Source organism: Ochotona princeps, chromosome 27, assembly GCF_030435755.1.
Source record: "Ochotona princeps isolate mOchPri1 chromosome 27, mOchPri1.hap1, whole genome shotgun sequence".
Classification (NCBI taxonomy): Eukaryota; Metazoa; Chordata; class Mammalia; order Lagomorpha; family Ochotonidae; genus Ochotona; species Ochotona princeps.
In genome coordinates this window covers 18,873,216-18,934,319 of record NC_080858.1, presented here as the reverse complement: position 1 = coordinate 18,934,319, position 61,104 = coordinate 18,873,216, and the positions used below count along the sequence as shown (strand labels likewise).

The 61,104-nt window shown below is 39.9% G+C and overlaps 3 protein-coding genes and 2 pseudogenes across 3 annotated transcripts in view; all 5 read right to left on the bottom strand.

Moving 5' to 3' along the window:
• Positions 1–967: 967 nt before the first annotated feature.
• On the bottom strand, positions 968–29,253 carry LOC101536641 (killer cell lectin-like receptor 7). The gene is made up of 4 exons (XM_058655689.1): positions 29,081–29,253; positions 4,408–4,525; positions 2,918–3,007; positions 968–1,212 (listed from the first exon to the last, which is right to left on the bottom strand). The coding sequence occupies exons 2-4, from the start codon at positions 4,523–4,525 to the stop codon at positions 968–970; spliced, it is 453 nt and encodes a 150-aa protein (XP_058511672.1). The 5' UTR covers positions 29,081–29,253.
• Positions 12,765–14,873, bottom strand: LOC101536390 (phosphatidylinositol N-acetylglucosaminyltransferase subunit C-like; annotated as a pseudogene).
• LOC131478096 (C-type lectin domain family 1 member A-like) lies at positions 15,609–27,821 on the bottom strand (annotated as a pseudogene).
• Positions 29,254–37,799: 8,546 nt separating the features above from the next.
• Positions 37,800–48,030, bottom strand: LOC101536149 (mago homolog B, exon junction complex subunit). The gene is made up of 7 exons (XM_058656000.1): positions 47,904–48,030; positions 46,454–46,543; positions 44,667–44,885; positions 42,140–42,282; positions 40,355–40,461; positions 37,969–38,127; positions 37,800–37,890 (listed from the first exon to the last, which is right to left on the bottom strand). The coding sequence occupies exons 1-6, from the start codon at positions 48,013–48,015 to the stop codon at positions 37,977–37,979; spliced, it is 822 nt and encodes a 273-aa protein (XP_058511983.1). The 5' UTR covers positions 48,016–48,030; the 3' UTR covers positions 37,800–37,890; positions 37,969–37,976.
• Positions 48,031–57,989: 9,959 nt separating this feature from the next.
• MAGOHB (mago homolog B, exon junction complex subunit) overlaps positions 57,990–61,104 on the bottom strand; it is a 10,965-nt gene continuing 7,850 nt past the window's right edge. The window contains exons 4-5 of the mRNA XM_058655814.1: positions 59,599–59,681; positions 57,990–58,339 (exon numbers count right to left, since the gene is read on the bottom strand). Of these exons, the coding sequence (XP_058511797.1) occupies positions 58,240–58,339; positions 59,599–59,681 (183 nt within the window). The 3' untranslated portion in view covers positions 57,990–58,239. The remainder of the gene's footprint in view (positions 58,340–59,598; positions 59,682–61,104) is intronic.

The following is a 61,104-nucleotide window of genomic DNA, read 5'->3' as shown; positions in this document are numbered from 1 at the left end:
TATGGACAAAACATAGAGGACATTGTGTGTGAGGAACAGACTCTAGGGGTATGAGGTATAACACAGTGCCTCTGGTTAACGATGCTGTATTGTACACTCAACATGCAAGAGGGCTGATGTCATGGTAAGCGTTATTATCAAAAATAAATATAGAAGTAAACAAAGAAAATTTTGAGAGTCAATGTCTATGTCTATTATTCCTGTTATGATCATGCTATCAGGTAATTCTGCGTCCAACTTATCAAGCAACATATATTTAATCTATGACGTTTCTCTATAATGAACCTATTTAAAATTCCAGCATGTTTTCTAATTTAGGAATATATTTTCAACCATTTTTTTTCATTTTACATGTTTCTATTTGTAGCATTGCAATTTTACATTGCATTATACAATATATACAATATATTGCAGGAAGAATATATGAGTGCATTTCAATAAGATCATTGAAAATAGAATTAAGATACAAGCTTATTTTGGGTACAAAACTTTCTAACTTAATGTGCATTCTCCATGAATTTTAAAATCATCCTGTATTGGTGGTCATAAAAACAAAATATCTGAAGTCAAGACACATATAGCATACATACACACCCATACACACAAGCTATCTATAACAGCATTCAAATGAAACTCCTTATGTCAATTGTAGGTCAGTTATGCATTTTTCTTAAAGCTTTCATATTTTGTGTGAGCCAAACCCTAATCCTCACTAGACCAAATCATCTGACTATCCTGGCGTACTGGTCTTCTCTTTCACTGTTGGTAGTAGCAGGGCAGCAAGAATTGCCATTGCGTTTTGGGAGTGACAAGACTCTACTAATCCAAACATGATTCCAAGAATTCACAGATCCCATATTTGAAACAAGAAAACCAGACCATCTACACTACATCTGAAAGACAAATTGCAAGTTGTCCAGTAGACCCAATTCACTGGGGCAAGCCTGCTTATAAGACTCCAAAGCTTTTAGAAGGGGAATGCAAAGCAATACAATCTTTCACTCCGGATTCCTTCCATACCTGGATTTGTACAACACCCACCCTTTTTTGAAAAGAATGACTCCAGTTCCTTTTGCTGTAGAAGGGTTTCATTTCTGAGAAGGTCACATTCTAAAGTCTTGTTTGCCAGAAATTGCTCCTTCAAGTACTCACTCTGACTGAGATTTGCTAAAATTTCTTGCTGTTGATGTTTTTCTTGAATTAACTGAAAAACTAAAATTTGAGACATTAAATATCAGAAGAAAATGCACTCGTGGGGATCAAACAGTGAAATTAAAGACATTAGAAAAAGTCTCACTTCGACAACCAACTGTACTCATTATTTCAGTAATTTGGCATTTAGGAAGTCACACCTCAATGAACTGACCACAGTGATGGAAACATCAAATTTCTCACTACTAGCAAGTCAAGGGCAGAAAAGCAAAATACCCAGATAAAATTATGATGGCTAACACCATAGCTTACACTCTAGTTTATTTTTAGCAGTACATCATTTACAAATACCTACCACCCTAAAATTCAGTTAGTTAACATTTACCAATTCATCATCTGTAGATAAAGACCTAAACTAGGGGGCAGATGCTCGGCCTTGGGGTTAGGATGCCCATAACTCACATCAGAGTCCCTGGATTCAATCCTGGCTCCTGACTCCATTTCCTGGGAGGTGATAGGCACCTGTGACGACTCAGACAGTGAGTTAGTGCCATCCACATGGAGCACCAGGATTATGTCATTCCAAGCTCCCAACTTCAGCTGCAAATTAAAATTTATTTATTTTTTGCTTGCTTTCTATCTCTTTCCTTCTTAATCTTTATTTTTCCTTTTCTTCATTCTTCCTTTCTCTTTCTTTCTTTCACTTCTTTCAGTTCTTTTTCTCTCTGCTTCTTTCTTCTGTCTCTCCATCATTTCTCCCTCTGCACACATTTCTTGTCTCCCTTTCATTCTTTCTCCCTTTCCTTCTTTTTCTGTTTTTTCTTTCTATATTTTTCTCCCTTCCTTCCTTCTCTCTTTTTTCCTTTCCTTTCTTTCTCATTCTCTCCTATTCCATAATTATAAAGAAAGCAAAAACCCACCTGAACTAAACAACCACGAAGGTCTAGCACAATTATTATTGGAATAGCTGTAACATCTGAAAATAGGTGATGCTATCCAAATGTGGTATGTCCATTGTGTTCTATAAATATTTGAGGCAATACAAGTATAAGATGAAGCTTAAATTCAACATCAGCTTGTATGTATGCTTTCATTCTTCTTACTATTTTCTTATTACGTATTTAAAAATAAATTTTAAAAAGAAGAGCAAAAAATGTTTATATCAGACTCACAATAATCTAAACTCAGATGGCAGAATATCTCACAATTATCAACCAAAAGGAAAATTACCATGTGCTATACAGAATATGGTAGCTTCAGAATGACACAGAATAATTGTAGCCTCAGAATCAGTAGACTACGTAAATATAATGAAATGCCAGTGTGATATGTCCAAGAACAACAATCACCAACAAGGGCCGTTAGCTTGGCTTAGCATGTAAAGCCACTGCCAGCAGGGTCAGCATACTGTAGAGGCGATGATTTGAGTCGCTACTCACCTCCTCCTATCCAGCTCTTTGCCAATAAACCTAGGAAAGCAGTGGAGGATGGCTCTAGTGCTTGGGCCCCTGCACCCATGTGGGAGACCTGGAAGCAGCCCCTGGTGCCAACTTTGGACTGGCCCAGCTTCCAATGTGGCTGTCATTTGGCGTCTGAACAGATAAAATGGATGAAGGATCTCTCTCTCTGTCTCTCTCTCTCTCTCCCCCTTGTGTTGTTATGTGACTCTGCCTTTCAAATAAAAATAAATAATACTAAATTATATTTTAAAATCACCTATGAAGTGGTCCTGCAATTCCCAGAAAGATCAGTTTCCATTACTCACTCATTGTCACCAACATTATGATCGTCATCAAGAGAAGTAAAGACAGGATTCCAAGACTCACTGCAATGCGATGCCAGGGCACTGCAAACTCTTTAAAGAGAAAAGTTAGAATTAGCAGTGAAAAGGGCTAACTATTATTCACCTTGACAAGGGACGTGGTTTAAAACAAACAAAACTCCGTCAAAAAATTTACAAGACTATATCATACAAAATGATTTAAAATTTTAATCTAGAAATAACAGATTTACATTTTAAGGTTTCTGGCTGATACGAACTCTTTCTAGAATGTCCATGAACAAGATGATTCTACAAGGTTTCAAAATTATGTCCCATAAAGAGGCACCAACGACATAAGACATCTGGGAGAGTGTAACGTGGCATGTGCAGTCTTTGCTGTGATCAAGCTATTCATGACAAGAACAAGGCAGGCGATCTTCTTGAGAAAGTGGTCACCCCCAGAGAATATTCTGATTTGCAGACATGATCGGTGTAATCCTCACAGAACTTTCTAGAAATCCACTTTCCTTTCCTCACTGTCAACTCTGCATTTCTGTAGGCAAAGGTGTATGCATCTTATTGTTTTTGTGGTTCTCATTGTTGGATAAATTGTGTCTATGATGATCACCAAACTGAAATAGTAAAGGTTATTCTCAACGAGGAGTTTAATTATGATGATGTTTGGAGATAAAGAACAGAAAAATCAAAATTGTCTTTTATGCAAACAGTTTTGAATCATGACAGCCCTTAATTTTATATATGTGTGTGTTTGTGTACCTAAAATTTCTTTTGTTTGAATAAGAACATTGTTTTAATGCAGATTTTCATATTAAACATCTAAGACATTTATTTCTTTAAGAAATGCTATTCTGTCCTTTGCTTTTAGACACCTCACAAACTATCCTTGGCCAGATTTAAATAATTGTATTCTATTAGTTACTCAATTTTCTGAAAGTGTATAAATTTCCTCACCTTCTCAATTTTTGCAAGATCATTTTAAAAAATAAATTATTAAAAAAATAATTAAAGTAAATCTTTCACCCTAGCCAGTTCCAATTTTCTTTTATAACGGGAAAATAATGGCCAGAAGTACATGTAAGATTGTTTTTAAACCTCCAGTTTGGCAATCCATGACACCCCGTGAATTTAGATGTTCAAATAGTATAACTTGGGTTGGCATCATGAGACACAAGAGATTAAGCTATCGCTTGCAACACAGACACCTCATTTTGCTCTGGTTCAAGTCTCAGCTACTCCAATTCCAACTGAGCTCCTGGCTAATGAACTTAGGGAAGCAGAAGATGGCCCAAGCACTTGAATGCCTTCCATCTATGTGGGGGACCTGGGTTTCTGTCCAAGCTTCCAGCTTGACCAGACTCCAGCCGCTGCAGCCATTTGGAGAGTGAGCCAGTCACTTTCTGGTTTTCCTTCTCTCCCTGTAATTCTGCCTTTCAAATGAAACAAATAAAGCTTAAATATATATACATAAATACCTTTGTTTGCAGATTTTCCAGGCCTTCTGGCGCCATCAGGCCTTAATCTCTTCTGAGATTCTGAAGCAGACTGGAGAACTCTCACAGATGAATAAGTCATCTCCTCCTGATCACCCATCTTCAGAAGAAAAGAAATGTTTTTGCAACAACTGTTTACAATACAATGATTTCTTTTTTTATTATTTTTTATAAAGATTTATTATTATTGGAAAGCCGGCCATACAGAGAGGAGAAGAGACAGAGAGGAAGATCTTCCATCTGATGTTTCACTCCCCAAGTGAGCCGCAACGGGCCGGCACGTGCCAATCTGATGCCAGGACCAGGAACCTCCTCCGGGTCTCCCACGCGGGTGCAGGGTCCCAAAGCCTTGGGCCGTCCTCGACTGCTTTCCCAGGCCACAAGCAGGGAGCTGGATGGGAAGTGGACCAGCCAGGACCAGAACCGGCGCCCACATGGGATCCCCCGGGCCTTCAAGGCCAGGACTTTAGCCGCTAGGCCACGCCACCGGGCCCCAATACAATGATTTCTGAAGAAATACCCAAAGAGCAGCCCACCGGAACATACCAGGACTTGATGCTGAGAGGTCATTTTGTGTGTGTCTATGAATATCTGTGTACCCGTGTTTATCTGCTCCAGTAATTGCTTAAAGCATGTAGACTGAATCTAATTTATACAGCAAATGGAAATGCTATTAATATATCCATCCAAATCGTTTATAATCTTAGTGATTGTTTCCATGATTATCAGAATGTATGGAAAGAATTGATGCGGACTGCTATACCCAGCTCACTTCACTTACAATGTTTAGCATACGTATAAAAAAATTGGGCACAATCAGTGCCTTCTCATATCTTGAAGGCATATTTAAAAAAATTAAAACAAAGAAAAAATTACATATTCTGTAAAACTACACATGTCTTAGTTTTAAAAAATACATATCTTACTAGGCATATAACTGTTTTTAAAAGTTCTTTCTTTTCAATTATCATCAGTCAATCAGAGAGCTTCCCGTAGCATATCTCATACATTATCTGTACATGATTTTGTGGCATGATTATAAAAAAAAGTGATTAACATGCCCAGTGCCTTATGCAAGATAAAAATAAAAATCTTACAGTTCCCCTTTCTAAAATGGCCATAGAAACCTTTGTAAAAAAATTACGTCAATAGCTATTCATCAATTAATTAATGTCTACCAGAATATAACCTAGTAATTAATACCAATGAAGCAAGAAATCATAAATAGCAAAATTTAAAATTCACCTTGATTCCTGCACTAATCAGAAAGAAAAGATGATATCAAAGGAAGTTCAGGAAAAATTATAACTATATTCTTTTATATGCATTATCAATTTACAAAATTGTGTATGCTGGACTGTTCACATTTTTTCTAACATCCTATTAAAAAATAGACTTTTCTACTCCAGAATTTTGACTCCACTTCTTTATGGATGGATAATATATAAATCATCTGCATCAATTTAAAAGTAACTTCTCAAATCTGTCTTCTTTAAGTGGATAACATAAAGCATAAGTCATAGCATACGGAGAAGGAGACAAGTTTCCATGAACACAAGCTGCAATTTTTACATCCTTCAGAGTTCACGCTATTGTAATGCAACACAGAAGGAATTCTCTCCTATAAATGTCATGCCACGTTACTTGGAATTAAGTACTATATTCCTAGAATAAGCAGAACTAACAGCGTAATCATATTGAAAGATGCAAAGGAATCAAAGTGGATATTACCTGGATCTATGTCGTGTAATGAGGCAGGTGGAAGCAATGGACCCCAACAGAACAAGACACACGCCACTCCAGTCCCACAGCCCTTGGGGGGCTCTAAGAGGAGAAGTGAGGTGTCTGAAGGATGATACTCCAACTCAAAACGTCCTGCCCCTCTTGTTGAAACAGAGGTGAAAGGAAACCATATGATGAAAGCTGTTGTTTACAGGAAAGGGAAGATGGTCATGAGCTGTATGTGCCTCCATTTCAACTAACCAATCACTTGGTCCTGCTTGCAAAGCAGCACCGAAAATCAGAATTTGTGGACTGAAGAGAGAGCAATTAAGATTCACGACAATAGGATGAATATCTTTTAACACAAGAGTAACATATATAAAAGAAACCGCTATTCAATGGATGCATAAAATATCTGCATGTGTATACGCATATACAAATAGGGTCACAATTCGATACCTTAGCACACTTTTTAAATATTTTCCTTTCCTTGGGAAACATTGTTTAAATATTTTCCTGTTTTTTGGACTCATGTTTACTGTACATAAATGTGTTTCAAAAGGTATTTTTAATATGCGTAATTTCACTGTAAAAAATTCAGTTTATATTCCTCTAGTCTTCTGTTCGCACACAATGCTTACTAGTGAAGTTGGTATAAGTCAGTGCTTCTGACTTATTCTTTTATAATTTATTCTTTAATACTAACATTTCTTTCCTTGAGACATATTCACTTAAAGCAGAAATAATTTTTATGTATTTGAAAGGTAGAATAACACAGAAACAGACAGAAAACTGATTAATTTTGCATTTGCTGATTCAGTCTTCATACGGCCATACTAGTTTTAGTGGAGCTAGATAGAACCCACTGTACCTTTGCCTGTAGTACCACAATGTCTATACTTAAAACAGGAATGCAAATATATATACATACAGTTACTATCCACGTAAGCATCACTCCCTTAATTTATTTAACCCTCCCCCTACAACTGGACACCTAAATTTTTTTCCAGCCTTTTGCTAATGTAAAAAGAATCTTTGGCCTGTGCTTTTCAGTGTTTTCTTAGGCCATCATTTTAAACATAAAATTACAATGCTAAAGGGTATTACGCTTGTAAAGAATGAAGATACAGATTATCAAATAAACTTCGGAAAAATTGTCCACCTCTATGTTATACCAGTTGTGCATGCCAATATTCATGTTTGACTGTTTAAAAAACATATATATATATATATATATATATATATATATATATATTTAAATACAGTCACAGAAATAAAAGAAGAGATGAGGGGCTGAACTTATCATCCACTGATTCAACCCAAGTTGAATCCATCCAGATCTCATGCATGGATGGCTGAGGCCCGGGTGTTTGGCATATGATCTGCTTTTTCAAGCGCACTAGCAGGGAGTTAGACAGCAAATATAGTGCTGGCAACTCAAATGGCGATTTAAGCCAAAACACCATATTTTTAAGAATATTCTACTTGAATTGTTCACATGTCTTAATTCTAATACTGTTCTCCAAACACTTTCTGCAAGTTCTCACCTTTATTTTTTTTTTCTTTTGCTTTTGAAATCATTGGTTCTTATTTATGGAGCTATCAGTTATGTAAGATATTTGACAATCAGATATTTACTTATCTGATCTCAGGCTCAATTTTTTTTAATTTTCAAAAAGTGATTAAAACTAAAGGGAATAAATTTCATGTATTGTATACACTTCTAAGGAGATAGCTATGCTTCCTTCCCTCCTCTTTCCCTCTGTCAATTTCCCCCTTTTTTTTCTCTTTACTTTCATTTTTGATGACGTTTATGATGGCTGCCACAGCTGGATTTACTTCAAGTTGACCTCAGCCCAGAACCAGAAAAGGCACAAGAGTCAAACATTTCACTGGGCCAGCAAGATTCCAACCGACCAATGATAAATCTAGACTGACACTCCTTACCTAATTAGGACCTAAACAGAGCCTGTGCCAGCCTCCCTGTTGGAAGGGGTATAAAAGCCTCCCGCATGTTCTCCTGCCTGCCTTTTCTCCACACCCCTCTCTCCTTCTTCCCTCCTTGAAGAGTGATTCTCAATTAAAGCCTCTTTGCATCTTTGTTACAACTGGCAGGTTTGGAAAGGGTACAGGGTATGGGGAAAGTGGCTGAGACCATGGTTTCCATGGGTTTTTTCGTCTTCCTGTGTCTGGGGGAAGGCAGGAAGAGAAGTGGAAAAGGCACACCCAGCCTCCCAACTGCCTTAGTAGCAGGGATGGAAAATGGCCACACAATGTTATCCCAGGGTCCCCAGAGTAGAGCATACTCTGAGGGTTCTGCTTAGGTTGTATCAATCGTTCTGAAATGCTGCCAATCTCACCATTCCAAGGAGAAGGAAATCCTTCCAAGGTTCATTGACTGACATAGTGCATCTTAGTCTCCATTCACCCAGATATTTGCTGCCAATGCTTGACTGAAGTAGTTGATCAATTTGCTCTGCCCTCCACCCTCTGCTATGGTATCAAATGTTTTCTGTAGGCCCCAGTGGACTGTCATATAATCCATGTGAGTCTGGGTATGCTGTCTACTGCTCCATCTTAGCCACTGAGCAGACCCAGTTCTGAAACATGAACTCTATGATCAGACCACAGATCCTGAAATTCTCATCATGGTTGGAATTCTGAGACCAATGGTTCAGTTGGAGGAGTCCCCCAGAAATACCTGATCTGAAGTGATCTCAAACCTGACTATTGCGTGTTCTCACCAGTACCGGTTCTGGCTCTGTCTGTCAGCAACATCAGCCTACACATACACATTACTAGTTGCAATTGCTTGATCAGTTTCGTCTCCAACCCCATCATCTACGCAAACCAGTGGGTGCAACAACCCAGGCTGACCCTAACTACCACACAATTGGTTCTCATGTACACCAGTGGAAACTACAACCTAGTCACAGTGACCATCAAAAGCACCCACAAAGCCCGCCTCCAGCCCTGGTTCCTGTGTTTGCCAGTATGTGCAACATATTGGTCTAGTCTGTCAAAGAGCGTTGAAGCCTATCTCAACCCAACCAACCCACTATCCAGCCCACACTTGTGCCAGCAGGTGCCACCACCAATCTACCCAGGCCTGCCCCCAGCTCTGTTTCTCATGCTCACCAGTAAGAGTTGCAACCCATCAGAGAGGTACCCACAGTTTCTTTACCAGTCTCACTCCCAGTCCCAGATCTTGTACTCTCCAGGTGATTCTGCAATCTAACTTGACAGGAGTTTTCCCGAGTTCCAGCACTTGCCAGCTGATGCTATGGTAAAGCCCAACCAGCCCACACCCACACTGGCTTATGCATGCACCAGTGGGTAAAGTCAGTTAGTCCAGCCTTCCTGTCCCCCAACCTAGCTTACATGCAAGCCAGCAAGTGTTGCAGCTCTGCCAGGCATGTTCTGCCACCGATCCCAGCTCTTATGCTCACCAGTGGGAACAGTGCCCCAGCAGGGGAGCTGTCCCAAGCCCCCTTATCAGGCTCACCCCAACCCTTCCTGCCCTCCCACAGTCTCATGTGTGCTGGTAGGTGCTGCGACCTAACCTTGCATGCCCTGACTCAACTCGGCATTTGCTGGTGGGTGCTGTAGCTGGCACAGCCCAGCATACTCCCAGTTCTAGCTCATGCTGGTAGGTGCTACAGCCTAGTCCAGTCCAGCCAGCTCCTAGTCCTGGCGCTAATGTGAACTGGCTGATGTTGTGGACAGGCCCATCCTGTCCTGCATCCTGTCCTGGTTCTCAGACCTTCCAGTGTCTGGTTATATGGCAGATCCATTTTCAGTTTTCTGTGAATCTCCACACTCTCTCCAGTAGCAGATGTACTACTTTATATTCTCATCGACAGCGCTTTAAGGTACCTTTTCACCCACATTTTCTGTAGCATTTATTATTTTTGTAATGATAGTCATTCTCATTGGGGTGAGGTGAAACCTCCTTATGGTTTTTATTTACATTTTCTTAGTGGCTGGGGCCCAGTGCCATAGCCTAGTGGCTTAAATCCTCACCTTGCATGTGCCAGGATTCCATATGGGTGCCGGTTCTAATCCCAGAAGCTCTGCTTCCCATCCAGTCCCCTGCTTGTGGACTGGGATGCTGTTGAGGACAGCCCAAACGCCGGGATAGATCAGTGGCTGAATCCCCACTTTACATGCGCCGGGATCCCATATGGGCACAAGTTCCTGATCCAGCTGTCCTACTTCCCTTCCAGCCATGCTTGTGCCCTGGAAGAGCAGTGGAGGATGGCCCAAAGCCATGGAACCCTGAAGGAAGCTCATGGCTCCTAGCTTTGGGTTATCCATTGTGAAAGTTCTTTCTCTTTATCTGTCCTTAATGCTGTAAATCTGCCTATGATCCAGCTATTCCACTCCTAAGAATGTACCCAAAAGGGGAAAAAAAAACTGCATATGACAAGCAGATCTGTAATCCTTTATTTGCAGCGGCAAAGACATGGAAACTATCCAGGTACCTGTCCAAAGAGGAGTATTTAAAGAAAATGTGCTACATCTACTGCATGGAAAATTACTCAGCCATTACAAAGAATGAAATCATAAATTTTGCAACTAGATGGTCCCAACTAGAGACTATCATGCTCAGTAAAATAAATTAATCCCCAAAGAACAAATACATATATTCTCTTTCACAAAAGGAAGCCATCATGCAATTTTTTTTAATTTTCTTTTTTCTTTAGATTTATTCTTATGTATGTATGCATGTATGTGTGTGTGTATGAATTGCAAGGCAGACTTACAAAGAGAAGAGAGAGACAAAGAGATGCTTCTGTCTTCTGGTTCTATCCCCCAAATGGACACAACATCCAGAGCTGGTCCAAGCTAAAGCCAGCATCCAGGATCCAGGACTCCAACTGGAGCTTTCACATGGAAGACAGGGGCCAAGTTCCTGGGCCATCACATTCTGCCTTCCCAGTGTGCCATGAGGGAGCTGGATTGGAAGCAGGATAGGAAGAACTCAAACTGGTGCCCATATGGGAATGACAGCGTCACAGGTAGCAGTTTTACTCACTGTGCCACAACTTGTGACAATTTTCTGCCTACAGATCTGTGAAAAACAAGGGGTGTGTACATGGTGCAGTGATTGAGACGCCACTTGGGGTATCTGCACCCCATGTAAGAGTTCCTGGGTTCAGGTCTCAGCTCCACTCCTGACTACTGCTATCTGCCAACGTGCACCCTTTGACAATGTGGTGGTGGCTCAGTAGTTGAGTACAAATCATTCATGTGGGGAAACCAGAATGAATTCCAAGCTTCTGGCTTCAGCCTTGACCCAACTCCGGATATTGTAACTCTTTAGAAAGTGAGCCAGATGTAGAAGCTCTCCCACCTCTCTTAATTTTTGTCTCTTAGTTAATCAATTAATAAGTAGTTCTTCAGGTCAGAAGATTGTGGTTAGTGTGGTGATGAGAGTGAGGTGAACAGCAGGGGAAACGTACTATGTAGAAACATCCTTACTTATTCCTAAATTCGGATGTATCTTAACTACAAAATGTTGAACAAGTCATTCAAATTCTCCAAGGTTAGGTTTTTTGCCATTTTCAGTGAGACTGTCACCTGCCCCCCATAGCTCACATCGAGGCTTCTGTCCAGTGAGGCAGTGCCTGGAGGTAGGATGGTTGTGGGAAATGTTTGTATTATGGGATGAATCCCTCATGGATGGATAAATGCCTTTGTCGAGACTGAGATTTCCCTTGCCCAGGATCACATTCTTTGATACAGAGCCTGTGTTCTTCAATCCTGGCCCACAGGCTGCATTCACCCTCTTGTCTTTCCCTGTCCTGCCATGAGTTGAAGCAGCAGGAAGCCCTTACCAGATGTAGACATTCATCTTGCAGGTGTAATCCTGAGGCACCATAAGCCTCTTGTCATTCAATATTACCCAATCTTTCTTGTTCCTTTATAGCAATAAAAAAGCCATACCGTCTGTCTCCTCCAGTATTATGGCATTCATAGGGCGGGTCCCATATCTGTGTATCTGTGTTGCTGACTATTTTCTATGCCATGTCTGGGGTATCATGCCCACCGGGCACTTGCTGGACCAAGTAGGGATAGTTCAGAGGGACTGACCACAAAATCTAGGTTTGGGGCAGCTTTAAAAAGAGGCAGAGTAAAAAAAAAAAGAGGCAGAGTAAAATTAATGATTAGAAATCAAACTGTATAATTACTCCCTCTAACACTTTTTGTTCCTATGCAGCTCTGAATTTCTGGGAAAGGCAAATGTTTTCTCTGCATGAGAAGGCAATTGTCGTAAGAAGATAACAGCAGCTTAACATGGGATTAATCGAAGAACAAACTTGGAAGTGATAGTTTGTCATAGCCACTGTTAATAAAAGAAAGATAAAATCTTTTAGGGATATGTTATTATATTTTTAATAAATAGAAAATATATCACTTGGTTTATTATAATGAATAATAGATGGACAGCAATAATTTCAGAGGACCACAGAAATCTTTACGAAAAAGATTTATCTATTACTTGTATTGGAAAGGCAGATTCACAGAGAGAAGCAAAAATAGAAAGATCTCCCGTCTGCTGGTTTATGCCCTCAAGAGGCTGCAAAGGCTGGAACTGAGCCAATATGAAGCCAGAAGTCAGCAGCTTTTTTGGGATCTTACTGCTTTCCCAGATCATAAGCAGTGAGTGGATGGGAAGTAGAGCAGCTGGAACACAAACCAGTACCCTTACAGAATCCCAGCACTTGAAAAATGAAGATTTAGCCATGGAAGCATTGTGCTGGGCCCAGCATTTTTTTTTTCTTTTGATCTCATGTCAGCTGCTTCCAGAATGGTATTTTTCATCAGATTTTATATTTGTTAAAAGACTAGTCTATTAGCTTGCTCTGACAATATTATAACAGTCTCTAAGCTAGCTGAGGTACCTGGACAAGTCTTGTTTGATTTCATCCACATGCTAAGACACGTGAGGTTTTCTTACAAGGCTGCAGGCAGTTGAGGTTGAAGGAGCAGAGGAATGGCCTGGAAAGCAGCAGATGGGCAAAGAGCACACCTCTCACACACGAGTGGACAGCAGGACTCCCAGGGCTAAATGTGCACAAGACTGTGTGAATGCCACATAGAAAGGGCAGTGCTGTACCTTCAGTTTCTTCTGTAACATAGGTTACAGGGCATAACTCTGGATGGCATGATGCAGGCATGCAGGGACTGAGGGTGCAGTGAGGCTAGGCAGAGAGAAGTGAAGATGGTCAAGGACAGTGTGCTGGACACAGCGGCAGCATTGCCAGCATAATCAAAGATGGGGAGGTGGCCTGAGGGCATGAAGACTGACCAGGTATAGATCGTGTTCATGGTGACACGTTCTGTGAGGGTCTGCAGTCCTGGGGAAAAACACAAGTGAAAGTGGTAAAAACCAGAGCATTCTTCAGCTCAGCCCACCAGAGGCACCCACTCTTCTTCTGTGCTTCACCTCCATCAGTGAGGTGGAACAAAGCATACCCAATCAATGAAGAGGCCCGCCCAGGTCCAAAAAGCCATAGACACTTGTCTATTTACCAGCCAATAACCACAAAGACACAGACGCTGCACACTGGTGTTCGCCACACAGGGCTAAATGCCACAGCCCAGCGTTGGGATTTCCTGGCACAGGTCTTTTGCTGAAATGCTTCCATGAACCTCTGGTCCACATAGTCATCATCAAAGGGATAAATCCGCGGACCTCCTTGGGGTCAGTTCCCTCATCCTTTCTTGCAGTCAGGTCAGTTCAGTTTCCCTGGCAGAAGTGAACATGTCCTCATTCTTTATCAAGCGTATAAGCTTGTCCTCTTAGGCAATGCTGTGCTCTGCTGCGGTCGACAGCCTACCTGCCTTTCTTGACTTTCAAAGTTAGCAACCCAAGCTAGGTCTGTTGAGATGAACTTGTTCTCCGAGACAGGAGAGCAGAGCCAATTTCCTTATGTTTCCCATTAAGACTGCAAATGGTGCTGTTCCACCAACCTGAGCCCCTGGAGCTGGCCTCACTGCATTAGGCACCCTAACCCGGATTTCTCACAACTACAACCTTGCAAAATGGCTGGTGATACACAAAAGAGCAACACTCATAAACAGGATCAGAGACTTGACCACACTGGGCTGAGATGAGCTGGGTGGAGTCCAGAGGGTGTCCTAGACACCCTGCTCACCCTCCAGGCATCTGGTACCTGTCACCTTTCACCCAGCCTTGGGCCAGCGAGGGACAAGAGGAGTGGGGGAGACCTAGAAGCACGAAACACTGCCTCCCAAATCTGGAGAACATGAAACACTGCCTCTCAAATCTGGAGATGCACAGTAGTCATTGGTCTTTGTGTTTTGTTTTCTGGTGGAAAAGGTTTTTTTTTTTTTTTATTTGGGTAACCACATATTTTCCTTTCTGATGACACAGTTAGCTAGAAGCCTAACACACAGCTTCTCGCCCCATCTTGAAACCTCAGTGGCTTGATTGTTTCACAGTAGCTGAGTGTCTTCCTGTCCTGGTCTGAGTGAACGACAACTGAAACAGCCACCAGCATGCAGGGGAGGATGCTCCGAGTCATTTCATCAGGAAGAATAACCCACCCAGGTTCCCACCTCCTTGGTTATTGGCCTTAAAGCCTCTTATGCCACTGGATGTCCTTACGGTAACAAGTAGAAATTTCTAGTTGGAGATTTCCTGTTCCTCTAGCTACTCTATTTATCTTTATCTTTACCATCAAAGCAATTCTCATGGTCCCAGAAAAATATTTATTTGTGTGAAAAGTCTAAGTCAATGGGCTTTTAAAAAAACAGCAAGAAAGAGAAGGAAATCTTGACAGCTAATCCAAATCAGGACATCTTAGATATCATGATTAAATGCATCGCATTTTGTAACATAGAGAAAAATACCACTGTCATGTTAGTGGAAAACATTTGAAAATGTTTTCTTTATTAGATAATAACACTGTGCCAATGCTAAATTACTTGATTTTGGTTCTCATGGCATGGCTATAAAAATATTTTCTTGGGAAATATTTAGACATGTGAACATAGTATCTTTAATTTATTTTCAGATGACTAGGCAATGAAAGCAGAAGAAATGATGAAGAATTAGTTGGGTTGAGAAAAGGACAAGCAATAATTGTGGGTAAAAGTTATGTGGCAGATCCATGTACTTCTTCTTCTTCAAATGTTTGACCTGCTTAAATGTAAATATTACAATAAAATAATCCTTAAAGTTGAGGCCTGCTCCTGGGTGGTACAAACAAAGCTCTGTGCCTGTTCCTCACTGTGCTCTCCCGGTCACACGTTACTGGCATGGTGTATCCTATTTATAAGGGATAGATGAAGACTAATCTGTAAGGTTTTGTAATGAGTCCTGGGGTGATTCAAAGGAATGGGAAGTCTAATTCCTCAGAAACATGAAGGAAGGGCAGCTCATCTTCAAACACAAAGGCTTTCACTTGTGCATGGGGAGAGGATGTCATTTATCCTAGGTCATCACTCAGAAGAACACTTTCTTCCTCTTCCAGCTCATCTCTGTTTCCACAATGGGCCAAGCCCTGCAATCAAAAACACTTGTTAGTAGCCATCCCATACTCTTACAGGAAACAACAATGGGGCAGCATTTCCAATGGTACCTTTGCTCCTAAGTACACACTGAAGCACGGAAAACACAATCAATTTTCTTTTCACAGATGCAGCCATAGGTTTGAAAGCAACTGATGGATATTACTCTTGTTGAGGCTAAAAGTGCGCATTCTCCTCTCCTAGAAAGCAAACTCATCATTGCAAAATTCCTAGAGAACAGAAAACATAAGAGTCAGCTGTTTAATTCTAAATTTTCCAGCAACATAACTCAAGAATTTTTAAATTTTATTTTCTAACTTCCTGACATATGGAAATGTTACTCATAACTCTATCATTAAATGGTGTTTTGCACTACCATAATAAACATACTCACTAGAGTCTCCCAGTTTATTCCACTCTAGTAATTCTAGGTCAGCAGAAAAATAAATTACTTCAAAACATAGCTCTGCGATTGTGATATACCAAACTTACTTTCATATTTCTTATCAATAAAAATGAGATCTTTAAGAGGACTCAATGCTTGTAACTTAGAAAAACAGCTCTTATGTGCATATTGCAATAAGTCAGAGACGGGATTGTTTGATGGATGTTTTTGTTTGTTTTATTTCTTTGCCTTCTTACCCCATAACTAATAGTTGAGCTAAATTAGGGCATACCACTGAAGACTATCAAAGCAGAAAGTCATTAAAAAGAACAAGAAGATTGACTGAATGCCAGAACTAGTTTCCTATTGAATGATACTAAAATCCTGGGTGAATAAGATGTTGAGGCTCCTTGAGTTTGTTGTAATTGGCCAGAAGCAAGCTCATATCAGGTAACAGGTTTAACACACATGGGGACACAAGGGTAACTGAAGCACTGAAGAGAGTTATTCCATTAATGAATGAACTGAGTTGAGTACTGAATTCTGTCCAAAATAGAGGTTCTAAATGCAAGATAAGAACTTCAATATAAACCACTGAAACTACCTGAAAAACATAATTGCACTTAAGAATTCAGAATCAACAAAATCAAATATATTACTTGGATTCCCTATATTATTGAAGAGTAGTCAAATCAGCTACAAACGAAAGACAAACAGAAAACAGATAAAACAAAGTAGTTTCAAAACAGGTAGAACGCACAAGGTGTGTTAAAGATGCTTAGGCAAATTAATAACTATGAAAGGTGGGGACACTTTTACAGTAAGCAGATCATGTATATGGTGAGCTTAAAACCCCCATCCCTCCCAAGAAAGAATAAAGGCCTAGTCAGACTACAAATGCACACAAATTTTCATGAAGCATGTACGTATTCTTTGCTTAGGGCTTAGAGGATTAAACCCATCATCTGTTGGTGCTATCCATTCTAATATCTGCCCACGATGCACACATTGGGCTCGTCAGCTTGATCTCATAGCTGCACCTGTAACCACGCTAGTATGCATCTGTGTGTCCCTGATAATGTGCATGTTGCCCACGAGAACCTTCTTATATTGGGCTTTCTTATTCAGACTTTCTCTGCAACCCTGAAAATCACACATGGACAGTCAGGGTTATACAAAGAGGGAGTCCGCCATCAAAGACATCTCCACCCAAGATATAAGTGATCTTTCACCTTCTTGTTCCTTATCCTAAGTGTGGCAACCTATCATTCTGCATTAGGCTACAGGTTCTAAGATGACATAACTAACTGTGGAATGAGCACCTTAATTTGGACTGTGAGACTTTCTGTGCTGTGATCTCTAGAACAGTCAGTATGCCTGGGAGAACACTGGAACATGAAATAACAGTAAGGAAATTTCTAACATTATAATTATCAGATCCTAAGTATAAATCTTTCAATAGCTTGTAAGAAATAAAAGATGGCTTGAAGATAGTAGTAACTAACAAAGATATCTGAAAAAATGTGAAAGAACTAAAACAATGAATTACACGTATTAGTTTTTGATAGTATACAGTCAATGAAGTTATTGACTCATGTATGTGTGTATGATTATTTATGTGTACAGTGCATACACCAATACCCACTAATAATATACAAATATAGTTATGCTATCGTGTATACAAATATACTAACAAGACTAACTATATGGATGAGTTTCAAATCAGTTTTGGGATACATAGAATACTCATTCATGCATGAGGGAGGACTAACTACAGGTATGTCAGGTGCTACAATCACTTCATATCAACCCAGATGGTGGTTTCATTTGTGTATCTTGTAACACATATTACATGTACTTAGAACACTCTCATTAGTAATCACTAATAACACTTAACACTTTTAACTATACTCACTAAAATATTTTTAGTTCTTATTCTTACCAATAGTCTCTACTTGATAATAAGCTGAGTTGTATGAAATGAAAAATGACTTTTCAGACACAATCTGGCCAATTCACTCACCAAAGTGTTTCAACACAATACAGAAACTTACATTCCAGGTGATGAGCCAGTATCAACCCATTTCCATTTTCTTTCCTTGTCATCATATGACAATCCAATCCAGTATCTATTTTGACCAATCTGAACCTGAATGAATTCCTATAAATGAAACAAAATTTATCACAGAACTGAGTATCCCCATAGTATTTCAATGTGACATGTTTTATAAAATCTGATTAAATTATTTCACTTCTTTTATCAAGAGTTAATTTTACTTGCAAGTCAAAATTGTAAAGACAGAGACACAAAGAGATCTTGTATCCACCAAGTCATTCTCCAAACAGTGGCAATGGCCAGCGTTGAGCCCCTATGAAGCTGGAGGCCAGGAGCTTCTGGGTCTCCCACATGGGCACAGGGGCAGGCTGTCATGAAGTTGGACCATTCTCTGTTGCTTTCCTAAACCATTGCCAGGCAGCTACATCTGAAGTGAAGCATCTGGGAGAGGAATCAGGGCCCTTACAGGATGCTGGTATTACAGGAACAGGCTTAGCCTGCCACTCCATCATGCTAGGTCCCCAATAACTACCTTTTCAATCTTGGTTTAAAGTATGCTTCAAACACAAACCTTTTCCATGTTTTTATATTATCAGCTTTCTTACATATTGATTTCAAGCATTTATATTGTATTTGCACATAATTTCTATGTTATTTTAATCAATGGTAAAATATAGGTTCCCAGCTAAGTTTTGCAAACATTTCATTGTAACAGCACACTCTGTTTTGAGATAATTTCCATAGTAATAAATTAAAAAGGCAATCTCATTTTGTTGCCTCTATATTTTTTCATGATTCTTTGTTAAAGAGATGCACCTTGGTGTATAAGCAAGTAAATGTGACATACAGATGCGCTGAAATCACCACAAGGATAATTTGTATAAATGATATCATTTTGATTGTGCAATTTATCCTCTCAATTCATTGATGGGCTCAGAGAGGTTGACTAATCCATTGAAGATCACCCAGCAGCAACTGGCAGAGCTGGATTGATCCCAGGAAGTCTGAGTGCTGAGTTCCTGGTAGTTACTTGACTATGCTGTTAGTTACCATCCTATAGCAATAAATAAGTGTGGCTACAGGGCACTGTACAGCAAAGGTTCAATTAAGTGCTTCATCAAAGAAAAGACATACTTCTTTGTAAGAGGCATTACTGCAGCCTCCTTTAAAAGGGAGAGGATAACAGACTTTCCCAAAATTATTGATGAAGATGACTATCATAACAAATAATATGCATTCAGTACTTGATGAGTAGCAGGATTGTATGCTCATTAACAGACAGTGTCCTGGGAGATGCCTAACTGTACAGTCATGACAGTCAGACAACAAACATGTCAGAAAGAATACTTGGGCCACACGCAGTGGCCTAGCTGCTGAAGTCCTTGCCTTGAATGCGCCGGGATTCCATATGAATGCAAATTCTTTTTACAGAGGCCTCCCTTCCCATCCAGCTTCCTGCTTATGGCCTGGAAAAGCAGGCGAGGATGGCCCAAAGTCTTGGGACCCTGCACCTGCGTGGGAGACATGAAACAGCTCCTGGCTCCTGGCTTGGGATCAATATAGTACTGGCCTTTGCGGTCACTTGGGGAGAGAATCATTGGAAGGAAGATCTTCCTCCCTGTCTCTCCTCCTCTCTATATATATCTTACTTTGCAACAAAAATAAATAAATCTTAAACAATACTAGAACACTCCTCTTCCTGGGACACTCCCTCCTTTCTTAGTACCATAGGTCTGTGAGGTCTGTTGATGACATTGAGAATAAAAGGAAGTGTCCATGATACCTGTTCCTGCTCGTTGTCTATCTTCAAAAGGGATGAACCGTAATTCTGGCAAGTCAGTTTACATCCATGCCAGCTTTTATTTTCCTGAACAAAATAGTAGCAACTGACATCAAAACATGACCAGTAGTCCTCAGAGACTTTTCCTGCAACATATAAGGTCAATCATTAGACTTCTTGTTATTGACCCTTCTATTAATCAGAGCAATATCTTAAACAGTCCCCGTAATTGACTATAAGTCTCAAGATCCATTTTTAATTTCCATATGGGATCCCCAAGGTTCAGGAATGCCAAATGATATGTGCAGTCCCAGCTCCAAGGCAGCAGGATCCTCAACTGCCAAGAGATGGAGATGACCTAAACGTCCCCTGATGGATGAATGATGTAGAACATACATACATACATACAGACAGACATACAGACAGACAGACATACGAACTTACAGTATTTAGTCTTAATAAGTAAATCCTACCATAGGAGATAGTATAGATGAAACATGGAGGATGTTATTCCAACAAAATAAGCAAGTCACAAGTGTGTATATATGTACATATGTATATATGTATGTACATATATATGTATATATACATGTTTGTGTATATGTGTGTGTGCCTATATCACAACCATGGATAGTGAACCTTTTTTATGCCAAGAGCCATTTGCTTTCTTATAACATCATGTGTGGACTATTTAAAATCATCAACTCAAAAAATTATCCAGCTACAGATTTATTTAATTTTGCATTCCTCTTGTGGTGGCTTTGGCTGACCAGACCAAATGAATGTAACATCTGTGGGCTGGATCTCTCAACTGTTGTTCCGTAACATACAAGTAGTGCCAGGAAGGCAGTCCCTGGATTGTCTCAGGTTTCAAATGAAGAGCAATGGCAGTAGGTGCATGTGATCATTCGAACCTAGAGCCTATCCCTTGAGCCACTCTGCCACTTGTTTGTTCTACTCATACTGTGACTACAACAGACTTCTACAGTCTCCAGGCTACAATATCCTTCTTAGCTCCTCAGCATCTCTGCACTAGCTGTTCCCTGGGCCTGGAATTCCCTTCCCTTGCATCTTTCCATCATTAGGAGTGCCTGTTACCCTCTGATTTGTTTTCAAATGTGAACTTCTGTGCCCAATAGTCTATCCACAGATGCCTTTATTTTTTTCTCTTACCATGTTTCACTTCTGTAATTCTTAAACAGATCCAGTGCATGACCCAATTGTTCCACATTCGAGATTCTATCAAAAGGAAATGAAGACAGCACATCTGAGAGAAACCTGCACCCTCCTTCCTCAAGAAGCACCACTCCCAACAGACAATAAAGAAGCAACCCAAGTGTCTATCAGTGGATGAGTGGGTCTAAATATGTGATAAAATACACAAAAAGGGATATTGTTCAGCAATAAAATGAATGAAATCCTGACACATGCACCAAAATGAATGGATCTTGAGTTGACTATTTCCAGTGAAATAAACCAACAGAAAAAGACAAATATCACATATCTTCCCTCATATGGAAGGATTAAAAAGTTGATCTTAACTAAGAATGGTGGTTCTTAGAGGATGGTTATGGTTCAGTGCAGGAATTGAGAAGGTACAGAGAAGAGTTAGATAGGTACCAAGCACAGAGAAGTCAAACGTTCTGCTGTTACCATAGTTCACAATCACAGGTATGTACTGCATAGGGAACTGGAAGAGATGTGTGCTAGGCTCTAAGCAGAAAGAAAGAGCAGAAGGATGAAAGACTAGTTAGTCATTCAATCTGATTGCTTGGAATCATGTTTGCATGTGAAATATTACATGATGCCCCATAAAATGTACAAGTATTAGGTTTTGATCAAAATCTTTTAATAAATATTTTTTAAATGCTTGAAGAGGTAGTACTGCACTAGATGGTAGGAGAAGTCTGAAAAGAGAAGATGCTACAGTGTAGTCAGACATCAATACACAAGAGCACAAATCCTTTATGATCCCACTTCTCTGAGGTTCTACAGTGGTCAGACCCGTGGAAGCAGAGAACAAAATGGTGGTTGTCCACAGCTGGAGGAAGGAGGAAGGAAGCCCCGTTGTGTGGCATCAGTTCCAGTCAGGCAGGATGGACACATCCTGTGCTCCACTGTGCAGTGTAGTGTCCACAGTTAAAGATGCTGTATGCATCAAAGAGGAGTGTGTATTTTCAACTTATAACAACATTAAATAAACTTCAATGTGCCCATTGCAGGCCAAGTATATTTTTACTGAAAGCCTTCACATTTTATGGTGCAACACCCTGACCATCTAAATGTCTAGGAGTGCTAGCATCATATTTCACCTTCTGGAATAATAGGGAGGTAAGAACTGCCATCGAGTTTGGGGAACAGTGGGACTCTTATTGACACAATGTTTTTCCAGGGATTCCACATCCTCAAGGCACAAATGACAAGTTGTCCAGTAGACTCATACATCACTATGTAGAAGCCTATTTATTAGACCTGAAGTCCTCTAGTGGGGGGACAAATGAGGGAAACACCACAATATGTCATTCCTGTTTTCTTCCATACCTGGATTTTGCAGAGATTTTGAAGAAACATATCCTTTTGCACAGCATCCTTCCTTTTTTAAAGATGATGCCAGAAAGCTTTCATTTTTGAGAGTGTCGTGTTCTAAGGTTTTATTGGCCAAACATTGTTCCTTGATGTTGCACTTTTGACTGAAATTTCCTGTATTTTTCTGTTGTTCATGTTTCTCTTGAATCAGATGAACATCTAAAACAAGTAGCATAGATAGTACTTGAAAGAATACTCCTGATGATCCAAGAGCAAAATTAAAGACAAGAGAAAACGTCTCATTGTGGCAACCAACTCTTATCATTTCAGTTTTGTGACATTTAGAAAGTAACACCTCGGGAACTTGCCACAGAAATGGAAACATTAAGTTTGTCATTACAAGCAACTTAAGGGTAGATAAATAAATTTCCTAAATAAAATTATCACAGTTAGCACTGTACTTTACTGTTTTTAAATATTTTTTAACATCACATCATTTACAAATAAGAACTGCCTTGAAATTGTTAGTTACCATTTATCAATATATTTTTATTTATATATATATATATGTAAAACTAACGTAGCTGCCAAATGTTTGTCCTCATTGTCAGAATGTTATGACCCGTTAGAGAATCCAGGGGCAGCAGTGCCCCTGCCCAGGTTTATGATTCCAGCTTCCTGGGAGGCACCTGTGAGGAGTCAAGGCCCTGAGTTCCTGTCAACCACAAGGAAACCTAGATCAAGTGCCTTCTGGCTCCCAGCTGCAGCTGCAGGCATTTGAGGCTTCCTGGTATGAGCACTTTACAAGGGGTTCTTTTCTCTCTCTGCCTTTTCTCGGTGTGTCTTTTTATCTCTCAGAAAGTGTAACCTGAACTAAAGAAAATGAATTAAAGGAATATATATATAGCACAATTATCATTAAAGTAAATAAAATTGCTGATAAAATGTGATTTTATTAATGTAGTATATCCATGGCATTCTCTAAAGATATAAAAAAAATCAAGTATAAGATAACACTTAAATTCAAGTTCATCTGTATGTACATTTCAATTCTTCTTCCTAAGCTCTTTCCTTTTCATATACTAATCAATAAATAAACACATTTTTAAAAGGCATTGCGTTTATCACAGACCTGTAATGATTTAACAGATAACAGAACATTGCAAAATTTTCTATCAAAAGGATTATTACCATGGATTACACCAAAAAGTCCGGAACCATTAGGGAAGTTCCCCGGAGATTCAAAAGTGATCATTATTAAAACTACACAATAAGTAGCTCCTGCAACTCCTGAAACAATAAAAAAAGACACAACTCCAGTACTCACGTTTAATCACCAACGCTATAAATGTCATCAAGAGAATCAAAGAGAAGATTCCAAGAATCACTGCAATGAGATGCCAGGGCACAGAAAACAAGTTAAAAATCAATCAATAAGTAAATAGATTACTTAGTGAAATAGCCTCAACAAGGGACACAGTTTGAAGCAAAGGAATGGTTTTCTTTACAAGTTTTACAAGCAGATACCACACAAAATGATCTAACTGTTTAACCTAGAAATTGCAGTTTTAATGTTTAAGATTTCTGGATGATGCACACTCATGGTACAAGAATAGGAATCCAGGGCTTCTAAAGCTCAGCCCTCAAACAGCACCAACGCTAGTGGGTGAACATGCAGGCACGTTCTAAGAGACACGGGCACTGCTTACCCTGGTCACAGCCAGACACAAAACAGCACAAACAGGCAAGATTCTAGAGACAGTGGACACCAATAACGAACATTTGGACAAGTGAAAGTGATTGGCCCCATCCTCACAGCAGTTTCTAAATTCCTCTTCTCCTTCTTTATTATCCCTCCTATTTTCTCCAAAGAACACTGTATCAACCTTTTGCTTTTGAGGTTCCTCTGATGTGAAAATATGTCTCTCGGAATATCAGCAAACTAAAATAGTAATTCTCAAGTTTAGAATTTAAATTGTGATAATACTTGAGGTAGGGAGAGAAGATGAAAATTGGAATGTCCACTTGATATAAACATTGTTTGTAAAATCTATTTATTTTTATTGCATGGGCAGATATATAGAGAGAGGAGGAGAGACAGAGAGAAGATCTTCTCTCCGCCGATTCACTGCCAAAGTGTCTGCAATGGCTGGAGCTGCATCGATCCAAAGCAAGGAGTCAGGAGCCTCCTCCAGTTCTCCCACTCAATTACAGAGTCCAAGGCCTTGGGCTGTCCTCAACTGATTTCCCAGGCCACAAGCAGGGAACTGAATGGGAAGTGGTTTTGCCTGGATATGAACCAGCACGCACACGGGATCCTGTTTTGTGCAAGATGAGGACTTTAGCCGCAAGGCCACTGTGCCAGGCAAGGATACAAACATATTTAAATCTTCACGGACCTTGAGGATAGACATATATTCTTTTTCTTTTTATAATCTTACTTAGTTGATTAGGGTACAAAGGGTCAAGATCTACAGGAAATTGGGTAATACCATTGTTTCCACACTAATATCATCATTTTTTTCCCTGTATCTGGAGTTAGGTGAGAAACAAAGGGAAAAGTCCCACCCAGCCTCTCACCCATCCCAGGTCCCCAATGTGAGGCATGCTCCGAGGGTCCTGCTCAAGCCGTTTTGATAGTTCAACAGTTCTGAATTGCTTCCAATCTCGCCGTTCCAAGCACGATTCACCAGCGGGTGATGTGAATGGGTTTAGCCTGGTCTGCCCCCCACCTATGCCATATGTATGATGGTGGGTATCTTCCTCTGGCCTGATCTTGGTTGCTCCCTATCATGGTTCTTGCGCTCACCTGTAGGGACTGTGTTGCAACAGAGGAGTTTTCCAAGCTCCTCCTTCACAACCTCTCCCTATGCCAGATCTTGTGTGTACCGGTGGTTCCATGGGCCAGCACTCATTGCTGGCCTTCAATCCATTCCAGTTCTTGGTGTTGGATGTTTCATCCCAGCCAAGGCTTGTCCATACCTGGACACTGCTTACATATGGCTCAGTAGGGACAGAGACCCAGCCTAGTCTGTCCTACATCTACCCAGGTTCTCCGGAGCGCCAGATGGTGCTGGCGTCTAGTCCAGCTTGGTGTGCTCAACCCCAGTCCACACTTGTGCCAAGGGAGATTGCAGCCATAGCCAGGCCAGAATGCAGCCCCCACTCCAGCCCGTGCACCCTCCTGTGGGAATCCCAACCCAGCAAGTGTGTACTCTTACAGCTCCACACCCGAGTCTATTCTGAGCCCTAGATCATGCGAGTGCCAGTGGTTGCTCTTACCCAGTTGGCTTAGCCCCTTACCTGTCTCAGCCTTTGCCTTTAATGCTGTGGCATAGTATCCCTGCCTCATGCAGACCAGTTGGTGTAAGAACTTAGGTCAGAATGACATGTGCTCCATCCTGATTGCTGCTCTTTTTGGTGAGTTGATATTTGCTTGGCCCTGCCCAGTCGGACACCTTCCAGTTGCAGCTCGGCCCACCCCACATCCTATTTTAGGATGACCTTTGGGTGGTGCTGCCTTGACCTGCCCAGATTGCCATTGGTTCCTTTACCCATGAGTGATGAAAGGTGCCATGGTCACTCCTAGCTTAGCCCATCGCCACCCCAGCTCGTGAGCTAACCTGCGGGACTTGTATTTCCACAGGGTTGGGCCCACACTTCCCCACAGAGTCTACCCCTATACCAAGTTCTCTCATGTGCTGATTAGTGTCTTGACCCTGCCAAATGTGACCAGACCACTATTCTACCACCCAGTCAGTTAACGGTCCATAGCTTTGGTGTGGACTGGTGTGTGGCCATCAGTGATGCTCTATGCTAACAGCCCATCTCAGGATTCCTTATTGGGCTGGTGAATCAGTCTGACCCAAATAGATCTTATGGATACTCTCCTCCAAACCATCAGATCTCAGTCCCCACACTTGCCCAAGATTTCATGACCCTGTTACTGGCAAATACTCAGAATTCATCTCCCACCTACACTAAAACTGGCCTTATCCATGGGTGTCCGTAGGCAGCAACTACATATCTTAAAAACCCCAAAGTTCACCGCTGGGCAGCCAGCAGGCAGAGCCTGGCACCACTTGGTGCATTGGCCCAAAGCCAAGGACTCAGTCACTGGCTTCTGGCAGTGCCTTTAGCTTGAGTCCCCAGCATTGAGTGCAACACAGCAGGGGCACCCCCCACAGTCAACACACTGCAGGGAGCTGCAGTTGCCCCAAACCCAAGGTCGGAACCCCTCTCAAACTCATCCTGCTGCAAGATGTCGAGGGTAGACATATATTCTTAATCACCTAATGTGTCTATTGTCTGAATAGCAACATTGTCTTCAACACACCATTTTCACTTCTTAAAGATTCCCTAAGATGTTTATGTCAATAAGAATTGCTGTGTTTTTGAAAGACTATTCTGTGCTTTACTTTTTTTTTATCCATTACTAAGGTATTGTTTTTCTATTACATGGCATTATGTGACACAGTTTTATAGGTACTGGGATTCCCCCAACCCCTCCCCAAACCCTCCCCCCATGGTGGATTCCTCCACCTTGCTGCATTGCCACAGTTCATGTTCAGTTGAGATTCCTTTATTGCAAGCATATACCAAACATAGAGTCCAGCATCTTATTGTCCAGATAAGTTCAACTGCTTCTTGGAGAGACCATTTCTGGTCTGAAGGTAGAGCTGGTAGGAATTAATAATTTATTTGCATCAGATCTCAATAGAGTCTAGAGTTCCTCAAATTCTAAGATGCAATCATTTTCTCCAGTACCTCAACTTTTTTCAAAAGCATTTTCAGTTCAGCTACCCTGGTGGGTAATACTTTGTCCTAAGCACTCAACCAACAGAAGTACATATAAGAACTGTTTTTAAACTCAAGTTTGGAAACTCATAAAAGGCAGGTGAATTCAGATGCTTCAAATGTACACCTTTGGTGTTAGCATGATGCCTCGTTAAGTTATTGCTTGCAACACCCACATCCCACATTGCAGAACTGATTTGAATCCTCACTGCTCTATTTCTTATCCAGCTCTCTGATAATGCATCTGAAAAGGATGCAGAAGACCCAAGGGCTTGAGTGTCTGCCTCCTCTCTGGAGGACCCAGATGGAGTACTGAGTTCCTGGCTTCCTCCAGGTCCACCACTGGCTGTTGCGGCCATTTGGAGAGTGGTACACAGATGAAAGGTCTCTTTCTGTTTCTATTCTCCTCGCTCTCTTTCTGTCACTCTGACTTTCAAATGGATCAGTAAATCTTTACAAAAATACATACCTAAACCTTTCTCACCAGTTCCAGACGTTTGAGTGCCATCAGGCTTTGATCTTCTCTGAGAGTCTGAAGAAGGCTGAAGAAATCTCAAAACTTCATAAGGTTCCTCCCTGTGGCTCATCTTTAGAAGACACAAATATGATTCACACCAAAGCTTCACAACACAATGGTTCCTAAGGAAAAATCATAGAGGCAAGCTTACTGAAATCTGCCAGGATTTGATGCTGAGAATGAACTGTGTGTGTGTGTGTGTGTGTGTGTGTGTGTGTGTGTGTGTGTGTTTATCTGCTCCAGTAAATGCTTAAAGCAGTAGACAGAGTCTGATTTATAATGGAAATGGAAATCTTAGTGACATTGCCATTTAGATCATGGATACTCCTAATAATCATTGGCAGATTTTCAGAAAATATGAAAAGTGTGAAAAATGGCAACTATACTATTGTACTATTTACAACCTGAACTTAGAAAATATGTTTTATATATGTAATTGGTAGCCCCTGAAACCTCAGAAATATCTTTAAATGCTCAAACAACAAAATCTGACAATCTGAAAAAGAATCATTTAGAAAAAAAAAAACACCTGCCATGATACATATACTACTGTTTATAAAAGCTCTTGCAGCCTTTTCAAGCCGACATGGCTCAGAGTGCTCCCCAAGGTATGTCTCATAGCTCATCTATAAATGATTCTGAGGGTGACTATCACATATTGGTAAACATTTCAGAATCTAATCTCCAGGATAAGATAAGCTGAATACAAATCTCTGACGTTGCCATGAAGCCTTTGTGAAAATAAAATGTCAATAGGTAGTCATTAATGAATGTCCACTAAGATTCATTCTAGCAATAAATATCAAATCTAAAAGAAGGTATTGAGCAGTAAAATTGAAACTTCACTTTGCTTTTATGTTAATCAATGAGAAAAAATTATATTCAGCAAGCAGGAAATAGTGAACACTAATTATACATGTAAATGTTTGCTTCTATATGCTATTGTGCAAAATTTTATATGTTTATTCACATTTTCTCTATTTTTTCATTGAATATTAGGCTTTTTTAATACAAAATCCTTCGTCATGAATGGTTAATGCATAGATCATACAGCCAAGTAAAAAGTAATAGCTCAAATCTCATTTCTTCGTGTGGATAACACAAACCAAACTCATAGCATATGGAGGAGACAAGTTGCCATGAACAATAAACTACAATCTTTACATTCTTCAGAGTTCATACCATTAGAATGCAGTGCACAGGGAATTTTGTCATTTCAATTTCCTTCTCGTGCCACATTACTTGGAAATAAGTACTGTTTTCCTAGAATAAGTGGAATTAATAGCATAATCATATTGAAAGACCCAATGGAATCAAAGCCGGTGTTACCTGGATCTATGCCGTGCAATCAAGCAGGTGGAAGCACCGGACCCCAACAGAACAAGACGCAGGCCACTCCAGTCCCACAGCTCTTGCGGGGCTCTAAGAGGAGAAGTGAGGTGTCTGAAGGATGATACTCCAACTCAAAACGTCCTGCCCCTCTTGTTGAAACAGAGGTGAAAGGAAACCATATGATGAAAGCTGTTGTTTACAGGAAAGGGAAGATGGTCATGAGCTGTATGTGCCTCCATTTCAACTAACCAATCACTTGGTCCTGCTTGCAAAGCAGCACCGAAAATCAGAATTTGCGGACTGGAGAGCAATTAGGGTTCATGAAAACAGGATGAATATCTTTTACACAAGAGTAACATATATAAAAGAAACCACTATTTAAGTGAGTGAGAGAAATGTCTGTGTCAATACATACATATCCAAGAATGAAAACGGCTCGTTTCTTCAGCTCTAAGTTTAGATAATTTCCTCTCTGTTAGAAATATTCTATTACATTTACTTTTTTTTAGAAAAGTATATATATATGTATATATATATTTATAATGCAAAAGTATTTTTAATTATTTTAAAACACTCATCATTACACTAAAATATTTTTGGCTCTATTCTTCTAGGTTTTTGTTTATCCATTAAGCTTATCACAAAAGTTGGTCTCATTACGCAGGCCTTCCAATTTATTCTTTTTCAATAAGTAATAAACATTTCTTCCCTTAAAACTTTCAAACCCCAATTATTTATTTATATGTATCTGAAAGGCAGAGCAAGAGATCAGCACAGAGGCAGAGGAAAGAGAGCTCTTTAATTAGTGGGGTAACTTTCAAAATACAAACAAGAAAACAGAGGTGGTTTAACGCCTTACAGGCCAATGCTCTGCTCTAAGACATGATTTTTTTGAAGTTTTTTGGGGGGTTGCGGGGGCTGTGGAAGGCAGATTCACAGAAAGCAGAGAAAGAGAAAGATCTTAATCTTCTGGCACACTCCACAAGTGCCACCAGTGTTGGAGAAAAGCCAATCAGAAGCTAGGAGCCCAGAGACGTAATTTTTAAAACAATATGTAATTATTACTCACTTGGGACACCCATTCTTTATTTAAGCACTTCCCAGCTATACATATCTAAGTTTCTCAAAACAATCTGAACTAGTATAACGAATAATGAGCTGATGATTTTAAAAGTTTCCTTAGAAAATAACTTAAAGATAAAATAATGGGATAAAAGTGCATATCCATTCAAAGAACTGTGATATGCATTACTAAACTCCCTCCAGAAGAGTTGTTCCCATTTATATTCCACCAGTTGTATACAAAAATACTCATATTTACATTTCTAAAAATATGTATTTATTTAAAAGTCACAACAATTGAGGGAATATTGAGAGAGAGTGATCTTGCATTCACTGGTTTCACTCCCCAGATGACTACAGCAGCCAGAGCCAGACCTGAGTCAGACACCAGTCACTCCACCCAGGTCTTCCAGGTGGGTAGGAGAAGGAGGCCCAGTACTTGGCCCACATCCCTAGCCATTCAAGGCATATTAGCAGGAAGCTGGAGGGGAAAGGGGTTGCCACCATGCCACCTAAACAGCCCCACAGTCACAATTCCTTACATCTGAAATTTGAAATGAAATTATTCCTATACTGCAGTTTGGTCCACAAACACTACTTCAAAAATCTGCATCAACAACCTTCCAGGCTTCACATTTTCACATACTGTAAAGTTTAAAAAGAAACTTCTTTGCATCATTTGGTTACCAGCAGTCAGACCCTACAAGAACATATTCAAATCTCACATTGAAATTCACTTTCCTTCCACTGAGGTCTTTGTCATCACTGACTCCAGCTCTATGAGACCGCTAAGGGAGTTGTGGTTAAGTTGCTCCTTGGATGCACACATCAGAGTTCCTGGGTTCTCATCTCAGCTCTCCTCCTGATTCTACCTGACTGCTGAGTGGCACTCTGAAGGCAGCTCTAGTGTTCCAGCTGCTGATGCCCTGCCATTCTCTTGGGATATGCACATCGAGTCTGGGCTCCTGGCTTCAGCCTTGACCCAGTCACAGACATTGTAGGCCTTTGCAAAGTGAACTTTAGGAAGTTCTTTTATTTCAGTCTCTGTCCCCAAGTTAATCAGTTAATCTCTAGTTCTGCGAAGACAGGTTATTATGGATAATAGATTTGGGGGATGGAGTTGCGGTGGAGATGTATTTGAAGAAACGTCCCCACTCTGAGACACACACTGAGTTAGGTTATCTGTTCTAACACACGGAATTGGGAATGCAGGTGTTAGTAAGAGTGAGTGGGGGTAGCATATCAGCTCAGTGTGACAGCTGGGGAACATACTCTAGCCTAGTTGTACTTCTCCAGAGAACCTCTTTTGTAGCCTCAAATCTGAGTATTGATTGCTGTCCCATGGATATAGTGGAGGACATGTTGAGACTACTTTTCTGCTATGATTCCTGTTTGTACAGCTGCTGACAGGTTGGACAGTTCTCAGGATGGAAGCTGGGAATGCAGAGCACATGAGTTTACACTTAATATATAACCTGTACCATAGCAATGTAATGTCCATCAGGTTGAGTCCCACATCTGCCTTGCTCAGTATTGTCTTTGCGTTACAAAACAGGTATGATGCCTACAAAGGCACTTCCTGGACAAAGTAGATAATGTTAAGAGGAACTGATCATAAAAAATCTAAGTCCTTGGTAGTTTTGTTAGAAAGAGGCAGAATGAGACTAATGGTTAAAAAGCCAAATTGTGTAATTAGCTTTTACTCCCTCTGATCTCTATCTTCTGTTTGTCACAATGGTCTGTAAAGCTAGGAAAGGAAGTCCCTTTTTAAAGGAGAAGGCACTAGATTACATTAATTTAAGATTATGTTAGTGGTGAGGTCAGCACTGTGAAGCTTGTAAACCTGCTGCCTGTGATGCTGGTATCCTATAGGCATTGACTTGTAACCTGTTGCTCTGCTTCTGATCCAACTCCTTCCTGATGCACCTGGGAAAGCAGAAAAAGACAGCTCAAGTGCTTAGGACCACTGACCATTAGAGGTAAACATGGAGCAAGCTCTTGACCCTTGGTGTTGACAAGGTACAGCCCTGACTATTGCAGGGCTGTCTTTTCCATGTCTCTCTCTGTGTGTCTCTCTCTCTCTTTCTCGCCTTCATTCTGTAACTCTTTCTAAATAACCAATTTTTAAAAAACTATTGGATTAGTTGAAATGTTTAATACAGTTCTTTGGTTCATAAAGTTGGGATCAATACCAGATCTAAACCAGAGTAATAAAACAGATAGATGAAAGTTGAATCATGTGTTTAATGTTCTTGTATTTTGTTTTCACAAATGTGGAGACAGTGTAGTCACTTGCTTTCCGGCTGCCTTTTTCTTTCCTCCTCTCTCCTCCTTGTTTTCATTCTTTTTCTTCCTTCTCCTTCCTCTTCTTATTCTTCTCTTCCTCCTCCAACTCTTCATCCTCCTCCTTCTCTTCCTCCTTCTTTTTTTTTCCTTTCTCATTTAGGTAACCACACATTTCCTTTCTGATGACACAGTTAGCTAGAAACCTAGCACACAGCTTCTCATCCCACCTTGAAACCGCAGCGGCTTTATCATTTCACAGTAGCTGTGGTCTACCTGTCCTAGGCTGAGTGAAGGACAGCCGGAATGGCCACCAGCACACAGGGGAGCCTGCTGTGATTCACTTCACTAGGAAGAATCACTTATCCATTGTCACAACTTCTTGGCTATTTACTTTCCTATCTTATTTACCACTAAATGACTTTAAATTTCCTGAGTTGTATAATAAATAGAAACGTCCAGTTTAAGATTTCCTGTTCTTCTGGCCACTCTCTTTATCCTTATCTTAAGAATCAAAACTGCTCTATGGTCTAGTTTTATTATTTGTTTGAAAGACAGACGGAAACATGTAGCACAGTGGGTTGAGCCACCACATGAAATGTTAGTATACCACACTACTTGCAGGTTCAAGTCTTAAGTTGTTGTTGTTTTTTTTTTCATGAGATGTGACAAGAAAACAAGACTAAGGTCCCATGCACTGGCGCCTTAACACCCAGAGTGCCAACAACACCCCAAGTGCCCACAATATTCAGACTTAGGCCAAGCTGAAGCTGGCAGCAGGAAGCTCAGTGTAGGTCTCTCAAATGTGCAGCAGTGACCCAGCTAGTGATAACACTCCTTATCTCTCAAGGTCTGCAATGCAGGGAGCTGGAATCAAGAGTGGAGCCAGCATGCAAAACTAGGTACTCTGGTTTGTGGACCAAAAATATGACTTTCCCCGCCCTTTCCTCTTCAAGAAGATTTTGGAATGATTCAGTCCATTTGAAGTATACATTTGTCAAAGTCACCAACTCACACCACTGCTTCTCTCTTTTTTTTTTTTTTAAAGATTTATTCATTTTATTACAGCCAGATATACACAGAGGAGGAGAGACAGAGAGGAAGATCTTCCGTCCGATGATTCACTCCCCAAGTGAGCCGCAACGGGCCGATGCGCGCCAATCCGATGCCGGGAACCTGGAACCTCTTCCGGGTCTCCCACGCGGGTGCAGTGTCCCAAAGCATTGGGCCATCCTCAACTGCTTTCCCAGGCCACAAGCAGGGAGCTGGATGGGAAGTGGAGCTGCCGGGATTAGAACCGGCGCCCATATGGGATCCCGGGGCTTTCAAGGCGAGGACTTTAGCCGCTAGACCACGCCGCCGGGCCCAGACCACTGCTTCTCAAAGTGTGATCCTACAGCAATAGCATTGATACCTTCTGTCATCTCTTTATTCTGAAGTGATTGTTTGTCCATGTTGGGGGCCCAGCTCAGACATTCATGTGGTAACACACATAGGGCTGCTGTGAACAATGTTCCATAAATGCCATGATTTACAGCAGCAGAATTTATGATTTCGCTGTTCTGAACTCAGAAGTCCCAAATCAAGGTGTTAATAGAACTGTCTCATCCTTGCCTCTCTGAGTAGGAATCTGGTCTGTGTCTTTCTCCGGCCTCTAATGGTTGCCAGCAATTCTGGGTGTTTCCTGGCTTGTGGATCTCTAGCCTCTCCCTCTGCCATCACCTGACTCTCCCTCTGAGTCTCTGTGTGTTTTTTCCTGGCCTTGAGAGGAACAAACATTCTTCTCTTTGGTAACCACCACAATCTAGCATGGTCTGAAGATCCTTCTCTGAATCACATAGGCAAGAATCCTTTTGTCATATAAGGCCACTTTCATTCACAGGTGCTGAGCTGAGGGGGTCAGCATGTATTCTGGAGGGACATGATTTAACCCACTGTATTACTGAGTAAGAACCTCTGAAAGTGAGTCTGTCAGCAAGCCTTGCAGGTGATTCTGATGGTGAATACAGTTTGACATCCACTGGCATAGACCATTTTGTCCTCTTGGACTTTACACTGGCTTTCCTGATGGCATCCCAGCCAGAAACTCAATACTCTAGTTACACAGAAGTTTTAAGGCACTTTCCATGTTGAATCTTTGCTTCATGATACTGAGATGGACAGTCAAGAAAGCCAAACTGTGATTAATTCTAGAATTTTACTTCTATGGACATCAAAATTATTGCCTGTGGGTACAGAATAAATGTTGATGAATCCACCCTACAAAATGCTACTTTGAACCCTAATCTGCCACAACATGGAATGTTTTGAAGTAAAATCTGGGGTGATTAGGTCAGGAGGTATACACCTCATTCATCAGAGTAATGTCCTTATAAAAGACCAAGAAACCCCTGTGCTCTGTCCTGCATGAGCAGTCAGCCATGGATAAGCCAGGAAGCTGGCCCTCAGCAGACACTGAGCCTGCTGGCACCTCCATCTTGGATTTCCCAGGCTCTACAACTGTGAGAAACACAGTTCTGCTTTCTAAACTTACAGGTAATGTCATTTTGCATAGTAGCTTTGGTAGACTAAAACAGCTATTACCAATAATTTGATATTTTAGATCCCATGCCTATGTCATTTGTCTAACTCATTCTTTCATTCATCAAATCCTTATTTGTGCCTACCGAGACAAAGATATTTACCACACTGCAGGAAAACAAGAATAAATGTTAAGGCCTATAGAAACATAGACTGGTGGAAAATAAAGAAAAAAAAATTTGAAGGTACATTCAAAAACATGAACATCAGTAAAGAGGAAAATTAATCACATTCCTACTTGGACATTTCTAAACCATATTTTCATCAATGAAATCAGATCAAAATCCTAAAGACCATAGAATACTGAATAAAGCAACCAATTGATAGACTCAGAAATGGCTGATACGTAACCTAGGAGAACAGTGAGGGACACAAAAGGAATGAGATCCTCAACTCTGAAACTCAGACACACACCTGAGGGGCTGGTGCACGCTGGGTGTGAAGGGGGAAGCACCTAAATGAAATGCTCCAAATACTAGAAACAAGATGGAGAAACAGAAAGCAAAACAGGATGCAGTAATAGTCTAACCCAACCAACTCCAGATATCTACTGCCCAGTAATGAAAAGTCACAGGTGACCAAAGGAAATGATCACTAAACCCAGCAGTGCCTTCTTCTTGGACCAAAGATCATAAGGCCCCAGAACCATTGACGTCATCAGCACAGTTACCTTGACACAGCTAGTATAAATGGAACACTTTATTCCCACAGAACAGCATGTACTGTTATCAAGGACATGTGGAATATTCGTCATGAGAGACCACATGCTAGAACATATAGCAGGCACTGATACATTCTACGTTAGGTAAGAATTTTAGGGAAATTTGTACCTGTAGCTAGATCTATGTAGAAAGGAGGGCGGAAAGAGGTAAGTTAGCTTACGAAGCCAGAAAGAGGGAAAGAGTTAAACTCCCAGTAGAACAAAATTGAAAGAATGAAGAGTTAAAAAATTAAGTAGGATATAAAATGGATGAACCCTAAAATAAATGAAATACTAATCCAATAATTCATCTAATTCAACAGCAAAATATAAACTTCTATGAGAGTGACCAAAGAAGAAAAACACATATACAATATCAGAAATAGCCAAAATATAATGTCATAGCTATTTTTGTTAGTGTTTGCATGTGTCTTTCAATAAACCATAATTGTTAACATCTCCTCCTGTAATTGTGGTCCTTCTATGCAATAAAACCTTTGAAAATGTAATTAAGTCAAGAGGAGGTCATTAGGGTGTGCCCTAAAGTAATGGATGTTTTTATTGTAAGAGGAAGCCACCTGTGGAGACCGAGACACATGGGGAGAATGTAATGGGATGGCAGATCCAGAAATGAAGGGAGTCATCTAAAGGTGTGGGCACCAAGGATAGATAGATGGCCACCATCAGGTGTCAGAAAGTATGGGGGACGATTACACACAGTCACAATAGGAGTGTGTCCCTGTCTTCATGACTTTGAGCTTCCTGTTTGTAAAGATTTATTTATTTAATTTTTTGAAAGAGTTACAGAGTCAGACACACACACACACACACACACACACACACACAGAGAGAGAACATGAACACTATTAAGACACTAAAGTAATTAGAGGAAGGAAAAGTCTGTAACAGTGTGAAAAGAAATGCACATCTTCCTGGAATATATAGTAAGACTCTGCTCTTTTCTTGACCACAAATAACTTGGGATGGACACAAGCCATTCACATACTTTAAAACTACAAAACTGCTAAAAAAAATCATCAGAAGAAAATTGAGGGAGATAATGGGCCCGGCACGGTAGCATAGTGACAAAAGGTCTCACCTTGCAGGTGCCAGAATCCTATATGGGTGCTGGTTCTTATCCTGGTCGCTCCACTTCCCCTCCAGCTCCCTGCTTGTGGCCTGAGAAAGCAGTGGAGGATGGCTCAAAGCCTTGGGACCCTGCACCCATGTGGGACACCTGCAAGAAGCTCTTGGCTCCTGGCTTTGCTTCGGTTCAGTTCAGTTCCTGCAATTGTGGTTGCTTGTGGCTTAAACTAGCACACGCAAGATCCTTTTCTCCCTCCTTCTCTAATTTATCTGCCTTTCCAATAAAAAGAAATAAATCCTAAAAAAAAAAACCTAAGGGAGATGTCAATGTAGAATCACCAGACACTACTGCCCACTCACAAATTCCAAATTACAGAACGTTCCACACCATCATGTGAAAATGCACTGTGTTACTGTGAACATGGAGAAAAATACCACTATCAGGTTAATGGACAGAATTGAAAATAATTTCTAGATTAGATCGTAATAGTATAGCAATGTAAATCACCCATTTTTGATCCTTATAGAATGATTATATAAGACAAAGTTCTTTTCTGGGAAATATTTAGAAATGAGAACATAGTATCTTCAACTTATTTTCAGATGGAGCAGCAATGAGAGCAGAAGAGGAAGAGTCAGATGTGTTCAGCACAGAACAAACTATTAAAAACTGTGGACAAAAGTTATGTGGCAGTTCCTTGCTCTTCACTTTCAAAAATTTGGTAAATTTATATTTAAATTTTATAGCAAAAACAATTCTTAAGGATGAGGCACGCTCCTGGGTAGTACAAATATAGTTCAGATCCCGTTCTTCAATGTGCTTTCCCGGTCACATGTAACTGGCATGCTGTATTCTATTTATGAGGGAAAAAGTGCAGACTAATCTGTAAGGTTCTGTAATGGGTCCTGGGGTGATTCAAAGGAATGGAAAAACTAATTCCTCAGAAACGTGAAGGAAGGGGCAGCTCATCTTCAAACACAAAGGCTTTCAAAACTTGTGCACCAGAGAGGATGTCATTTAGTATCCTAGGTCATCACTCAGAAGAACACTTTCTTCCTCTTCCAGCTCATCTCTGTTTCCACAATGGGCCAAGCCCTGCAATCAAAAACACTTGTTAGTAGCCATCCCATACTGTTACAGGAGACAACAATGGGGCAGCATTTCCAATGGTACCTTTGCTCCTAAGTACACACTGAAGCACGGAAAACACAATCAATTTTCTTTTCACAGATGCAGCCATAGGTTTGAAAGCAACTGATGGATATTACTCTTGTTGAGGCTAAAAGTGCGCATTCTCCTCTCCTAGAAAGCAAACTCATCATTGCAAAATTCCTAGAGAACAGAAAACATAAGAATCAGCTGTTTAATTCTAAATTTTTCAGCAACATAACTCAAGAATTTTTAAATTTTATTTTCTAACTTCCTGACATATGGAAATGTTACTCATAACTCTATCATTAAATGGTGTTTTGCACTACCATAATAAACATACTCACTAGAGTCTCCCAGTTTATTTCACTCTAGCAATTCTAGGTCAGCAGAAAAATAAATTACTCCAAAACATGGCTCTGCGATTGTGATATACCAGACTTACTTTCATATTTCTTTTCAATAAAAATGAGATCTTTAAAGAGGACTCAATACTTGTAACTTAGAAAAACAGTTCTTATGTGCAATAAGTCAGAGATGGGATTGTTTGATGGATGTTTTTGTTTGTTTTATTTCTTTGCCTTCTTACCCCATAACTAATAGTTGAGCTAAATTAGGGCATACCACTGAAGACTATCAAAGCAGAAAGTCATTAAAAAGAACAAGAAGATTGACTGAATGCCAGAACTAGTTTCCTATTGAATGATACTAAAATCCTGGGTGAATAAGATGTTGAGGCTCCTTGAGTTTGTTGTAATTGGCCAGAAGCAAGCTCATATCAGGTAACAGGTTTAACACACATGGGGGACACAAGGGTAACTGAAGCACTGAAGAGAGTTATTCCATTAATGAATGAACTGAGTTGAGTACTGAATTCTGTCCAAAATAGAGGTTCTAAATGCAAGATAAGATCTTCAATATAAACCACTGAAACTACCTGACCCTTGCGTTCAAGCAAAGAGGAAAAACATAATTGCACTTAAGAATTCAGAGTCAACAAAATCAAATATATTACTTGGATTCCCTATATTATTGGAGAGTAGTCAAATCAGCTACAAACAAAAGACAAACAGAAAACAGATAAAACAAAGTAGTTTCAAAACAGGTAGAACACACAAGGTGTGTTAAAGATGCTTAGGCAAATTAATAACTATGAGAGGTGGGGACACTTCTACAGTAAGCAGATCATGCATATGGTGAGCTTAAAACCCCCATCCCTCCCAAGAAAGAATAAAGGCCTAGTCAGACTACAAATGCACACAAATTTTCATGAAGCATGTACGTATTCTTTGCTTAGGGCTTAGAGGATTAAACCCATCATCTGTTGGTGCTATCCATTCTAATATCTGCCCACGATGCACACATTGGGCTCGTCAGCTTGATCTCATAGCTGCACCTGTAACCACGCTAGTATGCATCTGTGTGTCCCTGATAATGTGCATGTTGCCCACGAGAACCTTCTTATATTGGGCTTTCTTATTCAGACTTTCTCTGCAACCCTGAAAATCACACATGGACAGTCAGGGTTATACAAAGAGGGAGTCCGCCATCAAAGACATCTCCACCCAAGATATAAGTGATCTTTCACCTTCTTGTTCCTTATCCTAAGTGTGGCAACCTATCATTCTGCATTAGGCTACGGGTTCTAAGATGACATAACTAACTGTGGAATGAGCACCTTAATTTGGACTGTGAGACTTTCTGTGCTGTGATCTCTAGAACAGTCAGTATGCCTGGGAGAACACTGGAACATGAAATAACAGTAAGGAAATTTCTAACATTATAATTATCAGATCCTAAGTATAAATCTTTCAATAGCTTGTAAGAAATAAAAGATGGCTTGAAGATAGTAGTAACTAACAAAGATATCTGAAAAAATGTGAAAGAACTAAAACAATGAATTACACGTATTAGTTTTTGATAGTATACAGTCAATGAAGTTATTGACTCATGTATGTGTGTATGATTATTTATGTGTACAGTGCATACACCAATACCCACTAATAATATACAAATATAGTTATGCTATCGTGTATACAAATATACTAACAAGACTAACTATATGGATGAGTTTCAAATCAGTTTTGGGATACATAGAATACTCATTCATGCATGAGGGAGGACTAACTACAGGTATGTCAGGTGCTACAATCACTTCATATCAACCCAGATGGTGGTTTCATTTGTGTATCTTGTAACACATATTACATGTACTTAGAACACTCTCATTAGTAATCACTAATAACACTTAACACTTTTAACTATACTCACTAAAATATTTTTAGTTCTTATTCTTACCAATAGTCTCTACTTGATAATAAGCTGAGTTGTATGAAATGAAAAATGACTTTTCAGACACAATCTGGCCAATTCACTCACCAAAGTGTTTCAACACAATACAGAAACTTACATTCCAGGTGATGAGCCAGTATCAACCCATTTCCATTTTCTTTCCTTGTCATCATATGACAATCCAATCCAGTATCTATTTTGACCAATCTGAACCTGAATGAATTCCTATAAATGAAACAAAATTTATCACAGAACTGAGTATCCCCATAGTATTTCAATGTGACATGTTTTATAAAATCTGATTAAATTATTTCACTTCTTTTATCAAGAGTTAATTTTACTTGCAAGTCAAAATTGTAAAGACAGAGACACAAAGAGATCTTGTATCCACCAAGTCATTCTCCAAACAGTGGCAATGGCCAGCGTTGAGCCCCTATGAAGCTGGAGGCCAGGAGCTTCTGGGTCTCCCACATGGGCACAGGGGCAGGCTGTTATGAAGTTGGACCATTCTCTGTTGCTTTCCTAAACCATTGCCAGGCAGCTACATCTGAAGTGAAGCATCTGGGAGAGGAATCAGGGCCCTTACAGGATGCTGGTATTACAGGAACAGGCTTAGCCTGCCACTCCATCATGCTAGGTCCCCAATAACTACCTTTTCAATCTTGGTTTAAAGTATGCTTCAAACACAATCCTTTTCCATGTTTTTATATTATCAGCTTTCTTACATATTGATTTCAAGCATTTATATTGTATTTGCACATAATTTCTATGTTATTTTAATCAATGGTAAAATATAGGTTCCCAGCTAAGTTTTGCAAACATTTCATTGTAACAGCACACTCTGTTTTGAGATAATTTCCATAGTAATAAATTAAAAAGGCAATCTCATTTTGTTGCCTCTATATTTTTTCATGATTCTTTGTTAAAGAGATGCACCTTGGTGTATAAGCAAGTAAATGTGACATACAGATGCGCTGAAATCACCACAAGGATAATTTGTATAAATGATATCATTTTGATTGTGCAATTTATCCTCTCAATTCATTGATGGGCTCAGAGAGGTTGACTAATCCATTGAAGATCACCCAGCAGCAACTGGCAGAGCTGGATTGATCCCAGGAAGTCTGAGTGCTGAGTTCCTGGTAGTTACTTGACTATGCTGTTAGTTACCATCCTATAGCAATAAATAAGTGTGGCTACAGGGCACTGTACAGCAAAGGTTCAATTAAGTGCTTCATCAAAGAAAAGACATACTTCTTTGTAAGAGGCATTACTGCAGCCTCCTTTAAAAGGGAGAGGATAACAGACTTTCCCAAAATTATTGATGAAGATGACTATCATAACAAATAATATGCATTCAGCACTTGATAAGTAGCAGGATTGTATGCTCATTAACAGACAGTGTCCTGGGAGATGCCTAACTGTACAGTCATGACAGTCAGACAACAAACATGTCAGAAAGAATACTTGGGCCACACGCAGTGGCCTAGCTGCTGAAGTCCTTGCCTTGAATGCGCCGGGATTCCATATGAATGCAAATTCTTTTTACAGAGGCCTCCCTTCCCATCCAGCTTCCTGCTTATGGCCTGGAAAAGCAGGCGAGGATGGCCCAAAGTCTTGGGACCCTGCACCTGCGTGGGAGACATGAAACAGCTCCTGGCTCCTGGCTTGGGATCAATATAGTACTGGCCTTTGCGGTCACTTGGGGAGAGAATCATTGGAAGGAAGATCTTCCTCCCTGTCTCTCCTCCTCTATATATATATCTTACTTTGCAACAAAAATAAATAAATCTTAAACAATACTAGAACACTCCTCTTCCTGGGACACTCCCTCCTTTCTTAGTACCATAGGTCTGTGAGGTCTGTTGATGACATTGAGAATAAAAGGAAGTGTCCATGATACCTGTTCCTGCTCGTTGTCTATCTTCAAAAGGAATGAACCGTAATTCTGGCAAGTCTGTTTACATCCATGCCAGCTTTTATTTTCCTGAACAAAATAGTAGCAACTGACATCAAAACATGACCAGTAGTCCTCAGAGACTTTTCCTGCAACATATAAGGTCAATCATTAGACTTCTTGTTATTGACCCTTCTATTAATCAGAGCAATATCTTAAACAGTCCCCGTAATTGACTATAAGTCTCAAGATCCATTTTTAATTTCCATATGGGATCCCCAAGGTTCAGGAATGCCAAATGATATGTGCAGTCCCAGCTCCAAGGCAGCAGGATCCTCAACTGCCAAGAGATGGAGATGACCTAAACGTCCCCTGATGGATGAATGATGTAGAACATACAGACAGACAGACAGACAGACAGACATACGAACTTACAGTATTTAGTCTTAATAAGTAAATCCTACCATAGGAGATAGTATAGATGAAACATGGAGGATGTTATTCCAACAAAATAAGCAAGTCACGAGTGTGTATATATGTACATATGTATATATGTATGTACATATATATGTATATATACATGTTTGTGTATATGTGTGTGTGCCTATATCACAACCATGGATAGTGAACCTTTTTTATGCCAAGAGCCATTTGCTTTCTTATAACATCATGTGTGGACTATTTAAAATCATCAACTCAAAAAATTATCCAGCTACAGATTTATTTAATTTTGCATTCCTCTTGTGGTGGCTTTGGCTGACCAGACCAAATGAATGTAACATCTGTGGGCTGGATCTCTCAACTGTTGTTCCGTAACATACAAGTAGTGCCAGGAAGGCAGTCCCTGGATTGTCTCAGGTTTCAAATGAAGAGCAATGGCAGTAGGTGCATGTGATCATTCGAACCTAGAGCCTATCCCTTGAGCCACTCTGCCACTTGTTTGTTCTACTCATACTGTGACTACAACAGACTTCTACAGTCTCCAGGCTACAATATCCTTCTTAGCTCCTCAGCATCTCTGCACTAGCTGTTCCCTGGGCCTGGAATTCCCTTCCCTTGCATCTTTCCATCATTAGGAGTGCCTGTTACCCTCTGATTTGTTTTCAAATGTGAACTTCTGTGCCCAATAGTCTATCCACAGATGCCTTTATTTTTTTCTCTTACCATGTTTCACTTCTGTAATTCTTAAATAGATCCAGTGCATGACCCAATTGTTCCACATTCGAGATTCTATCAAAAGGAAATGAAGACAGCACATCTGAGAGAAACCTGCACCCTCCTTCCTCAAGAAGCACCACTCCCAACAGACAATAAAGAAGCAACCCAAGTGTCTATCAGTGGATGAGTGGGTCTAAATATGTGATAAAATACACAAAAAGGGATATTGTTCAGCAATAAAATGAATGAAATCCTGACACATGCACCAAAATGAATGGATCTTGAGTTGACTATTTCCAGTGAAATAAACCAACAGAAAAAGACAAATATCACATATCTTCCCTCATATGGAAGGATTAAAAAGTTGATCTTAACTAAGAATGGTGGTTCTTAGAGGATGGTTATGGTTCAGTGCAGGAATTGAGAAGGTACAGAGAAGAGTTAGATAGGTACCAAGCACAGAGAAGTCAAACGTTCTGCTGTTACCATAGTTCACAATCACAGGTATGTACTGCATAGGGAACTGGAAGAGATGTGTGCTAGGCTCTAAGCAGAAAGAAAGAGCAGAAGGATGAAAGACTAGTTAGTCATTCAATCTGATTGCTTGGAATCATGTTTGCATGTGAAATATTACATGATGCCCCATAAAATGTACAAGTATTAGGTTTTGATCAAAATCTTTTAATAAATATTTTTTAAATGCTTGAAGAGGTAGTACTGCACTAGATGGTAGGAGAAGTCTGAAAAGAGAAGATGCTACAGTGTAGTCAGACATCAATACACAAGAGCACAAATCCTTTATGATCCCACTTCTCTGAGGTTCTACAGTGGTCAGACCCATGGAAGCAGAGAACAAAATGGTGGTTGTCCACAGCTGGAGGAAGGAGGAAGGAAGCCCCGTTGTGTGGCATCAGTTGCAGTCAGGCAGGATGGACACATCCTGTGCTCCATTGTGCAGCGTAGTGTCCACAGTTAAAGATGCTGTATGCATCAAAGAGGAGTGTGTATTTTCAACTTATAACAACATTAAATAAACTTCAATGTGCCCATTGCAGGCTAAGTATATTTTTACTGAAAGCCTTCACATTTTATGGTGCAACACCCGGACCATCTAAATGTCTAGGAGTGCTAGCATCATATTTCACCTTCTGGAATAATAGGGAGGTAAGAACTGCCATCGAGTTTGGGGAACAGTGTGACTCTTATTAACACAAACGTTTTTCCAGGGATTCCACATCCTCAAGGCACAAATGACAAGTTGTCCAGTAGACTCATACATCACTATGTAGAAGCATATTTATTAGACCTGAAGTCCTCTAGTGGGGGGACAAATGAGGGAAACACCACAATATGTCATTCCTGTTTTCTTCCATACCTGGATTTTGCAGAGATTTTGAAGGAACATGTCCTTTTGCACAGCATCCTTCCTTTTTTAAAGATGATGCCAGCTTATTTTTCAGCAGAAAGCTTTCATTTTTGAGAGTGTTGTATTCTAAGGTTTTATTGGCCAAACGTTGTTCCTTGATGTTGCACTTTTGACTGAAATTTCCTATATTTTCCTGTTGTTCATGTTTCTCTTGAATCAGATGAACATCTAAAACAATTAGCATAGATAGTACTTGAAAGAATACTCCTGATGATCCAAGAGCAAAATTAAAGACAGGAGAAAACATCTCATTGTGGCAACCAACTCTTATCATTTAAGTTTTGTGACATTTAGAAAGTAACACTTCACTAAAGAAAAATTAATTTTAAAAAAAGAAGCAAGAAAGAAAGTAACCCTTCAGGGAACTGGCCACAGAAATGGAAACTTCATATTTGTCACTACCAGCAACTTAAGGGTAGATAAATAAAATACCTGAATAAAACTAAAAGGTTAGCATCATGTTGTACTATTTTTAGTTCATTTTTAATAATACATAATTTACAAATAAGAACCCCTAAAATTCCATTGATTACCAGTTGTTAATAATCTTTGAATATAAACACCAAAGCAAATATTTGGCCTTATTGTCATAATGTCCATGACCCGTCAGAGTACCCGGATGCAGCAGCGTGCCCCTTCCCTCACTCCTGATGCCAGCTTCCTAGGAGGCACCTGGGAGGACTCTAGGACCTGAGTTCTTGCCAGCCTCATGGAGTCCTAGCTCAAGTGCCTTCTGGCTCCCAGTTGCAGCTGCAGACATTTGGGGAGTCATGGGGAGAAAACCCTTTGGGGTTCTCTCTTTCTCCCTTTTTATATCTCAAATTGAAAAGAGAATAAATAAAAGCTTAACCTGAACTAAAAAAATGTACAGCAATTTATTATTTCAGTAAGCAGAATATCTGATAACGTGTGAATTTATCCAAATATAGTAGAAAATCAACTACAAGAGAAAACTTAAATCCAAGATCATTTTCTATGTATATTCTTATTCTTCTTCCTAATATCTTTCCTTACTATATACTGAAAAAAAAGCCAGAGTGTCTCCCAGACTTTAAGGATCTAAACTCACATAACAGAATATTACAAAATTCTCTATCAAAAGGAATATTATGAGCCTGGTGCAATAGTCTAGTGGCTAAATTCTCGCTTTGCATGCACGAGGATCCCATATGAATGCCAGTTCCAGTCCTGAGTGCTCCACTTCCCATCCAGCTCCCTGCTTGTGGCCTGGGAAAGCAGTCGAGGATGGCCCAAAGCCTTGGGACCCTGCACCCGCGTGGGAGACCCAGAAGAAGCTCCTCGCTGTTCGCTTGGGATTGGCTCAGCTCCAGTCACTGCAGCCGCTTGGAGAGTGAACCATCCTACGGAAGATCTTCCTCTCTGTCTCTCTTCCTTTCTGTATGTCTGGCTTTCCAATAAAAATAAATAAATCTTTAAAGAATAAATAAATAGATAGATAGATGGATAGATAGATAAATCAACAAATCTTTTCTAAAAATCAGGCAAATGCTAATTTGATTTTTAGTAAAAGGCGAAAGAAAAGGAAACCAGAGTATTTAATTTTATTTTAAAAATGAACTTTACCATGTGTTACACAAAATGAAATAGGTCATTGCAGCTTGAGGCAGTGGACTAGGTGAGCAAATGAAAATCAGTGTAATATGACCTTGAAAGAAATCAACAAAAAATGCAATTTCTGAGACATAAAAAAAAAAAAACATAAATCCAGTACTCACACTTTGTCCCCAACACTACAACTATCATCAAGAGAATCAAACAGAGGATTCCAAGAGTCACCACAATGAGATGCCAGGGCACTGAACACTCTTTAAAAAAAAAAAAGAATGTAATGAAATAATGAAACAGACTCAACCAGGGACACAGTTTGATGCTAAGTGATGATTTTCTTTAAACATTTTACAAGCACATAACATACGAAACAGTTTAAATATTTAACTTAGAAATCGCAGTTTTAAAGTTTAGGATTTCTGGATGATACACACTCATGGTACAAGAACAAACAGGTCTCCAGGACTTCTAAAGCTCAGCCCTCAGAAAGCACCAATGCCAGTCAGGGTGAACATGCAGGCATGTTCTAACAGACATGGGCACTGCTTACCCTGGTCACAACTAGTCACAAAGCAGCACAAACAAGCAAGATGCTAGAGACAGTGGACACCAATAATGAATATTCTGAGATGTGAGATTGATAGGCCCCATCCTTACAGGAGTTTCTAAAATCCACTTTACTGTCTTCACAATCACCCCTATTTTCTCAGGATAAACTGCACCCTTTTGCTTTTGAGGTTCCTATGATCTGAAAGAAAAATATATCACTGATGATCACCAAACTAAAATAATAATTCTCAAGTTTAAAATTTAAGTTGCGACAATATTTGAAGTAGGGAGAGAAGATAAAAATTGGAATGTCCACTTGATACAAACATTTTTGAATCTTCATGGGCCTTGAGGACAGACAAATATTCTTAAGGACCTAGAATGTCTATTTTCTAAATAACAACATTGTCTGGAACACTGCATTTTCGTTTCTTAAAGATTCTCGAAGATGCTTATGTCAATAAGAATTGCTGTGTTCTTTGAGACGCTATTCTCTGCTTTACTTTTAAAAGGATCGCAATGGTTTTTGACCAGATCTCATTACATTTTAGAGTTCCTCAAATGTCAAAAATTCAGTCATTTCTCCATTCTCTCAACTTTTAAAAAGTTTTCTGCTTAACTACTCTGATGAGTAATACTTTGTTATAACCACTTGACAGCAAAAGGTACATACAACCTCAAGTTTGGAAATTCATAAAAGGCAGGTGAATTTAGATGCCTAAAATGTACACCTTTGGGTCGACTTGATGGCAGGTTAAGCTGCTGCTTGCAATAGCCACATTCCACATTGCAGAAATGATATGAATCCTGACTGCTCTATTTCTTACAGCTCCTTTTTGGCCTGAAAAGGCCACAGAAAACCCAAGGACTTGGTATCTCCTACCCCCGAGGAGGACCCAGATGGAGTCCTAAACTCTGGGCTACCTCCAAAGTCCAGGGCTGGCTGTTGTGGCCATTTGGAGAATGAGCCACAGATGCGAAGGTCTCTTCTCTATCCTTCTCACTCTATTTCTGTCACTCTGCCTTTCAAATGAATAAATAAATCTTTACCAAAAAATACACTTATACCTTTCTCACCAGGTCCAGACCTTCGAGAGCCATCAGGCTTTGATCTTCTCTGAGAGTCTGAAGAAGCCTGAAGAAATCTCAAAGCTGAGTAAGTCACCTCCTGATTGCTCATCTTTAGAAGACAAATATGCTTTGCATCAAAACTCTTTTCTGAAGAAAAACCATAGAGACAGCTTACTGAAAATGCTAGGATTTGATACTGAGAATATATTCTTTGTGTATCTGTCACAGTCTGTATACATGAGCTTATCTGCTCTAGTGAGTGACTGAAGCAGACAGATTAGATTTATAACAGAAATGGGAAACCTACCAACATTGCCTTTTAGATCATATATACTCCTAGTAATGCTACCATGAGTATCAGAAAATACGGAAAGAGTGAAAAAGTGGCCACTAAGTTATTGTTTTATTTACTCAATTAATTTGACCCACAATGTTCAATGTGTATATACACATATATATGCTAGGAAAAAAAACAGTTCTACCTCAAATTTCAGAAACATTTTGAAATGGTCAATTCAAGCAACAAAAATTCTACATTCTGAAAAACTATACATGTCTTGGTTTTTAAAAAAACACATGCCTTGATTGGCATATAGCTGCTTGTAAAAACACTTGCAGTCTTTCTTATCACACATGCTCCCCACGGTATGTCTCATATCTCATCTGTAAATTATTTTGAGGGTACTAAAACATTTCAGAATCTAACGTCCAGGGTAAGATAAGCTAAATACAAATCTCTTAGGTTCCAGCATCAGCCATTGCCGTGGAAGCCTTTGTGAAAACAACATCTGTCAACAGGTACTCATTGATGAATGTCCAATAACACTCATTCTAGCAATAATTATCAATGCAGAAAAAATCATTGAATAACAAAATTAAAAATTTACTTCTCTTTTACATTAATCAATGAGGAAAGATTCTGTCCAGTAAACAGGAAATACAAAACATTAATTGTACATGTAAATAGATATGTTATATACTAATCTGCAAACTTTTCTAAGTTTAATTATTCATAGTTTCTTTAGTTTCCTATTACATTGGAGGCTTTCCTACTACAAAGTCCTTCGTTATGGGTGGACAATATGCAAATTATTTGAGTCAAATTAAAAATAATGTCTCAAATCTCTCTTGTTCATGCGGATAACGCAGCCAAAACTCACACCATGTGCAAAAGGAGACAACAAGGGGCCATGAACACTAAACTACAATCTTTACATCCTTCAGAGTTCATGTTATTGGAATGCAATTCAGAGGGAATTTTGTCATCTCAATCTCCTTCTCATGCTACATTAGTTGGAAATAAGTACTGTATTGCCAGAATAAATAGAATGGATAGGATAATCATACTGAAAGTGCCAAAGGAATCAAAACGGGTGTTACCTGGATCTACGCCATGCAATGAAGCAGGTGGAAGCAGGGAGGATCAGTAGGCATGAAAAGTAGGACACTCCAGTCCCAGCGCTCTTGGAGGCTCTTAGACAACAAGTGAATTAATTGCCTCTGAATAATGACACTCCGACTCAAGATGTTCTCTCCATCCTGTTGAAAACAAATAATGAGAGGAAACTGTATGATGAAAGCTGTTGTTTACAGGAAAGGAAAGATGGTCATGAGCTGTATCTTATTCTATTTCAACTAACCAATCATTTAGTCCTGCTTGCAAAACAGCATCGAAAATCAGAAACTGCGGACGGAAAAGACAGAGCAACTATGGTTGAGGAAAACAAGACAAAAGTCTTTAACAAAAGAATAACATTTAAATAACCACTGTTCAAATGAATGAGACAAAGGTCAGTATGTATATACACATATAAAAGAAGAAACACAATTCATTTCTTCAGCTATTAGTTTAGATAAGTTCCTGTTAGAAATGTTCTGTTACATCTGCAGGTTTTTTTAAAGAAAAGGTTATTCTATTTATTAAATTGATTGCATGCAGGATTGTTTTTAATGCTATTATAAAACATTCAGCATTCCACTAAAATTTTATTTCTGTTCTTGCTTTTGTTTATATAGTTTGCTTAACAGAAAAGTTGGTCTCATTATGCAGGGCTTCCAATTTCTTCTTTTCCAATAAGTAATAAACATTCCTTCACTTTAAAAATATTCAAACACCAATTATTTGTATTTAAAGGCAGAGCAACAGAGAGATTAACAAAGAAGCACAAGAAAGCTCTTTCATCACCTGGGTGACTCTCCAGATACAAACAGGGCTGGGCTGGGTTGGCAGAGAACACAGATGGTTTAACACTTTGCACAGCAATGTTCACCACTACCTCAGACATGATTTTAAAAACCATATATTGCTATTACTCACTTGGGCATATCCATACATTATTTAAGCAACTCCAAACTATAGATATTTAAGTTTTAAAAAAAATTCTTCTTAGTGTAATAAATAATGTGCTTTTAGTTTTAAAAACATTTCTTAGAAACTAATGTGAACATAAAACAATGGCATAAAAGTGCATATTCATTCAAAGAACTGTGATATGCCTCACCAAACTCCCTCCAGAAAACTTCCCATTTATGTTTCACAAGTTGTGCAAGCAAATATTTACATTTACATTTTTTGAAAATGTATGTATTTGAAAGGCAGAGCAATGTTGGGAAGAGAAATCCTCATTCAGTGGTTGAGTCCCCAGATGACTACAGCGGCCAGAGCTGAGTCAGACACCAGTCACTCCATCCAGGCCTTCCAGGTGGGTAGCAGAAGGAGGCCCAGTACTTGGGACACCATCCCTAGTCATCCCAGGCATATTGGCAGGAAGCTACGGTAGAAGAGGAGCTGCCACAATGCCACCTAAACTGTAACACAGTTCCATCTCCTTATATTTGATTTGTAAAATGAAATTCATTTTTGAATTGAAGTTCTTTTAAATTATTCCTCTGTTGGAATTTGGTTCACAAACCCTAAGTCAAAACTAGATCAACAACCTTCCAGGCTTCACATCTTCACATACTTTAAAGTTTATAAAGATTTTTTTTTATTTGCAGAGCTTTGATAACAGGAGTCAGACCCTCACAAGAACATATTCAAATTTCACACTGAAATTCACTTTCCTTCCACTGAGGCCTTTGCCATCTCTGACTCCAGCCCTATGAAACCCCTAAAGGAACTATGGTTAAGATGCTCATTGGGATTCACATGCCAGAGTTCCTGGGTTCTCATCTCAGCTCTCCGCCCAATTCCAGCAGTCTGCTAAGGGGTACTTTAAAGGCAGCTGTCGTGTTCCAATAGCCATTGCCTTACTATCCAATGGAACACCCAGATTGAGTCTGGGCTCCTGGCTTCAGCCTTTACCTAGCCCCAGACATTGTAGGCCTTTGGCGGAATGAACTGATGGAAGCTCTTCTTTGTCCCTAACTAATCAGTTAATCTCTAGTTAATCAGTTTATTGTGTTTAATAGAGTGTGGGGATGGGAGTGATTTGGGGAACAGAATGGAAATGTACTAGGCAGAAACGTCCCCACTCCTGCTTCACTAGGCTCTGACAAGCTCCTTCCTTATTCCTTTCTTCAATACAGTCTCCAGCCACAACAAACCCATCCCTTTTACAAGGCTTCCCTATCCATCAGCCTCCCTCCTTCCTTCCAAATTATTGCACAAACATAGTTTCCTTACACGGTGTGCTGACTGTTGCAACTGAGTGTATGTTACAAGGCCTGTGGACAAGCCCCTGGCAGGTCTTTTTCTTTCCCTGGAACCATCCTTAATCTCTTTATCATTACTAGAAGTAATGTGCAGGAAGTCAGCTGAAATAGCCGCAGAGGCCAATCTTGCTCAGTCACATGAGCAAAGTCTCTTGGGTGGAATGTAGGGGTTTCAAAAGTATTGCTACTAAACTTGGATCAGCATTGCCAATCTCAAACCAGAGAATGAGTTCCCCATCTAGCCCAACACCAAATAAAGAAACAGTAAAGGAAGGAAGTGCATTGAGAAGTAAAATTAGAGATGGTGGAAATGTGGTTGAAGAGGTGGCAGAGGCAAACACTGGAGCACCTACAGAGTACAGAGACACACTAACTCGACTTAATCCTGACTTGCTCTTGTCTTCACTGTACAAGTCAAGAAAGGAATGTTAATAGATTACTTGAAGCATCTAAGGAATCATTATTGTCAGTTTTTCATGCATGGTTAAAATAAGACCTGACTGAATACATTGAGCATGGGCACACTGAGCATTCAGAAGGAACAGGTTTCAGCAAAGCTCTTGCCACAAAGTGTGAGATCTGAAACCAGGCACATGTGGCTTGAACTGCCAGCCCTGGCCCCCATGAGATACTTCTGGAAAGCCTGTACTGTTCTTATCCTGTGGTCACCACTGTAAAATCATAATACTATTTGCCTTCCAAGCATGCTCGGGGAATTAAATAAGGCACATAAATAATGTGCATAACCACACATGACATAGTAGAATCTCACTGAATGTTAATTATGATTATGTATAGTCCACAATTCACATCCTTCCGTGTCACAGACATTGGAACAACTCATTGTGAATCTTCAAGCCTCAGTTTCTTCCCACATCCAATGACAATATCCCCCACTTCATAAACACTGAAAAGTTGGGTGAAATTAGAATTGCAGAAAGGAACTGTTTTGAAGCCTCGGGTGTGTGTACTTTTTACTGAGGCTGGGAAACCTGATGCCTGCAATGCCAGTTTCCTATATGGTCACCGACTTACTACCTGTTGCTCCACTTCAGATCAAGCTCCCTGTTAATCCACCTGTGAAAGCAGCAGAAGATGGCACACCTGCTTGGGACCCCTGTGTTCGTGTGGGTGACCTGGAGGAAGCTTTTGGCTTACGGCTTCAGCCATGCTCAGCCCTGGCTTTTGCAGCCATCTGAGGAGTGAACTAACTTCCAGAAGATCTCGTTTTCTGTGACCTGGACTCCTGTGCTTACAGCAGCACAATCTGCAATAGCGAAGACATGGAAATCACCCAGATGCTCATCCAAAGAAGAGTGGATAAAGAAACCGTGGTACATCTACTTCATGGAGTACTACTGCAACAAAATGGTCCCAACTAGAGACCATTTGCTCAGTGAAATAAACCAATCCCAAATGGACAAATCTAGAGGATCTGTATAATGTAGGCAAGTATACCATGACATGGAGATATATTGCAGTATATTTCTATATTTCTGAACAAAAAATGGATTCCCAATGAAATTGTTAAATATATCTTGACAGTAGAATGCTGGACTTTATGCCATTCTCTATACCTACAATGTCAGGATACACTTAAATAGCAGGATGATGGACTGTTGTTGAGGGACTAAACTGTTCCTTTTGTTTATAGGGGAAAGCAGTGAGGGGTAGAGCATGAGGCAGAATAGAAGGGAAGTCCCTGAGCCTAAGGAACTGTACTATGAAAAATAAAGAATTTATTAAAATAAATAAATAAGTTGCTCAACACATCTTTTTTTCTTTAAAAAAAATTCATGTTCTCTATCTCTCTCTCCTAAACTCCTCCTAAATAAGTGTTTAAAAACTTGGATCAGCTGAAAACATGCAATACAGTCCCTTGAGCCACAAAGTTGGAGTCTATACTTGATAAAATCACAGATAACATAATAGAATGATGATAATTGAAGAATGTGTTTAATGTTCTTGGGCTTTATTTTCAGAATTCTCTTTGATGAAACTCACAATGTACATGTGCATTTTCGAAGTGTGCAAAGTAGTCATTTTCTAGCTGCAGTAGCTCTTGTAGCTCTTTTTTTTTTTTTTTTTTTTTTTTTTTGTACTAGGAAACTGCACATTTTCCTTTCTGATGACACAGTTAGCTAGAAGCCTAGCACGCAGCTTCTCACCCCACCTTGAAACCGCAGCGGCTTTATCATTTCACAATAACTGGTCTTCCTGTCCTGGGCCGAGTGAAGGACAGCCTGAATGGCCACCAGCATGCAGGGGAGCCTGCTCACTTCACTAGGAAGAATGACTTATCCAATGTCACACCTTCTTGGCTGTTTGCCTTACTATCCTATGTACCACTAGATGACTTTAAATTTCCTGGCTTTTATGGTAATAAATAGAAATGACTAGTTTAAAATTTCCTGTTCTTCTAGCCACTCTATTTATCCTTATCTTCACAATCAAAGCTACTCTATGGTCTAGTTTTATTTATTTGAGAGGCAGAAGGGGCCCTGATGTGTAGGCAGAAATTAAACACCATTTGTAGTGCTGGTCTTTTTATCAGAGTGCCAGCTCTAATCTAACTGCTCTGTTGCTGATTCTGCCCCTTTCCTGTGCCTGGGAAGGCAGTATGTAGGTGCACTACCAACTTGTTGGAGACCCAGATGGAGTTCTGGGTTTCTGGTTTCCAAACTCCCCAAATGCCTGCAACAGAGGTTGGAACAATATTCAATTAGGAACTCAGTTCGAGTCTTCCATGTAGATGGCAGAGGCTCGATTATGTGAGTGGCTTCCCAGGACGTCTGTTAGCAGAAAGCTAGAATCCAGAGATGGAGCCAGGAATTAAACACAGTCTGATGTGGGTGGGGTACAAGAGCGTAAGTAAGCACCAGGTCAAATGCCTGCCCCCTAATGGCCTACACTTAAAACACATTTTAAAATGTCTGGTCTTGTCAGTAATCACCCTTCCTGCGACTTCTAAGTAGCCAAATGAGAGACTTTTCAGTAATTATAAGAAAAACAAAAAGGATTTCAGACGGCTCTTTGGCGTCTGTGACTAAAGCATAAAATCTAGTCACACATTGAAAAGGACAAATATTTCATCTATAGCTAAGATTGTTTTTCTCTTGAATCTCTCCCCTTTATCACCAGAGAAATGGAACAAGGTGGATACGAGAGATGCTGAGCAGAGTTCTCCATACTGACTGTGAATCATTTGTTGAGCCTTCCGAGGCAGACCCTACATTCACTCTCAAATCACTGGTTTGCTTGTGGTATTGACTTTTCTATCCTAGTTAAATATCCATTCATGTTAAAAATCCAATTATTCTCTAAGCATATGGATCAGTGGCTTAACTAACAGCAGATACTATGTTCATGGATCTCAACCATTCTAAATTAGTGCTTCTTGGCCTTTTGACTAAGAGCAAGTGTAGTATCAAACATTCCAAACCAAGATAAAGTAATCTTCACCAGCTATTACAACATAATCTCAGTTGCTGCTAACCCTCATATTTGAACTCCTATTTAAAGTGTTCAATGAATAGATTCAATGAAATATCTCCCAGTATTCAAGTGCTGGAAGCAGAAGAAATCTGGAAATTCAATATATACATATTTTAAAAGACCATGAATAACAGAACCTAGAAGAATCCCCCAGGTCCATTCAAGCTTCCTTGCTGTGTATTGTTGAGCTAAAGTTCTGTCCTCAGACACAATGTGAGAAATCAAAATTAGTTTTGCCACATCCAAGAGGTACACATTTATCTCTCTAGCATTACATCTGTACAGATGGAAATATTTGTGGTAACTGAAGTTTTTATAGCAACATGTATCTATTGGCCTGATTGCAGCAAACTCTAATTTCATATAAAACTAGTACTATGCAAAATATAATTTCTTTTTAAGATTTATTTATTTTTATTGCAAAGTCAGATGTACAGAGAGAAGGAGAAGCAGACAGGAAGATCTTTCATCTGTTCATTCCCCAAGCGGCCACCTTGGCCAGAACTGCACCAATCAGAAGCCAGGAACCTGGAGCCTCTTCTGGGTCTACTACACAGGTGCAGGGTCCCAAGTCTTTGGCCCATCCTCAACTGCTTCCCAGACCACAAGCAGGGAGCTGGATGGGAAGTGGGGCCACCAGGACACGAACTGGCACCCACATGAGATACCAGCACTTGCAAGGTGAGGACTTCAGCTGCTAGACTACCGCACCAGGTTAAAAATATAATTTCCTTTTTTTTTTTTTTTATTACAGCCAGATATACAGAGAGGAGGAGAGACAGAGAGGAAGATCTTCCGTCCGATGATTCACTCCCCAAGTGAGCCGCAACGGGCTGATGCGCGCGGATCCGAAGCCGGGAACCTGGAACCTCTTCCGGGTCTCCCACACGGGTGCAGGGTCCCAATGCATTGGGCCGTCCTCGACTGCTTTCCCAGGCCACAAGCAGGGAGCTGGATGGGAAGTGGAGCTGCCGGGATTAGAGCCGGCACCCATATGGGATCCCAGGGCTTTCAAGGCGAGGACTTTAGCCACTAGGCCACGCCGCCGGGCCCTAAAAATATAATTTCTAAAAAAGACTTATTCACAAGCAGAATAACAGAGGGTGGTGAAGATTTTTTAAAAGGTATTTATGTAAAAATCAGATCAAAATAATGACACTAGAGAAAAATTAGAAAAGTAAAAGTATCAATGACTTTTTAATCAAAACTATTTTTACCCAATTTTGCTCAATTTTAAGTGGATAATCTAATTCCACAGGAATCACAAAACAAAGATTCTTTGAAGAAAAAAAAGGAGCACAGCAAATGCTCAAAGAACAGCTGTCCATCTTTGAGGCTGACAAGCAAGAGAATTATGATTTTATACTGCGCATTCATCAAGGTCTACTACTTGAACAGAATCTCCTACTTCTGTTGTGACGACAGTGTAGCCTCATAGACATGGCCGATTCTTCACCAGACCTGGGAGAACATCATGCATTTCCAAGCAGTGGAAAAGGCCAGACAGAATTCCATGGCAGGCCTGCTGTGCAGCCATCCTGCCCAAGGGATAGCCAATTAACTATGGCACCTACCTGTAACCGAAATGGCAAAGTGCTACAAAATTCATAGTCTCCTGGCAGCCTTTACACCAGTTAAGTGGAAAACCAACTAATGGTTCATTTACAATAGTTTCAGCACATAAAAAGTGTTAACTTTGGAGTCTAGGTTGGTTGTGTGCCCACTGCACAATTAATTCAATGGTGTGCATATTTGAAAATTTTTATAATGAAGTATTAAAACAGGGACCTATGTGACATCTCAGTGGCTGAATCCTTGGCTGAACACATTAGGACCCACCCCACATGGGTACTGGTTCATGTCCCAGTTGCTTCACCTCCCATTCAGCTCCCTGCTTGCAGCTGGGAAAGCAGTGGAAGATGGCTCAAAGCTTTGGGACCCTGAAGCCGCAGGGAGACCCAAAGGAAGTTCCTGGCTTCGGATTGGCTCAATTTCAACAGTTGTAGCCACTTGGGGAATGCACTAGCAGACTAAAGATCTTTCTGTTTCTCCTTCTTTCTATAAATCTGCCTTTCCAATAAAAATAAATAAATCTTAAAAGCAAGTATTAAGATATGTAGTACCAGGAACTCAATGAACTAAGCTCATCTCATCCAGCAAAATGCAGCTAGCGGCTACCCTACTGGACTCCACAAACATAAATTCCATTACACAAAAAAGTTCATTCAATGGAGCAGTCTTGAGTCTGTCTGCTCGGGGTCCGAGCAGGCCTTCAGATTAATCCTCCCACCGTAAATTCAGTAGTGACTGGGGCAAGCAGACCATAACAACCAGAGCAGCACAACTTCCTCGGACTTCAGCTGGAAGAGTGGCAAAATATAAGTACAGTCACTGAGGGAAGTCATCAAAAAGGAAGTTATGAGTAGCAGGTTGAAGAGATTGGGAAACAGAAGTGGGATCTGTGCTCACTAGGAGTTATGCACACACCTACACATGTCAGCCTACATTCTATATAGTGCACAAAGCTGTGAGCTGGTGCTTCTCACACAATACATATATTGTGAGATGAGGAATAAAGCTATATGAAAGATGTATCTGACTTGGGGTACTGGTTACCGCAGTAACACTTTAGGGAATCACTGCTTACACTAAAATCGATTAAACGCGCATAATCCCCAAGGGCTTTGCCAATGCAAAAAATTCAGAACTATTTATAGGCAACTTCTATAAGGACCAAAAAATTAAATTCCATCAGGTTAGAAATAAGGGAAGATCCACCAATGGCCTAAATAGATGAGAATCTGATTATAAATTTCTATCTGGAAGAATTTCTGTCACAAGATATGCCTGCCAGAACAATTCCTAATTGTGTTTGAAGTGAATCAGAGGTGTAGAGAAGAAAAACATAAAAACCACTCTCCATTCAGTCTTAGATATGTTTTATTGGAGCAAAATTTCAACAAAAGGTGGGCTTTTATTTACAGAATTTAATGTGTGTGGGAAGTGTCCAACCCACTTGGACCCAAATGAAAATAACTACTAAGCCTGTTCAAGTATTTTTTTTTATTTTCAATTTACATACAAAAAAATTCTTTTCACATTCATAAAAATCCCCATATTGTAATGACAAGCCCTCCCTACCCATCCCCAATTAAATATATACACAGCTTGAAAAACACATAATTTAAATTGGCTTAATCTTGAAGTGCAATCCGATGAGGCTGAAAACTAAACATTTCAGATCCTGTACCAAATAGTAAAATACTCGCAGGCCTTCAGGGTCCCTAAAATTTGAAAAGACAAAGGTTACTTTTTGTTCCCAGAATGAAATATAACTTTATAAATTCTTAAAACAACACAAAGTCAAAATTCTAGAATTATTTTTAGGAGAAAGCACTGATGTTTCTGACAAGTAAAACACAAACTGAACATCAACCTCTCTGTTCTGCAAAAATAAAAACATCAATATTCATTTTCCCATTAAAAGTCTATCTCCTTATGAAAGTAATGGTTATGTAATATCCATATTCATGTGTTTACATGTTTATACACAATTTTGCAATGCCACCATCCTTATGTACTATCCATTTTGTTGACTATTTTTATTTTTTCTTATGACTAAAATCATGTTGTGCCCTTTTTTAGATTACTTTTTTCCTCAGCGTTCAGAAATTAATTCAGCAAGAAACTTTTTAATGACTTAACAAAGCTATCTTTACACTGTTTTCCAATTACAAATAATGCTTCAATGAGTATCTTCATGTATAAATATTTTCAGCTAATGATCACTATACCCATAGAACACAAGATTAACAATTAAACTGCAGGGTCAGAGAAGAACACTCTGAAGAGTCTAAGGCGATCATTACCAAACTCTTTCCAGAAGCATCTACGACTGCTACATCTTCACCGGCGCAGGAGTAGTAACTGGAGAGTGTAAAGGCCCGGACAGAATACATTCACTCTTCTCCTTTCCTCCCACATTTCTCTAAGACACTTGCATATGCCAGGCACCTGCACAACTTGGGAGATTCAGCTAGGCTCTCAAACCAGCGATGCAAACAACTAAGTGACTGCGATTGAGGATGGGGGACTTCCTGGAGAGGCAGGAAGATCTGGCTTGGATCGACAAGGGCGACAATCTCCAGGAAGTCCCCCAGTGTCCAAGACAAGACCTGGAACATGGCAAAACACATGCAGTTGGAAGTATTAAGCTGTACGGGACCTTGCGATATGAAACCCAAGGAGGGGAGTAATATGATTATAGGGCTAATGACACTGGCATTAACCAAGATGGATTGCTTTCCTCTAAATTCTGTCACACTGAATCCAGATATTTATACAAAATAGCTAATAAAATCCGGGCATGATTATACAGATATTGGATTAAGTTTTCCTTCTGTCAGTGAAACACCCTATCTTCTTTGACATGCGAGATAGCATGAGTCTGACATAAATTACATCTGCACAGTGAACCGACAGGTGCCGCTGCAGTCACTGTGACCGAGTGCGGGGCTAAGTCAGGCCTCTTACAAATACTTACTTTGACTGATTCACATCAATAAGCGAACCTATTTTTGATGTTGTAAAAGAAATATGTTCATCCCCAATTACAATTTCAAGTTCCTGGAAAAGAAAAAGTAGAGCAATGTAATGAATTCAAAAATCTACCCTACAGATATTTATATCCTTGCTACAAAGAAATGGCAAGTCTACAGGTAGATTTTTTTAAAAAATTAAACAAAAATGCTGGTGAGGTTTTGAGACATGGGTGTCCTCACACAGTGTTGGTGGGAATGCAAACTAGCACAGCCGTTTGGAAAACAGTGTGGAGATCACCCACAAAACTAAATATGGATGTACCCCCGACCGAGTTATTCCACTAGTGGAAACAGAGACACCTGCACTCCCGCGTTCAGTGTGTACTGTTACCAATCACACAGCACGGATCCCCATCAACTGATGAATGTGATGAATGGACAGATGGAAACAGAACACACACACCCAGACAGAGGAATATTACTCAATTGATAAAAAGGTAACAAAATCCTGACACTTGCAACAGATGGAATTGAAGTCCTTTCTGCAAAGTGCAGTAAGTCAGATACACAATTTTTTTCTGATAATATTTAAAGTCAACATATCTGTAGTGGAAAAGTATCATTGCCATATTTGGAATACATATATATATATATATGTATATATATATATATGCTTGTTTGAGTACGTGTGTATATCAACTAAATTATATCCATAACATACTAAGCCATTCTATCTAAATTTTGACTTTTGTCTTTAATTCATCATAATGATATTAAGGAAACCAATGCACACCATCACAGTGCCAGCTAGTAATTTAAACAAAAGACCAGATTATGTGTAATTGAGACACAGATCAAATGGAGAATTAATTAAGATTTCTCCATCAGTCATGAAATTTTGACCCAATAGGCAATTTCTAGAGCATGCCCAGTTCTCCACAAACTGAAACCCATAAACACATCAAGAGGGTAGGTGAAACCCTGGGTTCCCCCTAGCCAAAAAGGAATACAAAGCTGTTCCTAGTTTTTAGCATTTGTGTGTTTGTATGTATAAGAGAATCTGAGATTCAAACTTCTTTTCAAAAGTGACATAACAGATGAAACAAATACGGTTCACTACTTGCAGGCCCCGGTCTCCCAAGGATTAACTCCACAGCTTAGCTTGTTTCTCAGAGCATAACAGGATTGGTAATTTTGGCCTGATACATATAGCCACTGGCTTAACCGCAAGTTCCTGCTTCCTATTTGTCAAGTTATCTGCCAGGGGATTGGATAAAACTCAAGGGATTTAGGGTGGCCACGAGAGGATTGGATAAACACTGGGAGGAACTGAAGGGATTTAGGGTGGCCACTACTGGGAGGAGCTAAGCAGAGTATAAAAGAAAGTCTGGAGTTGCAATAAAGATCAAGATGATATCGATCGGCATTCAGTGTACCGCGTGTTGCCTTGTCTTGTCTCTCTGCGTTGTCTGCGTTGCAACCCTAGTCCCTCCGCTCGGCTCGGGGTA

Coding starts and splice junctions, on each gene's coding strand:
- LOC101536641 (XM_058655689.1), bottom strand. CDS start 4,525: ATGGGTGATCAGGAGGAGATGACTTATTCATCTGTGAGAGTTCTCCAG. Junction 3,008..4,407: donor TGGAAAATCTGCAAACAAAG/GTATTTATGTAT, acceptor TTCTCTTTAAAG/AGTTTGCAGTGCCCTGGCAT. Junction 1,213..2,917: donor CATAATGTTGGTGACAATGA/GTGAGTAATGGA, acceptor CTCAAATTTTAG/TTTTTCAGTTAATTCAAGAA.
- LOC101536149 (XM_058656000.1), bottom strand. CDS start 48,015: ATGAGCAATCAGGAGGTGACTTACTCAGCTTTGAGATTTCTTCAGGCT. Junction 46,544..47,903: donor GTCTGGACCTGGTGAGAAAG/GTATAAGTGTAT, acceptor TTTTTTTTAAAG/AGTGTTCAGTGCCCTGGCAT. Junction 44,886..46,453: donor TGTAGTGTTGGGGACAAAGT/GTGAGTACTGGA, acceptor TAATTGTTTTAG/ATGTTCATCTGATTCAAGAG.